This window comes from Leucopleurus acutus (genome assembly GCF_964270905.1).
Source record: "Leucopleurus acutus genome assembly, chromosome: 2".
NCBI lineage: Eukaryota > Metazoa > Chordata > Mammalia > Artiodactyla > Delphinidae > Leucopleurus > Leucopleurus acutus.
Window position 1 is genome coordinate 47,666,915 of NC_139143.1, and position 71,360 is coordinate 47,738,274.

A 71,360-nucleotide genomic window follows, 5' to 3' on the forward strand; every position below is an offset into this window, starting at 1 on the left:
CTCTTAGGGTTGTTATAAGGGTTAAAAGAGGCTATATTGGGGCTTCCCTGGTGGCGCAGTGGTTGAGAGTCCGCCTGCCGATGCAGGGGACACGGGTTTGTGCCCCGGTCAGGGAGGATCCCACATGCCGCGGAGCGGCTGGGCCCGTGAGCCATGGCCGTGGAGCCTGCGCGTCCGGAGTCTGTGCTCCGCCACGGGAGAGGCCACAACAGTGAGAGGCCCGCGTACCGCAAAAAAAAAAAAAAAAAAAAAAAGAGGTTATATCTGCAGAGAATCCAGTGCTGCACCTGGTACCCAGTGGGTGCTAAATAACAGCTACTACTCTCATGAATACCTACTTCTTGGGTGTCTATTGTATGCCAAGCACTGTAAAGTCACCTGGCCCCTTGGAGGGGAAATCGTCCCTCTTAATGGCAGTATCAAGATGAAGGGCTGCAGCCCAGAATTGCTGCTGGAATTCTGCCTTGGATGACAAGCAGATGGAAGACATGGTGTATGTGACTTGTGGCTGGATGGGGAGAGACCCCCAGAAACTCTCCTAACTCCTTGCCCTCTGAGAAATAAGTGACGTTTATTAGGGAGAAATATCAACTGGCAGTGGATGAAGACTTGAGGCTAATCTGCAAAACCCATGGAGAGAGAAAGGGTTGGGGGTCAGGCAACTCTGGTTCAAACCTCAGTTCCATAGAAAAAAGACTAGAAGGATATGCACGTCTCTGCGTAGGGCTTGCTTTCTCTCCCCAGACCTTTTATCCACATGCTGTTGGCAATGGTTTCCCAGTAGGCTGCCACCCCTGCGTCCCCAGCATCTCTGACATCAGTGGGCAGTGTGGGAGGATTGCTGGTCACCGGTGAGGGCTGCATATTGACGCCATCGTCACTGGAGGCCACTTTGTGCTGTGTCTCTGCTTATGGGCACCACACTCCATACATTTGTTACGCTATAAAACTTCTGACTCCCCAGTTAGCTGAGCTAGGCGAGCTCTGCCTGAGAAGGTCAACACTTCCAGATGTCTTTAAAGCAAGAAATGGAAAAACAAGAATCATCTCTGCTGCTATGAAACTCCAGGCAAAGTCAGGGAGGCCAAGCTGCCCTTCACACCCCTGCCTGGCTTCCAAAAGTCTGGCCTCACTCTCTCCATCCCCAGGATCTGCATCTAAATCACATATTTAAATACTCACAGTTTGGCCTGAAATAGACTAGAATCATGAAGCTTGTAATGTCTCCCAGGGATTACCAAAATCCCTTAATCCCCCTCTTCCCTATAATATCATATAGGGGAACTGATTATGACAAATGTATTTTTAAGTTGCACAATCGTTTTCAAAAACATGGCTCTAGAGTATGTCAAGGAACGTCTTCTGTACCAAAGAGTCAACCATAGTCGGACTTTTGCACCAAATTGTGCGTGTGTGTGTGTGTACGTGTACGTTTTAATCCCAGCTGCCTCACTGACCTTGGGACCTAGTAGAGGTGCTCAGCACCTCCATCCTCACCAGTAATAGCCATTTGACATTCCTTTAAGAATCCACTGAGCCCCTTTTTTTTGGCAGGCAATTCTCCAGGCCTTGGGCACAGAGCAAACAAAACAAATGAGACTTAATCTTTTGCATGGGGGAGCCAGTCAATTATGCACCTCAGATCACTTTAAGCACTTAGAAGAAAAATAAAGCAAAGTGGGGGCACAGTGACATGCCTTTTAAGCTGCTGTGTGGATCATGCTAAATGCCAGGCCTTCTGTGGGTGTCTAGTTTCCTCGTCTCACCCCATGATCCCTTGCAGCACTCTGACCAGATGTGAGAATGCCTCACCCACGCTCCTCACATTATGATGTATTTTTCGTTTTTCTCCTCGTCAGCAGAAACCAGGATAGAAATGGCAGTGGACCTGGGGATGAGCATGTGAGACGATTTCAGGGATACTTTTCTATTTCTCCCACAATTATTTATCAAACCTACTATGTGCCAGGCAGTTGGTCTGAACAGTCTTTTTAAAATTGGAACGTTTTACATAAACAGCTTTAGCTCTGGACCCTCTTGACGAATTGGAAGCTCTGGCGGTACTGGGCATGCTTTCCCTCAGGACAACGATTAGCCAGTGCCAAGAGGTAGCTGCTTCCTTCAGAGAGCGTGCATCTTCTGGTTCACTGGCCCTTATTGTCTCTGACTCCTGGCCAGCTTCACTCCCTGGCCCTGCTGGCTGTGGCAGTCATTGATTTGAATTTGCAAGCCCAGACTCAAGCTCTCACCATAATGAATACATACAAACTAAAATAAGAATACTGAAAGAAACAACTGTCAACTTTTTGACATTCTGCCCATGGAGAAGTGAAGTCTGTGTCCCTCCCTTGAATCTGAATGGCTTGTGCCTGCTTCAGCCAACAGAGTCAGTGGAAGTATCCACATGTGACTTCAGAGGCTAGAACATAAAAGGCCACGCACTTCTGCTTTCTTCACTGGAACACTCACTTCCGGAGCCCTGAGCTATCATGTAAGAGGTCCAATTGCCCTGGCAATGCCATGCTGTAAGGAAGCCCAAACCATACGGAGAGTCACTTGCTGGTCTTCTAGTCAATAGCTGAGCCCGGCCTTTGAGCCATCCCCGTCCAGGCACCAAACATGTGAGTTAAGACGTCTCCAGATGATTCCAGTCTTCAGCCATTCAAGTCATCTCCAGATGTTCAAGCCTTCTAGGCTGAGGCCCCAGACATGTGGACCAGAGACAAGTCATCCCCCACTGTGCCCTGTCCAAATTTTTGACCATACTAAAATGTTTGTTTTTTATATCACATTTGGGATAGTTTGTTATGCAGCAATAGATAATTGGAACAATGTCCATTGGGAAGTATCCGTCGAGCTCAGAGCTTAAGTATAACTGGGTAAAGAGTGGAAAATTGGGGCAGAGCATTTCAAACAGGGGGGAAAACAGGTACAAAAGCCCTCTGGTGGGAGGAATCTGGCAAATTAAAGAACAACAAAAAAAGAAAAAGAAAAAAGGGAAACAACCACAACAAAGAAAGCAACCAGAAATCTTTCCAGGTATTTCAAGCACAAAGGTATTTAATATGGGGAATTAAATGTTTAAAAAAAATTGGAAGGGCTGGGAAAAATAATTGGAATGGCTGGAAAAACAAGTCTGCAAAGCTGCCACTATAATTCAGATTTGGTGTCAGCTTTCAGAGAGTCAGGAAGTTACAAGAAACACAGGAAACTTCCCACAGTGACCTCTCTCCTTTAGGAAGGCAGGTGATTTGAAGAAAAGCACCCAGAGGCTTCTGCAAATCTTCTGTCTATGAACCCAAAGCTCATGTATTTGTCCACTGCTGCCCTGCTAGAGAAATATTATTTCTGCTTCTCTTCTACTTTCAAGTCTATCATAAGTGCCTCTTGTTTGTGAAAACTAACCCAGATACTTCCTGGTAGGGGATTCCGGGAAATGCAGTTCCTAGGCTTCTAGCCCCTGTGGTACTGGGGACAGCACGGAGGGGACAGGGGGACTGATGTCACAGGCAGTCTGGCACACCTGGCCTCTCCATTCCTTGACGCCTTCACTTCTAGTGGTCTTGTCCTCTACCTCACTTCAGCTGCTCACTCCGTGGTCATGCCCTAGATATGTTATTACCAATAGCTACATAATCTCAATTCATGCCTCTTACCTTCCCATCTTCCCAATTCACGCCCTCTAGTACCTGAACTCCAATCATTCTTCAGTCACCTGAGACCTGCCCACCTTTCCTTTTCCTTTCAACTCCCCAATGCCCTCCTTCCCCAGTTTAGATGATCCAATCACTCATTTGCATACACCCTCAACTCCCTTGCCCCTGTAGTGTACTCTTCACTGTACCCTTCTGGAAAAACACCAACTTTGTTTAATTCTAGCTCTCTACCTATTTAACACCCGCACTGCAACAGCGAATCATGTCTAGAAAACATCAACGGTGCTAACTGAGCTTACTTTAAATTCAGAGCCAATTAAGGTCAAGTAGACGCTTCTGCTTGCCAGCAATCCCACCTCATTTCCCTCTTCCATCCACCCTCCCACCCTCCAAGAGGACTGTTTCATATGTTCCCCTCTCTTCCCAACACCTCCTCCTCTGTCATCAAATCTCAACTGCTGCATTTACTTCCCATTTTACTGAGGAAGCACAAGTAATTACAAGAACACTTCCACATGCTCCCACCGCATCTGCCAGCTTACGTCTGGACCACTATATTATGCTTTTCCTCCTGTTAGTGTGGATGAACTGTTTACGCTCCTACATGAAGCCAAAGCCTTCACTAGAGCCCATCCTCTCTCATCTATCCAAGGACTTAGACTCCAACAGTTTCTCTCCTTCATCGTCAGATTTTCACCCTCTATCAGATCACTCCCATTAGCCTAGGAATATATTGCTATTTCTCCTATCTTTCAAAACTACCCCTCTCCTAATCCCACATCCCCTACCAGCTACCGCTCCATCTCTCTGCTTCACTTTAGAGCAAAACTCTTCAAAAGGGTCACCCATACTGCCTTTAATTCCTAACCTCCATTCTCTCTTGACCCTACTTTCATCAGTTTTTTCCCCCTCACCTCTCCACAAAACACACCTCTAGGTGACCAATTCCTTGCCAAATAATTGATTCTTGGTTCCCATCTCACTTGACCCCTCAGGACATTTTAACCCCCTTGATCACTCATTCCTCGAAACACTTTCCTCCCCTGGCCTCCAGGACACTGCCTCCTCCTGGTTTCCTCCTACCTCACTGGCTCCTCCTTCTCTGTGTCCTTCGCTGGCTCTTTTCCGTCTCCCGACCCCAAACCATTGAAGTGCTCTAGAGCTCTGTCCTTGGATTTCTCTATCTCCTCAAAAGCCCATTGAGATTGGTGGTCATGATACTCATTTAGGCCCATTCTCAACCAGGCTCATGGCTTTAAATACCTCCTTTAGCTGCCAACTCCTAACTTTATATTTCCAGCCAGATCACTCCACTGAATTCCAGACTCGAACATCCAAATACCTATTTGATACCTTCTCCGGAATGTTTAACAGTTATATCAAATTTAAGACATCAAACACCAAATTCCAGATCTGGTCCCCCAAACCTGCTTCTCCTATAGTCTTCCCATCTCTCTGTGTGACCAATCCATCCTTCTAGTTGTTTGGGGGGAAAGCTTGGAGTCATCTCTGACCCCTCAGTTTCTCTCATACCCCTATCCAATCCGTCAGGCAATCCTGAAAACGCTGCAGAATGTGTCTGGAATTTGGCCACCACTCACCACCTCCAGCACTAGGTCTGTGTCCAAGCCTCCATGACCCCTCTCCTGGACCATTACAAGAGCTTCCTAACTAATCTTGCCCCCGCCCTCCTTCATTATATTCTCAAGAAAGCAGTGAGACCATCCACTTAAAACCGAAGTCAGATCATATTGTACTCAGCTCAAAATCCTCCATCTCACTCAGAATAAAAGCCAAAGTGCAAATGCCCTGGTACTTTTTGGATCCCATCTTCTGTCTCCTATTCTGTTTTGGCCACACTGGCCTCCTTGTTTTTCTCAAGCATGGAAAGCTTGTTCCCACCTCAGGACCTTTGCACTGGCTGCTCTCTCTTCCTGCCATGCCCTTCCTCCATGTCTGACTTGTGCTTTGTTTTCTTTTAGGCCTTTGCTCAAATGATTCAAATGATCAAGGACAGTGAGGTTCACAGGAGTATCCTCAAAACCTAAAACAATGCCTAGCTCATGGTAGGTGTTCATTACTCTTTGTTGCATTCATTTAATGAGTAGCTCTGGGGCTCACAGGTGATAGAGGAGGCTGAGAGGTGGGCAGGAGCCAGATCAGCAGGCTTGCTGGTCTTGCTAAACATCTGGAGGAGGGCTGACATGATCATGGCTGCGTCTGGAAAAACTTCCCTGGGCTCCAGGAGGGAGAAGACCTCTTCTAGAAAGCGACTCTTGTCTTTGTGGGGAGATAGGATTATTTGCTTTCTAGAAAGGCCTCTTCCACTTAGAAGGAGCAGAGGGCTCTGGGACTAAGGAGGTCTCTGCATTTTGACAAGACTCAATACCACACGGGGCTGTAATTATGGGTAATCAGCTCTGTTCTTCTGAGTCAGCAGCTCAATCAAGCCCTTTACAGAGACAGGTTGCTGCCCCCGCCTCCTTCCTCCAAACCTCCTGCACTTGGGAGCCTGCTCCACCCTGCTGAGGCCTCACTGCTCCAGGAAGCTTTAGAACATGCCCGACGTGACATTCTCCCACCTCCCTTGTCACCCGGTCCACCCCTGCTTGTCCTCCTGCACTCCTTGACCTAAACAGATTTCAGGGGAGGTCAAGTCCAAGGGGCGAGAGACCAGCTGAGCTTCTCTGTCCCCCAGACAGTAGGTGAGGAAGGCATGGGGGCTGAGTGGGGAGCAGATGCCGCCTGCAGACCCTCTGAGCACGGAGCCCCCAGGAGCCAGGAAGCTCAGCCCTGGGGCAGCCCTCAGTTTCAAGCTCCCTCTTAACAACACTCCAGCTATCCAAACAACTAGACTATTTATTCAGCAACTCTTTGGCCTACTGGGCTCCTCAAACTAAATTTGCCTTCTGCACATTCCTTGAGGGTTTTAATAACCTACCGTTAAGAACAAAAAGTCCATTTCTACTAAACTAATAAATCAAGCCAAGGTGGAAATACCTCACAAGGACCCCTCCCTTCCCAACGCAGCTGGACTTACACTGCAGAAGGAAGCAAAATTAATTTTGACTTTGCTGCCAAGATGCACCTAATTATTTAACTTTGCCAAGGAAGCAGGAGGGAAATCAGAGTGAGCGAGGCAGAATGTTCCATCTCCAGGCACTCAGGAGTTCAGGATTCTTTCTTACCTTCTCACATGCTGGGTTGCAGGATTCTTGCCAGCCGCTGACCTTCCGAGCCCTGCTCTAGTGGCCTCACCTGGCACACACCACTTCACGAGGCTGCAGGGCCTTGTGGGGAGTGCCAGGCTGAGCCATGAGCAGCCAGGTTAGCTCTGTCACCAGCCACAGGTTACAGGCCAATCCCAGATCAGGCATCCTGCAAGTGTGGGGCTACTGGCAACAGAGATCAGACAGAAGGGAGCTCCCTGAAAGATGACAGGCCAGACAAGAGAAGCAGCAATTCAGACAGAGAGCAGTCTCCCTCTGGCTCTTCCAGCTCAACACTCATGTCCATCCAGCATCTCCGCTTTCTCCTGACCTAAGAAATGTTCCTCTTTTCCCAGTTCCTACTTTTTTTTTTTTTTTTTTTTTTTTTTGCGGTACGCGGGCCTCTCACCGTTGGGGCCTCTCCCGTTGCGGAGCACAGGCTCCAGACGCGCAGGCTCAGCGGCCATGGCTCACCGGCCCAGCTGCTCCGCGGCATGTGGGATCCTCCCAGACCGGGGCATGAACCCGTGTTCCCTGCATCGGCAGGCGGACTCTCAACCACTGCGCCACCAGGGAAGCCCTCCCAGTTCCTACTCTTAAAAATCTAAATACAGTGAAGTTGATTCATTGGTTGATAGATTCACCTGTGGGGAGAAAAAATTCTGTCCATTTTTGGGGAAGGGAAGAAGAAGATGGGACAGAGGAAACAGTTGAGAGCCTTCTGTCCACTCTCATAGGGTAGCCTGGTATTTTGAGAGGTGCCTCGGTATCTGAGCTTGGAACAAGCAAGAGTTGGGTTCGAATCCCAGTTTGCATTGTTTTAACTATGTGGCTTTGGGCAAACTACTTCACTTCCCCAAGCCTCTGCAGCTACATCTGTCAAATAGGGATAAGTGTACCTCCCTTCAAGGGTGTTTGCAAAGACTAAGGTGTTAAGGGGAAATAACAGAACCTAGAATTCCTTGTCCAGCCAAACTAGACTCTCTCTGAAATAAAGATATATCCCCCAAAGAAGAAAAATGAATCCATGAGGAATACGTAAGTTTCAAGAAGTAGTAAGCTGGGGACTTCCCTGGTGGCACAATGGTTAAGAATCCGCCTGCCAATGCAGGGGCACGGGTTCGAGCCCTGGTCCTGGAAGATCCCACATGCCGTGGAGCAACTAAGCCTGTGCGCCACAACTACTGAGCCTGCGCTCTAGAGCCCGTGAGCCACAGCTACTGAAGCCTGTATACCTAGAGCCCGTGCTCTGCAACAAGAGGAGCCACCACAGTGAGAAGCCCACGCACCGCAACAAAGAGTAGCCCCAGCTCGGCTCAACTAGAGAAAGCCCGCGGGCAGCAACAAAGACCCAACACAGCCAAAAAAAAATAAATTTATTTAAAAAAAAAGTAGTAAGCTGAAATACATATGTGTGTCTGTGTATGTGTACATATAAAAAGTGTTATGTATGTATATATGTATGTGCGTATGTATATCTATTGGTACAACATACATATTTGTATGTTGTATCTATATTTAGGTGTATATAAACGTTTATTGCAAAAACAAGCAAAAACAAACAAAAATTCCTAGAACTAGACCCTTGTTAAATTTGGTAATTACTCTTTGTAATATCAACTTGGATGACATGGAAAGACAGCCACGCTCATGGATTGGAAGATTTAAAATTACTAAATTCAGTTTGATTTCTCCTGAGACCTCTATCTTTGGCCTGCAAATCGCCATCTTCTCACTGTGTCCTCACATGGCCTGTTCTCTGTGAAAACACATCCCTAATGCTTCTTTCTTCTTAGAACAACGTCGGTCATAGTGTATCAGGGCCTCACTCTATCAGCTTCATTTTAACTTAGTCACTTCTTTGAAGACCCTGTCTCCAAATATGGTTACATTCTGAGGTATTGGGTGTTTGGACTTCAACATATGAATTTGGGGGAGTGGACACAATTCAGTCCATAACGTCATTTAATGGGGAACGGACAGTCTTTTCAACAAATAGTTTTGGGAAAAGTAGGTATCCACATGCAAAGAATAAAACTGGACCCTTACCTTACGCCATATGCAAAAATTAACTTAAAGTGATCAAAGACCTAAATGAAGGACCTAAAACTAGCTTAGAAGAAAACATGAGGGAAAAGCTTCATGACGTTGGATTTGCGAGGATTTCTTGAATATGACACAAAAAGCACAGCAACAAAGGAATCAATAGATAACTTGGACTTCATCAAAAGTAAAAAAGTTTTGTGCCTCAAAAAACACTATCTAGAGTGAAAAGACAACCCACAGAATGGGAGAAAATCATATGGCTGATAAGGATTCATGCCCAAAATATATAAAGAAATCCTAAAATTCAACAACAAAAAACAAGTAACCCACATAAAAAAAATGGATAAAGGACTTCAAAAGACATTTCTCCAAAACAGATATACAAATGGCCAATAAGCACATGAAAAGATATTCTACAACACTAGTAACTAGGGAAATGCAAATTAAAACCACAACAAGATGCTGCTTCACACCCATTAGGATAGCTGTCATCATAACAGTGGAAAATAACAAGTGTTGGGGAGGAAGTGGAGAAATTAGGACTCTGGTGACTTGCTGGTAAGCATGTAAAATGGTGCAGCCACTGTGGAAAACAGTATGGTGCTTTCTCAGAAAGTTAAACATAGAATTACCATATGATCCAACAATTCCATTTTTAGGCATACACCCCTCAACATTGAAAGTAAGGTCTAAGATACTTACATATCAATGTTCACAGCAGCATTTTTCACAATAGCCGAAAGGTGAAAACAACCTAAATTTTCATCAACAGATGAATGGGTAAACCAAACGTCATATATCCTTACAATTCAGCCTTAAAAATAATAAAATTCTGATACATACTACAACATAGATGAACCTTGAAAATATTATGCTAAATGAAGTAAGCCAGACGCAAAAGGACAAATATATATGAGTCCACCTATGTAGGGTACCTAGAATAGGTGGATACATAAAGACAGAAAGTATAATAGATGTTACCAAGGTTCTGGCGGAAGAAGGTAAAGGGGAGTTATGTTTAATAGGGAAGCAGTTTCTGTTTGGAATGATGAAAACATTCTGAGAAAGGATAATGGTGATGGTTGCACAACAAAGTGAGAGTACTTAATACCACTGAATTTTACGTTTTAAATGGTTAAAATGGTACACTTTGTTATGTATATTTAAATCACAATAAAAAAATATGCCATACAAAAATCTCAGCACGGATGGATGTGCAGTAAAAAGAGAGAGGAGAAAAGTAAAGACATGCCATGTTTCATATCTTACTCAAGGAATTATATAGATAAGACTGAATTCTAGACGTTGTTAGAAAATAGTAGACTTAAGAATATGTGTTAAATATTTTAAAGGGTTGAAATACCTGCAAGAATATAAGTAGAAGGTAAAACTTTCTAATAAGTAGAGGAAATAAAGTGGAACAAAAAGCAGAAAATAAAAATAAAAGCAAAACTATAAAGTATGGAAATATAAAACACACACAAAATGGCATGACCGAGTGTAAAATAAATCAGTAGTCTCAGTCAATATGAATAGGTTAAATTTGACTATTAAAAAACTGAATCTATGATTAGATTTTTAAAAAGTATCCAGCCATAGGCTTTGAGCAAAAGATATTTAATGACACAGGAAAATGGAAAATAAAGAAATGGAAGAAGATATGTCCTGCAAGTGTAAAGAAAATGAAAGTAGGTGTAACAATACAAATGTCAGACTAAATAGAATTCAAAATGAAAGGCATTAAAAGTGATAAAAAGGAATATTTTATATTAATAAAAGGAGCATTCTCTCAAGAAGATATTATATATATTATATATATATAAATGATGATATTGATATGCATAAAACACATTGAGGGCCTCCCTGGTGGTGCAGTGGTTAAGAATCCACCTGCCAATGTAGGAGACATGGTTCGAGCCCTGGTCCCGGAAGATCCCACATGCCGCAGAGCACCTAAGCCCATGCACCACAACTACTGAGCCTGTGCTCTAGAGCCCGTGAGCCACAACTGCTGAATTCCACACACCTAGAGCCTGTGCTCCACAACAAGAGAAGCCACCACAATGAGAAGCTCACGCACCACAACGAAGAGTAGCCCCCGCTCACTGCAACTAGAGAAAGGCTGCGTGCAGCAACGAAGACCCAATGCAGTCAAAAATTAATTAACTAATTTTAAAAAAACACACTGAAATATATAAAGTAAAACCTGATAGACTCACAAGTAGATATTGACAAATATACAGTTCACACATTTCTCTCAGAAAATGACTAATCAAGCAGACAAAAAATAATTACAGATATGGAGGATTTAATAACACAAATTAACAAATTGCTCCCAACAAACAAATGAAATACATGTGGAATTTGAACAAAATTGATCATGAATTGACCACAAAAGAAATTTCTGCAAATTCCAAAATGTTGACTTCATACAGCCTCATTCATTAACCAAGATACAGTAAAATTAGAAACCATGAAATAAATAATAGCTCCCCAAAGTTTTACATACCTTTGGATTAAATAAGAAGTCAAAATGGTGATGACACATTCTTTGGAAAAGATCCAGAATGCGATTAGTACATATCAAGATCTGCAGGAATTCAACCATATCAGTAGTCAGAAGAACATTCATAATCTTAAATACATATTAAATAATTGTAAAGTTGGGACTTCCCTGGTGGTCCAGTGGTTAAGAATCTGTCTGGCAAAGCGGGGGATGCCGTCCAATCCCTGGTCGGGGAACTAAGATCCCACATGCCTCAGGGCAACTAAGCCCGAGCACCACAACAAAAGATCCCACATACCGCAACTAAGACCTGAGGCAGACAAATAAATAAATAAATAAATATTGAACATTCAAGAAAATTAATTGACAGATTATTAGAACTAATTAGAGAATTTAACAAGATGGCCAAATACAAAATCAAGATGTAAACAAAACAGAACAAAAAAACGGTAGCTTTCACACACTAGTCAACCCCTTAAACAATGTCATAGATAAACTTGCCAAAATATTTGAATCTGAATCTAATAAAGATTTTAGATCTAACTACGTTCAGGAAATACTGGATACATTAAAGACAGAGTGCAGAGGCAGATACATCTTGAATGTGGGAAACTTTTCAGGACAAATGACCAGCTTTTTCACCAAATTAATGACATGAAAAAGCGAAGGGGTAATGATGGATACATGTCATTATATATTTGGCCAAACCCATAGACTATACAACACCAAGAGTGAACCCTAATGTCAACTGTGGACTTTGGATGATTATGACCTTTCAATGTCAATTCATCAATTGTAACCACTCCGGTGGGAGATGTTGATAATAGGGGAGGCTGTGCACGTAGCGGGGTAGATGGGAAATCTCTGTACCTTCTTCTAATTTTGCTGTGACCTAAAACTTCTCTAAAAATATTGTCTGTAGGGACTTCCCTGGTGGGCCAGTCGTTAGGACTCCACGCTTCCGTGCGTGGGAGGCGGGATCGAGCTCTTGTCGGGGAACTAGGATCCCACATTCCATGTGGTGCGGCCAAAAAAAAAAAGAAAGTTAAAAAAAAATTGTCTTTATAAAAGAATTAAGTCTGGACTTCAGAAACAAAACAGACATACAAACAAAAAAACCCAGCAGGGACTTCCCTGGTGGCGCAGTGGCTAAGAATCCGCCCGCCTGCCAATGCAGGGGACACAGGTTCATGCCCTGGTCCGGAAAGATCCCACATGCCGCGGAGCAACTAAGCCCGTGCTCCACAACTACTGAGCCTGCGCTCTAGAGCCCGCAAGCCACAACTACTGAGCCCACGTGCCACAACTACTGAAGCCCGCGTGCCTAGAGCCCGTGCTCCGTAACAAGAGAAGCCACCACGATGAGAAGCCCGCGCACCGCAACAAAGAGTAGCCCCTGCTCGCTGCAACTAGAGAAAGCCCGCGAGCAGCAACAAAGAACCAACACAGCCAAAAATAAATGAAAATAAATAAATAAATAAATAAAAAGAAATTCACTGAAGAGGAAAGATCAGTGGCCAATAGCCAATAAAGACATGAAAAGACACTCTACTGATATTCAGATATATACAAATTAAAACAAAATTGAAGTACCACAGACTTTTGACAAAAACCTTACTTTAATAATCTGAAAGATTTTCAAGAACGCTCATGCATTGTTGGTGGGAATTGAAACTGCCATTCTGAAGGGCAATTGGTGGTATCTATTAAATTTAAATTACCTATACCCCATGACATTTCTTAAAATCGAATTTTTTAAAAAATTAATTAATTAATTATTAATTTTTGGCTGCGTTGAGTCTTTGTTGCCGCATGCAGGCTTTCTCTAGTTGTGATGAACGAGGGCTGCTCTTTGTTGCAGTGCACGAGCTTCTCATTGCAGTGGCTTGTCTTGTTGCAGAGCACGGGCTCTAGGCTCACAGGCTCAGTAGTTGTAGCACATGGGTTTAGTTGCTCCGCGACATGTGGGATCTTCTGGGACCAGGGCTCGAACCCGTATCCCCTGCATTGGCAGGTGGATTCTTAACCACTGTGCCACCAGGGAAGTTACAAAATTAACTTTCTTAAAAGGCAGATCCAAGTGCATGAGGAAACATGGTTAAAGATATTCATTGCCACATTGTCTCCAAGAGTGAAAAACTAGACCACCCTAAATATCCATCAATAGGAGTCTGACCAAATAAACTCATCACTAGGGAACACTGCATATCAGTTACAAATGAAAAGGTAGATCTTTAAGAACTACATTTGTGGAGTTGCAAAATGATTAAGTTGGGAAACACCTCCACAGAAAACAATCCTGCATAAATTAATACAAGTATTAATTATATATAAATAATATATATACATATAATAATTTATATACATATGTATATGGCTTGAAAACCTATTTTAATATAAAACTCATATCAATTTAATACCTATATATGCATATACACATAGGTATTTAGATATATTAATACATATATATTTGTATTTATATACATAGGAAAAGGTCTTGAATGATACCAAATTGAGGATCTTAGAGGGATGGAGATTAAAAGACAAAACCATATTGAAACCATGTAACTCAGATTGAGACTTGAACCCACGCACCAGGACCCAGCCAAAACCCACACTGGGACTTGAAACCATGGTCTTTTAACTGAGATCACACACATCGTCTCAGGACTTAAGGAAGCTCAGGTTCTTGAAGTCTTGTCACAGAAAGAATTCAGTGAGAGACAAAGTGATAGATAAGAAGTGATTTATTTAGAGAGAAACACACTCCACAGACAGAGTGTGGGCCATCTCAGAAGACAAAAGAAGCCTTGAAATATGGTGCGGTTAGTTTTTATGGGCTGGGTAAGTTCACAGACTAATGAGTGGGAGGATTATTCCCGTTATTTTGTGGGAGGGGCGGAGATTTCCAGGAATTGGGCCACCGCCCCCTTTTGGACCTTTTATGGTTGGCCTCAGAACTGCCATGGCGCTGGTGGGTGTACCATTTAGCTAATGTATTACAATGAGCATATAATGAGGCTCAAGGTCTACTGGAAGTCGAATCTTCCACCATCTTGGACCTAGTTGATTCTAACCAGTTTTTGTCATGTCCTATGGCTATGTAATTCTTTTAAACGTTGTGCCCTGCCCCCTTCTCTCCTGTTTCAATATGATCATAAAAATAGAATAAAAAACCTTTGATAAATTCAAAAGCCATTATTTTTTTAAAACTGCTAGAAAACAAATAGAAGGAAACTTCCTTGAGCCTTATCAGTATTATATTAATTATTGACTAGGAGAATGCATCTGAGTATAAATTGTGCAATTAAAACTTAGTTTATCTTTTTAAACCCCAAAGTTGAGTAGATTGTTTTGGCCTCACTGACCAGAGGAGCCTTAGGACAGAGGAGAAGGCAGCTGGGGTGCAGATTCTTCATCTCTGCAGGCCTTCAATTGCTTGTGATTAGCATTAACGCAGTGACTTCCACTGTTCCAAGTAGGTTTTCCCCAGGAAACGTTTAATCCCAGGCCAATGACCTTCCCTCTACCCCCAACAAAGCCCACATGCATGGGGAAGGTAAAACTCTAGGGAAAAGCCTTTGAATCTATGACTTCATGGATATCCACAGATATATTTGACAGAAAGCAAAGAATTCTGCAAACACACAGAGACAAAAACAGAATATCAAAATATGACAAATCTGAATTAGCAAACCAAAGCCTCTGTGAATCCACATTCTTAAAACACATGCAACATAGATTTTTTGGAAATAGTGATCTCTCTTGCCACGTTCAAAACAGGTTTCAATTCACCAGAATCCATCTGTAAATGACGAGCCTAAGAATGGAACAAGGAGAGTACCGTGTTCCAAGATCAAATGGGAAAGACATGTAACTCCTTCTAGATCAGGAAAGGGCAGGTAATCAGACATTGACTGAATTGATTTGGCTCCGCCCCCACTTCAGTCCTTGTTGCTCCAATGCATGTCTACTTTGCATATGGAGGTCATGATGCCCATTTTCAGTTGCAATTCTGGACGTGCAGGGACCACAATTTTATCAGTCTTGGGTAAGGATTAAGAATTGGACAGAGTAGTGGGGTGGCTGTTCTGCTCTAAAACTGTAAAAATAATCGTAGTGACCATCTATTGAGCTTCCACTAAGAGCTAGCGCTGGGCTAGGCACGCTCCCTATATCACCGCACTTGAACTTAGTCTCCTAAGACTTTTTGCAGGTTAATAACTTGCTCAAGGTTATATAACTCGTGAATGCCAGACTGAGCTCTTAAACGAATTCTCCGGTTCCAAAGTCCATGCTCTCGCCTGTTGCGTTCAGCAGGCTCCTGCTTCCAGCAAGGCAAAATCAAACCGGGAGATCCCTACTTCTGGGATAAAGCATTTGCTCAAGGCTCCAGGAGTCCAGGCAGCAAGATGAGGTCACGGTCAGGCTCAGAGAAATGACCCCTAGGATGCATGGGACCTAGGAGGCCTTAGGGCTGGAGCCTGTCATCCGGTGGGTTGACGTTCACGCACAGAACTCTGCTGAGTCACCAAGGCAGTCACTGCTGTTACACAACAAACCAGAACACCACTAAACCAGCCCTGCTCCTCGGGGTTTTTCCAACCCCAGGCTTTAATGACCCAACAAAGGGCTGGTGGCTGATTAAAGGGAAGTCCAAATGTTAGGAAAACCTACTTTGGGGAAGAAATCTGATTTCCAGTCTGTTCAGAGAACAGAGAAATGTTTTCCTGGAAGAGACCTTCCCTCAATGGCCTCCATTTCTGTCCTCCAAGAGCTGGCCGGCTCCCACCTCAGGGCTCCTGCTTTGTTATTTCCTCTGCCTGGAAGACTCTTCTCCCAGAAATTGAGGGACTTGCTTCCCCTCCCTCTTAGCTCTTACTCAAATATCTGTTTTTCATTCATACAGGCTTTCCCGGCCTTTGTATCTAGAATATCAACAACAACCATCCTCTCCAACATAGACACAAGTAATTCATACTCAGCCCTCTTCCCTGCTTTATCTTTTTCTCCTTAGAATTTAATCTGATGATAGTTTACTTCTTTATCTTGTCTCTACTAGAACAGAAGCTTCACAAGTGTAGGGATTTGTGTTTCTGTCCCTAGCACTTAGGACAGTGCCTTCTGCATAATAGACATTCAATAAATATTGGTTGAATGAAATCAATCTGTGCTTCAGAGAATAGTGAAATCCTGGAAAACTCCCACAGGTTTAAGTGGTTCATTAAGGGAAAAATGAAGAGCTTTGGAGGCCCAGATTTGAATCTAGGCCTAGCCTAGATGAATACTCAATCTAGTTTAATAATTTATCTCAACGGATAATCTAGAGTAATACTTAATCTCACTAAGCCTCATTCTGTGGTTGGTTGAGGAAACTATTTGCCTCCTGGGATTGTAGAGAGGACGAATAATAGTTTGCTGAGCCCCGGGCCAAGGACTGTACACGCATTATTCCTTTAATCCTCACAACAATCCCATGAAGCTGTACTACTGTTATCCCCAAAGACACCAAAGTGATGTGCCCAGGGTGATAAAGACAGGAAACAGGTCACGGGACTCCAGCCCTCATCTGTCTCTCTCCAAAACCCATACCCTAACCACCACCCTGGATGTAGAATGGGTTTGTGTGCATAAAATGCTGGGCCGTGATGGAGAAAAGGTGCCCACGATGTCCCTTTACTTCTCCTCCACCCCATCCCTCAGCAGAGTTGCTCCTGACTAATAATGCCGACAGCACTACCCCTGCCACTGATAAGAGCAGAGACAGCCGACCCCTCTGCCCTCCCCAGCCTGGTGACTTGCCTTGTCTTTCACATTCAAGGATAATCTCCTCACCACCACCACTACCACCACCCCCCCGACCCCACCCCCACCCCCCGCCCCACCTCCGGCAACCACCACACCTGTCCCACCAGGATCTTATTTGGCACCAGGCCCTGGTATTTTGTCACTTTTGCATAGAGTAAGTGACATATAAGGAAACAATATTTCTACTTTAGGTCCGTATATCACAAAAATTGTTCTATAAGCTCCTTTTAAATGTGATCTCACAATTCAACCTAATGCTGTTTAACAAGTGGTGTAAGTTGACTTATTTATTTAAGCAAGACAAAGTATTTGTAGAAACATATATTTACATATACACATACATAGTTTTAAAATATAAGTTGATATATTACTATGTGTTCCAGCATCAAAAATAGACAAAAAGTGCTTTCAAGACCTGATTTATTCGCTTAATAAAATTAGCTGTTTTTCTTTGCGGGGGTGGGGGGGTTTAATACATACAACATGCTAGTGTTTTGCTTTAATGGTGAGGTAAGAGAGAAGGTTTCAGGTTGCTCTTTGCAAGCCCTTCTCCACAAATCCCACACTGTGGGCAAGAGCAGTCTTGACTTCCAATAAATGAAAAACCACATGGGATGGAATCAGCACCATCTTTTCTCTTTTGTACATTGGATTTTAGAGGAGGGTAGACAGGTTAATGCCCTATTAAATAATAGTTATCAAATGAATGTGACACAATAATCTGGAGAAGCAGATATTGAAGCAATTCTGCAGCATCATTATTTTTTTGCTGCTCATTAACTTACATTTCAAACAGATGCTTCTTCTGTGACTTGTGTCTGTTATAATTAAGAGATGGAAAATACAAATGAAAAGCCTAAGACAGGGACTTCCCTGGTGGGGCAGTAGTTGGGACTCTGCGCTCCCAGTACAGGGGGCCCAGGTTTGATCCCTCGTCAGGGAGCTAGATCCCACATGCATGCTGCAACAGAGTTCGCATGCTGCAGCTAAGGAGCCCACCTGCCGCAACTAAGACCCAGCACAACCAAATAAATATTTTTTAAAATAAAATAAAATAATTTAAAAAAGAAAGAAAAGAAAACCCTAAGACAGCCAAGGCCCCAAAGCATCTAGTGATGTTCAGCAAAGTGATGTTCAGCTGCTGACTCAGGAGCTGCTCACCATCAACACACTCAGAGGTTCTCAAACAGTTCAGTTAAAAAAAAAAAAGGTGAAAATTATATTATCCATTGATTTAGAAGAAGAAGAAGGGGGAGGAGGAGGAAAACGGTTGTCATTGCCTCCTTTGGTTCTGCTTCTCTGGAATTACCGATGGTGGGCCAGACCTGCTGGGTTAGTGCAGTGGAAAAGCACATCTAAGACTCTTTCCACTCTGCCATACCACTGTCCCTTAAAAGGATTTCTCATAAAATCCCTGAATCTCAGCTAGAAAGTTCTCAAACGTATCAGATCCAAACTCTGCCCTTTGCAGAAATCACCACCAGCTTACCCAACAACATGAGGGCAGAGAGCACACACCCAAACACCGTCATCATTGATGGAAACAGGTCATGCCCACTCCCTCCACAGCCTACATGAACTGTTGGGATTGTCTCTCTTGTTTTGCGCCTCAACCATTTTCCTTCCTCCCCCAAGCTCTTTCCCCATAACTGTCATAGAATCAATCACTAGGTAAACATCTGTCTGTCCTCAAGATACTTCTCTATCCTGCATGTAGTGCTTGTTACAGAAGTTACCTGAAGAAAAAAAAAATTCTAATAATTTTAAGAAAGAGAGAGAAATGTAGTACCATTGAAGAAACTGGTATAAGCCTAAGAGTCAAGAGTGGGATTAATCAAGGTCTTAAGGGGCACTAATTGTGTTAGGAAGAGAGAGAAAGACATAAGAGAAAGAATGGAGAAGAAGAAGAAAGGAAAAAGGAGGAAAGAAGAAGGGAAAGTAAGAAAAAAGAAGGGAATAAAATACAAACTGGCTAATATTTATTGAGCGCTGAATGAAGAGCGAGCATTGTTCAGAATGCTTTACTTATGCTCATTCATTTAATCTACAACAACCCTATAAAAGAAACATTACTATTATTCTAGTTTTTCAGATGAGGAAACTAAGGCAGACACCTTACCAAACATCGCATAGTCAGTGAGTCTGGGATTTGAAGCCTGCAGTCTGACTCCAGAACCAACCATTTTGCATACCATGGAATTTGAAGAGCCTCCGTCACTCAGTAAGAGTACCCTAATCTCTAGATTGAAGACGGTACTAGCATTTAGTTCACAGAGTGATTAGGATTACGTGGGCTAAAACATATAGCACAGTGCTAGAGCATAGAATGTGGTAGATACATGTTCGTTTTTGTTCCATGTGATCCTCACAAGGACCTTATAAAGAATGCATTATCGCCATCTCACAGATATGAAAACTGAAACTCCAAGAGATATTGAACCAGCCAAGGTCATATGCCTAATAAGGGGTGGAGTGAGGAAGAATGGGATAGAGAGAAAAGAGAGAGGAGGAAGAAGAAAGGAGGAAAGGAGGCAGGAGCAGACTCTAAGTGAGACAAGAGGAGAAATGTAAGGAGAAGAAAATGGAGCCTGCTGTGGTAAGTGCCTCAGGTGGCCTCAGGGCTTTTCAAGATGACATCTCTAATCCATACAAGGCCATGAACTTGCCTTTCATTCAGATTGGGGCTTTTATTTTTAATAAACAATATATTTATTTTTATTTATTTTTTTTAATTTATTTTTAAAATATTTATTTATTTAATTAATTTATTTGTTTACACCAGATCTTAGCTGCAGCAGGTGGGCTCCTTAGTTGCAGCTTGCCGGCTCCTTAGTTGTGGCATGCAAACTCTTAGTTGTGGCATGCGTGTGGGACCTAGATCCCTGACCAGGGATTGAACCCAGTCCTTCTGCACTGGGAGTGCAGAGTCTTATCCACTGCACCACCAGGGAAGTCCCCAGAATGAGTCCTGTTATAACACATGAGGTAGTCTGGACTCCCACCAAATCCCTTAAGAAATTATTTATCTCTTAAGCTTGATAACTCCACATAAAATCTCAGACCATGTGTATAGTTAAAGAAAACCCCTGGACTGCCCTGGTTCAGGTGTTCTTACTGGAGCATCTAAGGAAGAATCTGTTTCTTTGCCTTTTCCAGTTGCAAGAAGCTGCCTCCATCTCCACTGATACTATGTAAAAAATAGACAACTAATGAGAGCCTACTGTATAGCACAGGGAACTCTACTTAATGCCTAAATGGGAAGGAAATACAAAAAGGGTATATATATATACCCTTTATATATATATATATATATATATATATATATATATATATGTATACATATATAATGTATAGATATACATGTATATATGCATACATATATACATGTATATATGTATATATATGTATACATGTATATATATGTATAGCTGATTCACTTTGCTGTACAGTAGAAACTAACACAACGTTGTAAAGCCACTGTACTCCAATAAAAATTAATTAAAAAAAAAAGCTGCCTCCATTCCTGGGCTAGTGGCCTCTTCCACCTTCTTCAAGGTCAGCACTGTAGCATCTTCAAATGTCTTTTTCTAACCATAGCCCCTACTTCTATCATCCAGATCCCTGTCATCATATCTTCTCTCTGACTCCTGCCTCCTTATATAAAGACCCTTATGATTATATTGGGTGCATCCAGATTATCCAAGATAATGGGTTCAGCCATCTCAAGATCTTAACATAATTACCCTTGCAAAATCCATAAGGTAACATACTCAAAGGCTCTGGGAATTAGGATATGAAAAATTTTAGGGGGCCCTATAATATGCTACCTAATTTTTTTCAGCTCATTGACTTTTAATAATGTATAGAAACTCAAGACCCAATAACTTTATCAATAAATACATCATCATCACTTTCCAGAGGAGTCTAAAACTTGATGCAAGAGCCCAGGGCAGGGACTTCCCTGATGGCACAGTGGTGAAGAATCTGCCTGCCAATCCAGGGGACACGGGCTCGAGCCCTGCTCCAGGAAGATCCCACGTGTCACGGAGCAACTAAGCCCATGTGCCATAACTACTGAGCCTGTGTGCCAAGAAGCCATGCTCCACAACAAGAGAAGCCACCACAATGAGAAGCCCATGCACCCCAACGAAGAGTAGCCACCGCTCACCACAACTAGAGAAAGCCACGCACAGCAAGCTTTCTCTAGCATTTATAAATAAACAAATATTTTTTAAAAAAAGAGCCCAGGACAGGTCTCATTGATGGCCACTTTTATTCCAGGCTATAAAAAGTCCTGATAAACTGTCACTATTTGCAGATGACATGATACTCTATATAGAGAATCGTAAAGTCTCCACCCAAAAACTATTAGAATGGGTAAATGAATTCAGCAAGATTGCAGGACACAAGATTGATATAGAGAAATCTGTTGCATTTCTATACAGTAATAATGGAATATGAGAAACTTCCCTGGTAGTCCAGTGGTTAAGACTCCACGATTCCACTCAAGGGGGCATGGGTTCAATCCCTGGTCAGGGAACTAAGATCACATGTGCCGCAAGGGCAAGGAGTGGCAAAAAAAAAAAAGAAAAGAAAAGAAAAAATAATATGAGAAAGATAAAGTAAAACAAAAAATCCCCTTTAGAATCACATTTTAAGAATCAAAAACAAAAACAAAACAACAGGAACAACAAAAAACTAGGAATAAACTTAACCAAGGAAGTAAAAGATCTACACTCTGAAAACTATAAAACATTGATGAAGGAAACTGAAGATGATTTAAAGAAATGGAAAGATATTCTGTGCTCTTGGATTAGAAGAATTAATAGTAAAATGGCCATATTACCCAAAGCAACCTATAGATTTAATGCAATCCCTACTCAGGACATTTTTCACAGAACTAGAATAAATAATCCTAAAATTTATACGGAACCACAATAGACCCAAAATTGCCAAAGCAATCCTGAGAAAAAAAGAACGAAGCTGGAGGTATCACCGGCCCAGACTTCAGACTATACTACAAAACTGCAGTCATCACAACAGTCTGGTATTCTCCACAACTAACTGCTGAACAATCATTGACAGGAAGACACTGGAACTCACCAAAAAAGATACCCCACATCCAAAGACAAAGGAGAAGCCGCAGTTAGATGGTAGGAGGGGAGCAATCACAATAAAATCAAATCCCATAACTGGTGGGTGGGTGACTCACAGACTGGAGAACACTTATACCACAGAAGGCCACCCACTGGAGTGAAGGTTCTGACCTCACGTCAGGCTGCCCAACCTGGGGGTCTGGCAATCGGAGGAGGAATTCCTAGAGAATCAGACTTTGAAGCCTAGTGGGATTTGATTGCAGAGCTTTAACAGGACTGAGGGAAACAGAGACTCCACTCTTGGAGGGCACACAAGAGTAGTGTGCACCTGGGGACCCAGGGGAAGGAGCAGTGACCCCATAGGAGACTGAACCAGACTTACCTGCTAGTGTTGGAGGGTCTCCTGCAGAGTTGCAGGGTAGCTCTGTCTCACCGTGAGGACAAGGACACTGGCAGCAGAAGTTCTGGGAAGTATTCCTTGGCGTGAGCCATCCCAGAGTCTGCCATTAGCCCCACCAAAGAGCCGGGTAGGTGCCAGTGCTGGGTCACCTCAGGCCAAACAACCAACAGGGAGGGAACCCAGCCCCACCCACCAGCAGACAAACAGATTAAAGTTTTAGTGAGCTCTGCCCACCAGAGCAACACCCAGCTCTACCCACCACCAGTCTCTCCCATCAGGAAGCTTGCACAACCCTCTTAGATAGCCTCATCCACAAGAGGGCAGACAGCAGAAGCAAGAAGAACGACAATTCTGCAGCCTATGGAAGGAAAACCACATTCACAGAAAGATAGACAAAATGAAAAGGCAGAGAACTTTCTACCAGATGAAAGAACAGGATAAAACCCCAGAAAAACAACTGAATGAGGTGGAGACAGGCAACCTTCCAGAAAAAGAACTCAGAAAAATGATACTGAAGATGATCCAGGACCTCAGAAAAAGAATGGAGAAAAACATCGAGAAGATGCAAGAAATGTTTAACAAAGACCTAGAAGAATTAAAGAACAAACAGAGATGAACAATAGAATAACTGATATGAAAAATACACTAGAAGGAATCAATAGCAGAATAAATGAGGCAGAGGAATGGATAAGTGACCTGGAAGACAGAATGGTGGAATTCACTACTGCAGAACAGAATAAAGAGAAAAGAATGAAAAGAAATGAAGACAGACTAAGAGACCTCTGGGACAACATTAAACGCAATAACTTTCGCATTATAGGGGTCCCAGAAGGAGAAGAGAGAGAGAAAGGACCTGAGAAAATATTTGAAGAGATTATAGTTGAAAACTTCCCTAACATGGGAAAGGAAATAGCCACCCAAGTCCAGGAAGTGCAGAGTCCCAGGCAGGATAAACCCAAGGAGAAACATGCCGAAACACGTAGTAATCAAATTGACAAAAGAAAAAGAAAAATGACTGAAAGCAACAAGGGAAAAACGACAAATAACATACAAGGGAACTCCCATAAGCGTAACAGCTGATTTCTCACCAGAAACTCTACAAGCCAGAACGGAGTGGCATGATATATTTAAAGTGATGAAAGGGAAGACCTACAACCAAGATTACTCTAGCCGGCAAGGATCTCATTCAGATTCGATGGAGTAATCAAAAGCTTTACAGACAAGCAAAAGCTAAGAGAATTCAGCACCATCAAACTAGCTCTACAACAAGTGCTAAAGAAACTTTTCTAAGTGGAAAATACAAGAGAAGAAAAGAACCTACAAAAACAAACCCATAACAATTAAGAAAATGGTAATAGGAACATACATATCGATAATTACCTTAAACATGAATAGATTAAATGCTCCAACCAAAAGACACAGGTTTGCTGACTGGATACAAAAACAAGACCCAGAAGGAGATGTAAGAGGGAAGAGATATGGGGATATACGTATATGTATAGCTGATTCACTTTGTTATAAAGCAGAAACTAACACACCACTGTAAAGCAATTATACTCCAATAAAGATGTTAAAAAAAAAAGAATGGTAAAATAAATAAATAATAATGTTGGTGAATTTAAAATAAGAATCTGGATTATTAAAGTTACAAATCTTTGGTCTTTATACCTTTAATAAAACATGCATCTATTAATAATGAAAAAAACAAAAAAGACCCATATATATGCTGTCTACAAGAGACCCACTTCACACCTAGGGATGCATACAGGCTGAAAATGAGGGGACGGAAAAAGATAATCCATACAAAAGGAAATCAAAAGAAAGCTGGAGTAGCAATTCTCATATCAGTTAAAATAGACTTTAAAATAAAGAATGTTACAAGAGACAAGGAAGGACACTATATAATGATCAAGGAATCAATACAAGAAGAAGAAATAACAATTATAAATATATATGCACCCAACATAGTAGCACTTCAATACATAAGGTAACTTCTGACAGCTATAAAGGAGGAAATCAACAGTAACACAATAATAGTGGGAGACTTTAACACCTCACTTACACCAATGGACAGATAATCCTGACAGAAAATTAATAAGGAAACACAGGCTTTAAATGACACAATAGACCAGATAGATTTAATTGATATTTATAGGACATTCCATCCAAAAACTGCAGATTACACTTTCTTCTCAGGTGCACATGGAACATTCTCCAGGATTGATCATATCTCGGGTCACAAATCAAGCCTCAGTAAATTTAAGAAAATTGAAATCATATCAAGCATCTTTTCTGACCACAACGCTATGAGATTAGAAATCAATTACAGGGAAAAAAATGTAAAAAACACAAATACATGGAGGCTAAACATTACACTACTAAATAACCAAGAGATCACTAAGAAATCAAAGAGGAAATCAAAAAATGCCTAGAGACAAATGACAATGAAAACACGATGATCCAAAACCTATGGGATGCAGCAAAACCAGTTCTAAGAGGGAAGTTTATAGCAATACAAGCCTACCTCAAGAAACAAGAAAAATCTCAAATAAATGATCTAACCTTACACCTAAAGGAACTAGAGAAAGAAGAACAAACAAAACCCAAAGTTAGCAGGAGGAAAGAAACCATAAAGATCAGAGCAGAAATAAATAAAATAGAAACAAAGAAAACAATAGCAAAGATCAATAAAACTAAAAGCTGGTTCTTTGAGATGATAAACAAAATTGATAAACCATCAGCCAGACTCATCAAGAAAAAGAGGGAGAGGACTCAAATCAATAAAATTAGAAATGAAAAAGGAGAAGTTACAACAGCCACCACAGAAATACAAAGCATCCTAAGAGAGTACTGCAAGCAGCTCTATGCCAATAAAATGGACAACCTGGAAAAAATGGACAAATTCTTAGAAAGGTATAACTTTCCAAGACTGAACCAGGAAGAAATAGAAAATATGAACAGACCAATCACAAGTAATGAAATTGAAACTGTGGTTAAAAATCTTCCAACAAACAAAAGTCCAGGACAAGATGGCTTCACAGGTGAATTCTATCAAGCATTAGAGAAGAGCTAACACCTATCTTTCTCAAACTCTTCCAAACAATTGCAGAGGAAGGAACACTCCCAAACTCATTCTATGAGGCTACCATCACCCTGATACCAAAACCAGACAAAGATACTACAAAAAAAGAAAATTACAGACGAGTATCACGGATGAATATAGATGCAAAAATCCTCAACAAAATACTAGCAAACAGAATCTGACAACACATTAAAGGGATCATACACCATGATCAAGTGAGGTTTATCCCTGGGATGCAAGGCTTCTTCAATATACGCAAATCAATCAATGTGATACACCATATTAACAAACTGAAGAATAAAAGCCATATGATCATGTCAATAGATGCAGAAAAAGCTTTTGACAAAATCCAACATCCATTTATATTAAAAACTCTCCAGAAAGTGGGCATAGAGGGAACCTACCTCAACATAATGAAGGCCATATACAAGAAACCCACAGCAAACATCTTTCTCAATGGTGAAAAACTGAAAGCATTTCCTTTAAGATCAGGAACAAGACAAGGATGTCCACTATTGCCACTATTATTCAACATAGTTTTGGAAGTCCTAGCCACAGCAACCAGAGAAGAAAGAGAAATAAAAGGAATACAAATTGGAAAAGAAATAAAACTCTGACTGTTTGCAGATGACATGATACAATACATAAAAAATCCTAAAGATGCCACCAGAAAACTACTAGAGCTAATCAATGAACTTGGTAAAGTTGCAGGATACAAAATTAATGCACAGAAATCTCTTGCATTCCTACACACTAACAACGAAAGATCAGAAAGAGAAATTAAGGAAACAATCACATTCACCATTGCAACAAAAAGAATAAAATACCAAGAATAAACTGACCTAAGGAAGTGAAAGACCTGTACTCAGAAAACTATAAGACACTTATGAAAGAAATCAAAGATGACACAAACAGATGGAGAGATATACCATGTTTTGGATTGGAAGAATCAATACTGTGAAAATGACTATACTACCCAAAGCAATCTACAGATTCAAGGCAGTCCATATCAAATTACCAGTGAACTTTTTTTTTTTTTTTTTTTTGCGGTACGTGGGCCTCTCACTGTTGTGGCCTCTCCTGTTGCGGAGCACAGGCTCCGGATGCACAAGTTCATCAGCCATGGCTCACGGGGCCAGCCACTCCCTGGCATGTGGGATCTTCGTGGACTGGGGCATGAACCCGTGTTCCCTGCATCGGCAGGTGGACTCTCAACCACTGCACCACCAAGGAAGCCCACCAGTGGCATTTTTTACGGAGCTAGAAAAAAAATTCTTAAAATTTGTATGGAGATACAAAAGACCTCAAATAGCCAAAGCAGTCTTGAGGGAAAAAAACAGAGCTGGAGCAATCAGACTCCCTGACTTCAGACTATATTACAAAGCTACAGTAATCTAGACAGTATGGTATAGGCACAAAAACAGAAATATAGATCAATGGAACAGCATAGAAAGCCCAGAGATAAACTCATGCACCCATGGTCAACTAATCTATGACAAAGGAGGTAAGGATATACAATGGAGAAAAGACAGTCCCTTCAATAAGTGGTGCTGGGAAAACTGGACAGCTACATGTAAAAGAATGAAATTAGAACACTCCTTAACACCATACACAAAAATAAACTCAAAGTGGATTAAAGACCTCAATGTAAGGCCAAACACTATAAAACTCTTAGAGGAAAACATAGGAAGAACACTCTTTGACATAAATCACAGCAAGATCTTTTCTAATCCACCTCCTAGAGTAATGGAAATAAAAACAAAAATAAACAAATGGGACCTAATGAAACTTAAAACCTTTTGCAAAGCAAAGGAAACTACAAACAAGACAAAAGGCAACCCTCAGAATGGGAGAAAAGATTGGCAAATGAATCAACGGACAAAGGATTAATCTCCAAAATATATAAACAGCACATGCAGCTCAATATTGAAAAAGCAAACAACCCAATCCAAAAATGAGCAGAAGACCTAAACAGACATTTCTCCAAAGAAGACATACCAATGCCAAGAAACCCATGAAAAGCTGCTCAGCATCACTAATTATTAGAGAAAGGCAAATCAAAACTACAGTGAGGTATCACCTCATACCAGTTAATTGGGCATCATCAGAAAATCTACAAACAACAAATTCTGGAGAGGGTGTGGAGAAAAGGGAACCCTCTTGCACTGTTGGTGGGAATGTAAATAGATACAACCACTATGGAGGTTCCTTAAAAAACTAAAAATAGAATTACCATATGACCCAGCAATCCCACTACTGGGCATATACCCAGAGAAAAACATAATTCAAAAAGACACATGCACCCGAATGTTCATTGCAGCACTATTTACAATAGCCTGGTCATGGAAGCAACCTAAATGCCCATTGACAGATGAATGGATAAAGAAGTTGTGGTACATATATACAATGGAATATTGCTCAGCCATAAAAAGGAATGAAATTGGGTCATTTGTAGAGATGTGGATGGATCTAGAGACAGTCATACAGAGTGAAGTAAGTCAGAAAGAGAAAAACAAATTTCGTATATTAACGCATATATGGGGAACCTAGAATAATGGTACAGATGAACCAGTTTGCAGGGCAGAAATAGAGACACAAATGTAGAGAACTACTGTATGGACACCAAGGGGGCAATGTGGTGGGGGAGGGGTGGTGGTGGTGGGATGAATTGGGAGATTGGGATTGACATATATACACTAATATATATATATATAATAGATAACTAATAAGAACCTGCTGTATAAAAAAATAAATAAAATAAAATTCAAAAAAAACAAAAAACAGTCTGGTATTCTCACAAAGACAGACACATAGATCAGCAACATAGGACAGAGAGCCCAGAAATAAACCCAAGCACCTACAGTCAATTAATCTATGACAAAGGAGGCAGGAATATACAGTGGAGAAAAGACAGTCTTCTCTTTTTTTAAATTTCATTTTATTGGAGTATACTTGATTTACAATGTTATGTTAGCTTCAGGTGTATAGCAAAGTGATTCAGTTATACATATATTCATTTTTTTATATTCTTTTCTCATATAGGTTATCACAGAATATTGAGTAGGGTTCTCTGTGCTATACAGTAGGTCCTTGTTGGTTATCTATCTTATATACAGTAGTGTGTGTATGTTCATCCCAAGCTCCTGATTTATTCCCCCACTCCATGTTTTCCCTCTGGTAATTATGAGTTTGTTTTCAATATCTGTAAATGTGTTTCTGTTTTGTGAATAAGTTCACTTGTATCATTTTTTTCAATTAGATTCCACATATGAGTGATATCATATGATATTTGTCTTTCTTTGACTTACTTCACTTAGTATGATAATCTCTAGGTCAATCCTTGTTGCTGCAAATGTCATTCTTTCTTTCTTTTTTATGGCTGAGTAATATTCCATTGTATATTTATACCATGTCTTCTTTATCCATTCCTCTGTCAATGGACATTTAGGTTGCTTCCATGTCTTGGCTATTGTAAATAGTGAATATTTGGGTGCATGTATCTTTTCAGATTATGGTTTTCTCCAGATATATGCCCAGGTGCGATTGCTGTATCATATGGTAGTTCTATTTTTAGTTTAAGGAACCTCCATACTGTTCTCCATAGTGGTTGTACAATTTACATTCCCACCAACAGTGTAGGAGGATTCCCTTTTCTCCACACCCTCTCCAGCATTTACTGTTTGTAGACTTTTTTTTTCAATTTATTTTTTGGCTATGTTGGGTCTTCTTTGCTGCGTGCAGACTTTTCTCTCTAGTTGTGGTGAGCAGGGGCCACGCTTTGTTGCAGTGTGTGGGCTTCTCATTGCGGTGGCTTCTCTTGTGGAGCATGGGCTCTAGGCGCATGGGCTTCAGTAGTTGTGGCTCACAGGCTCTAGAGCCCTGGCTCAGTAGTTGGCATGGGCTTAGTTGCTCCATCACATGTGGGATACACCAGGACCAGGGATAGAACCTGTGTCCCCTGCATTGGCATGCAGAGTCTTAACCACTGGGCCACCAGGGAGGTCCTTCTTGTTTGCAGACTTTTTGATGATGGCCATTCTGACCAGTGTGAGGTCTTTTCAACAAGAGGTGCTGGAGAAACTGGAGATCCACATGTTAAACAATGAACGTAGAACATTCCCTCATACCATCTACAAAAATAAGCTCAAAATGGCTTAAAGAGCTAAATGTAAGAATGTAAATGTACTGAAACCATAAAACTCCTAGAAGAAAACATAGGCAAAACACTCTTTGACAGAAATTGTAGCAATATTTGCTTGGATCAGTCTCCTAAAGCAAAAGAAATAAAAGCAAAAATAAACAAATGGGACCTAAATAAACTTAAAAGCTTTTATGCAGCAAGGGAAACCATAAACAAAACAAAAAGACAGCTTACAGAATGGGAGAAAATATTTGTAAATTATGCAAATGACAAGGGGTTAATGTTTAAAATATACAAACAGCTCATACAACTTAATATCAAAAAAAAAAAAATCCCATCAGGAAATGGGCAGAAGACCTAAATAGACATTTCTCCAAAGACATACAGAAGTCTAACAGGCATGTGAAAAGATGCTCAACATTGTTAATTACTAGTATTAGAGAAATGCAAATCAAAACCATAATGAGGTATCACCTCACACCTCTCAGAATGGCTATCATCAAATATACAGGAATATACAGTGGAGAAATATACAGTGAAAGAAGTTACAAATAAAAAATGTTGGAAAGGATGTGGAGAAAAGGGAACCCTCAGAAACTGTTGGTGGGAATATAAATTGGTGCACTCACTGTAGAAAACAGCATGGAGGTCTCCAAAAAACTGAAAATAGAACTACCATATGATCCAGCAATTCCACTCCTGGGTATATATACAGACAAGACAAACCCACTAATTCGAAACAGTTATACACGCACCCCAATGTTCATTGCAGCACTATTTACAATAGGCAAGACATGGAAGCAGCCCAAGTGCCCATCAGCAGATGATTGGATTAAGAATATGTGATATAGATACATATCACATATTCTATATATAAAATGGAATATTACTCAGACATAAAAAAATGAATTCTTCCTTTTGCAGCAAAGTGGATGGACCTAGAGAATATTATGTTTAGTGAAATGAGACAGAGAAAGACAAACACTATATGATATCATTTATATGTGGAATCTAAAAAATAATACAAATGAAAGTATATACAAAACAGAAATAAACTCACAGATATAGAAAATAAATTTGTGGTAACCAAAAGGAAGAGGGAAGAGGGGAGGACAAATTAGGGTCATGGGATTAACAGATACAAACTACTATATATAAAATAGATAAGCAACAAGGTTATGCTGTATAACACAGGGAATTATATCCATTATCTTGTAATAACCTATAATGGAATAGAATCTGCAAAAATACTGAATTACTATGTTGTATACTTCAAACTAACATAATACTGTAAATCTATGCTTCCAAAAAAAGAAGTCCTGATAAATTTTGTCTAGAATTGTCCTTGACATTTTCACCATCAGAAAGAAAAATTAGGGGGACTTCCCTGGTGGTGTAGTGGATAAGATTCCATGTTCCCAATGCAGGGGGTCTGGGTTCGATCCCTGATTAGGGAACTAGATACCACATGCATGATGCAACTAAGAGTTCACATGCCACAACTAAGGAGCCAGCCTGCCACAACTAAGACTGGGCTCAACCAAATAAATAAATATTTTTTTAAAAAAAGAAAGAAAGAAAGAAAAATTAGGGTCAATCCTTCTAAATTTCTATTTGAATATTCAAATTTGTACTTCAATAAAGGGTACTGCTTTTGAACCCCAGAATATTGCCAGAAATCCATTTTTACTTTATATTTCAAGAGATAATGAAGGGTTTCCATGACCAATTTAGTTGGACACATCTGCACTGCTTTCTTAAGCAGAACAATCTTCTTAACCTGTTAGAGGAGTTCCTGTCTATCTGGTCCTATCAATGGCTACGAGCCTCAGAAATCAAATCTTCAGACTTTCTATTTGACCCTGTAGGTATGGAAGCATGGTTCCTGGACTTAAGGATGGAACTGAAGTTCAAACAAAACACAAAGGATCTATGTTACCATCTGGGTAAAAGGAGGAGACTAGATGTAGCGTTTGGATCACTTGGGAAAGACTGGAGGAGTACCCACTGGGTTAGTCTTTCGTGGTTGCCCTGGGCCATACGGCCTCCCTAGGAGACATTTGAGACAGTTGGGGTGTGTTGATATTGAGCCAAGCGAAGGGGAGGGTCTACAGACATTTGTGTGGAAGGAGGCCAGGGTTGCTAAACTCAATGCATGGGACAATTCTGTACTGTGATAAATTGTCTCACCCAAATGCTAATAGCACCACTGTTGAAAAGCAGATGGTCCTCTCCCTGTGTCTCCTCATCCACATTTAGCTCAATCACCTCTGCTCTCCAGTTCCCAAAATACCCACTGTTTTCAGCATATAAGTATATGTAACCCATAGGTTTTTGTGCTCCAGGTGAAGAAGGTACTACCTCAAACAATACACGTGGTAGCTTAGCTAACTAGTGTGTAATGATTGGCACTGTCTGCAAAGCTAGATTAAACCCAAGGGAGAGGGACTTCCCTGGTGGCACAGCAGTTGAGAATCCGCCTGCCAACACAGGGGACACAGGTTTGAGCTCTGGTCCGGGAAGATCCCTCATGCCGCGGAGCAACTAAACCTGTGCGCCACAACTACTGAGCCTGCAAGCCACAACTACTGAAGCCCGCGCTCCTAGAGACCATGCTCCACAACAAGAGAAGCCACCGCAGTGAGAAGCCCACGTGCAGCAACCAAGAGTAGCCCCCACTCGCCACAGCTAGAGAAAGCCCGTGCAGAGCAACGAAGACCCAATGCAGCCAAAAATAAAATAAATATAATAAATAAATTCATTAAAAAAAAAAGACAGCAGGCTTTGTTCTGATGGCCGTTAAAAAAAAAAAGGGAGACCCTAAATTCTAAAAAATATTGTTATTCCTCTCCCCCATGTAATTTGAATGACACAGCCATAACATAAGAAAGTTCTGATTTTTCATCTGGTGACTACTTTGATGTTTTTTATAAATATCAAATACTTTTACATTTATTCTCATTTCTTTTGCCTATCTATTGCTACTTTTTGGATGAAAATTTAAAAGAACTCTTCATTCTGAATTTAGTTATGAAATAGGGTGTTGATGGTTCAAAGTGATGGGAAAGCAAGCTACTTGCTGCGTCCTAGGTCTCTTGCTGAATTCCAGTTCTGGCTCCATCACTTACTAGCTAGATGCCTTTGGGTAAAGTACTTAATATCCATTTGTCTGTAAAATGGGAATAATGGAATGCAGCTAACGGTTGGTAAGGATTAAATGAAAACGTATGTGGCTGGTATATAATAAGTGCTCAGTATATTTTAGCTATTAATGGTGTTATCATTCTATCTTCTTCTACTCCTGCCATTCTTCAATGTTCATTCAAACACCTTTGAATGCCTACAGTGTGCTAGACCACGTGCTAGATCCTGAGGAAATAAAGATAGAATATAACTCTGGGGTTTCCCTGGAGGTCCAGAGGTCAAGAGTCTGTGCTTCAAATTCAGGGGCGCGGTTTCAATCCCTGGTGGGAGGAACTAGGGTCCCACATGCTGCGCAGAGCAGCCAAAAATGTTTTTTAAATAAGAAAGAAGATAGTGTCACGTTGCTTAAGGGAAAAAAGCCTACATAGGCTATAGTGGGGAGGGGGCAAAAATGTTCAATTCTGAAGGCTGGGAAATCTCTATGGAATTTCTTTAAAAACAATATTGTCACTGACTTTCTTAGAGTATTTTCACCTAATTCAAAAGCAACAGCTCTCATCCAGATGTGCAATGCATAGTACATAAAATAAGGTTTTAGGAAATGTTGGCAGTACTTCTGGAAAGACCATATTGTCTGATAATTCTTTTCTGAACCATTAATTATAAGATACATCCCAATAAGAAAAAAAGTTGGCCAAAAGCAGTGGTAAGATACCACTGATTGTATCGATGCATTCTGATTTTAGAAATGTTAAAGTATGAAAAAAGAATGTGGAATCAATTGAAATATAGTACAGTAGTGTTATATTTCGAGACCCCCAGTAGCTGCCTGAAATCACAGATAGTACTGAACCTTATATATATACTATGCTTTTTCCTACACACGTGCATACATACTTATGATAAAGTTTATAAATTAGGCACAGTAAGAAATTAACAATAAAACAGGACAATTATAATACTGTATTAAAAGTTATGTGAATGTGGTGTCTCTCCCTTTCTCAGAATATTTTTTTTTTTTTTAGAAAGAAAGGCATTCCTTATTTTAATTAATTAATTTATTTATTTTTGGCTGTGTTGGGTCTTCGTTGCTGCGCCCGGGCTTTCTCTAGTTGCGGAGAGCGGGGGCTACTCTTCGTTGCGGTGCACGGGCTTCTCATTGTGGTGCCTTCTCTTGTCGCAGAGCACGGGCTTTAGGCGCGGGGGTTTCACTAGTTGTGGCACACGGGCTCAGTAGTTGTGGCTCGCGGTCTCTAGGGCGCAGGCTCTGTAGTTGTGGTGCACGGGCTTAGTTGCTCCGCGGCATGTGGGATCTTCCCGCACCAGGGATCGAACCGTGTTTCCTGTATTGACAGGCAGATTCTTAACCACTGCGCCACCATGGAAGTCCCCAGAATATCTTACTGTACAAATTTAATGCCTTTCCATTTTAACTAAGCATTTCTCATGCACTGTGGCTGTAACTTTTGCAGTTCAAGGTGCAACAGCAAAACTGGCACTCATTTTTCTCTCTCCACCATTTCAGATAGATTTGTTCTTACCGTAGATCTTAACAACCTCAGCATATGATTTTTTTCTTTCCTCACTAGGAGCTTTCACCTTTTCGCTTAAAGGAAGCGCTTTACAGTTTTTCTTTGGCATATCCCGATTGCCAGCATCACTACTCTTGCGCTTTGGGGCCATTAAGTAAACTAAGGGACACTTGTATACAAGCACTGTGACACCTTGACAGTCAATCTGACATATCTGATGAGATGGCTACTGACTAATGGTTAGGATACACTGGACAAAGGGATGATTCTCATCCCTGGGCAGGATGGAGCAGGACAGTGAGAGATTTCATCATGCTACTCAGAATGGCAGCAAGGCAGCAATTTAAAACATGAGGTGTTTTTTTTTGTTTGTTTTTTGGGTTTTTTTGGCGGGGGTACGCGGACCTCTCACTGTTGTGGCCTCTCCCGTTGCGTGCTCCGGACGCGCAGGCTCAGCGGCCATGGCTCACGGGCCCAGCCGCTCCGCGGCATGTGGGATCTTCCCGGACCGGGGCACGAATCCGTGTCCCCTGCATCGGAAGGCGGACTCTCAACCACTGCGCCACCAGGGAAGCCCTGAATTTTATTTTTTATACAGCAGGTTCTTATTAGTTATCTTTTTTATACATATTAGTGTATATATGTCAATCCCAATCTCCTAATTCATCCCCCCCACCAAAACTTCTGAATTGCTTGTTTCTGAATCTCCCATTTAATATTTTTGGACCACGGTTGGCTTTGGGTACCCGAAACCTCAGAAAGCGAAATCAAGGATAAGGAGAGACTGCTGTACTGTATACGTAGATGTGGGCATGTATATTTGGGAACTAGTTCAGGCTCTTAGCATTGAATCCCTAGTAAACTGATGTCTTCCGGTCTCTTTGTCTACTTCCCGTTACAAATCTATCCTGTACAATACCCTTTCCACTTTCTCATTTATCCACTCAAAAATTGAATGTTTCCTCTCTTCCTATGAAACCAAATTCAAATCTGTTGACATGGCACTTTTAACCTTGTTTTTCACAATCTCCTACCTCTGGACTCTCAACCCTCTATACTCTGCACCCCCTTACAGCTCAACCCCTACCCCTCCCAGTTTTAACCTACCCAAATCCTGTCCAAAGATTTTTATCCCTTTTTTGGAATGTCTATTGTCTTTATCAATTCTATTAATTATCTACTGCCATTTATTGTCCATTGATTTCTCAACTGTTTATCTCCCAACTGAAGTACAATTTAAGAAATTCTTTATATGAGACTGCATTTATGACAGTCCTGAACTCATACAACCAAACTCATGTATTAATGTGCTCTTGTCAATAGTTTCAGATGATTATATAATTGTAAAATATTCAATAATCCTTGTTAGTAACTATGCTTACAAATTAAAGAAAAAAAATAACAAGTACCAAAAGGAGCAGGTTAACCTGTAACTACATAATTTGTAAGTTTAATGCTTATAATAAAAACATTTCCTATCCATTGAGTATTTGTTAATGAGCCTTTGTATTGTTACCCTTTCAATTTCAATGGCAATTTTTACCCACATTTGTTTTCTTCCACACCACTGTCCTGTAACCTGGTCACCCTGCACTCTAGGAACACATGTTAAGCTGAAATTTCCTTTTCAGTGACTGAAGTCCTACTCTGCTACATAACCCAGTTTAGCACAGAAGGGGAGGCCATATGCACAGAACAATGAACTAGATATTAAAATTAGTTTATTTTTCTACTTAACTTTCAATAAATGAGAAGAAACACAGTAGTCTGTCTCATAAAGAACATTTATAATACATAACAATCCATAAAGCCTCATGGTGAGGTAGGAACAGCTTTGGAAACAACGCACAGTCAGAAAACATACAAAAGTTAGGTAAAATGTTGCAGCACTAAAGACATTTTATCTGCATCTGCATTTCATGAGATGATAATTGCATTTAACTGTGCCACATCTGGCCCAAAGGACACCCTATGGCAGACACAGAACAACACAACATGTAAGTTTCATAAAGAATCACAGAATACACTGATACACTTCATTGTGCTGTTTCAAGGCAGAACCATAACATGGCAATTTTTTGTGTCTTTTTACATATAACCACATATTAATTGTATGTTACATTCCCTTCAGCATCTTTTTGCCAAAGACACTAAACCATAAAGTTTTTGGTTTAAAAGTTTAAATTGAATGACATACAAAAAGCTCTTGTGCCAGTGAAAATGACTGCTAAGTATTCCAGAGCTTGTTAGTAAAACTAAATAGCATTGTCACATAATATTGGTAGAGCTACATCAAAATAGTGCTGTTACAATTCCCATTTCAGATGGTCAAACACTGTATGACAGTTTCAATTTAAAAAACGAGAAACCCTCCACCTTCCCAAGAGTTTTAACACTGTTTTATGACTTAAATGAAACTCTATTAAAATAAATATTTCTATATGGTAGGATTCTTCTCCTTATTTGCGTATGTATGAACATCTTAGGACAGCAGGTAAATGACATTTCATCAAATGATATCTGCTTAAAAACAGTAAAAAGCTTCAACTCAATACCAGTTAGCCTACTAAATACTTCACATTAGATTCCATAGGACTTTTCCCTCAAAACTTTCAAAAATTCAAAATTAACTGAGGATGTTACCAAGATACAAACATATTAACATAGTCTTCTACCTGTTGTGATTTTCCAAGGTGCTCTTGATGGAAATCTTTCCCGTTCAAATTACACACCTTAGTTATTCAAATAGATTGTTTTCTAAAATGTTAAAATACATACAGCAAAGTGTTTGTGAGTTTTTGACTATTCTTTTAGGTTCTAGTCCATACTTTTATAGTGCAGATGCTCTTCAAAAAGAAACCTTATTAAAAAATCATACAAACTAAAATGTGACAATGGAGAATTACATCTCTCTCATCACTAAGGCGGCATTTGGCTTGGAAAAAATGTCTGGGTTGATTTTAATTCAGGCACATGTAGCACCTCCTTCTTACTAAATTGAGACAACAGACACATTTCTAAACACATATTCTAAATACACTGATCTTGCTCAAATATAAAAGAGCCAGCAGGCGAGATGCACCTCCTAAAACTGATGCAGTGTTATAAAACAGCATTTAAATATTGGGTTTAAGTCTCCTAATGATTCATGGTATTTCCCTCATTTTCTTGCAGGAAGGAATAAGCTATTTTGGAAAAGACACTTAAATCCCACAATATTTAAATATAAAAGCATTTTTAAAAAAGATAATGCTAATATAGCTAAAAATGGGTTAGAAAGTGCATTGTAAAGAAATAAATAATTCTCTGCTAAAACTCAAAAGGTGAGTCAGTGCCCACTGATTTTGCTATTATGACAAAAGTCCTTTGAAAAAAGAGAATCCTATGGTACCACTTTGTTACATATGAGCTACTTAAAATTATCAAAAGTGAAATAACTGAAATCTAAAGGCTGTTACTTTCAAAGCACTTATGAAAAAAAAAAAGCCCTTGTCCCATGCTTATACACCATTTAAAAAAATCCTCTTTCAGTCGATGTCTTATGCATTACACAACCTTTAAGAAATAGACCCAACAGAGCACTGTAAAGAAAACCTCATTGAATGTAATATATTTCACCAGTTATCCTTTTGTATCATTACTGACATGTTTCTATAACATAAACTGTTTTGAGATCTTCAAAAAATGGTTTTGTAAAGTGTTAAATCAGGAATGTACATGATACAATTTGAAGCTTTCTCTTGTTCACCCATGAGATTCCCCAATTTCATGTTTAAAAAAAATGTTTGCAAAATTCAAAGTAACTACCAGTTTAGGAATTGAAATACACAATATCAGAGAAAAGTATTAAATGATAAAGATGTATTGCAAATTGGCAGGTTATGGTTTTGGCCCATTATAGCAAATGTGAACTTACAAACTGTGTTCCTAAAATTACCTCATTCTCACTGGAAAAATCGGGTGTTCTTAAATAGGCCCATTGCCAGCAATAGGCTTACACTAGGGAAAAAACACACCATCTACCACAAAAGATCATCCCTTTAAAAAGTTAACTGTCAAATGCCACCATTTTCATCTTAAGACCCATTAGATAATGAATTATTTCAAATCCCAAAAGGTAGCCATCCCAAAAGTAGTCAGCTATAAAAGTTACTAAAGTAGTCAGGATACCTCGTTTCTAGAAAAATAGAGCTATACATGATAACTGATATTAATATCCATCCTTTTGAGGACAAAAATCTAGTTTCTTCACAAAGCATAACCCCTCCCTATCAAGAAAAATATAACTTAAATACCCTTAAATATTTGTGTATGGATTTGGAATCCATACCAACAATGAAATAGCTAAGAACAATTTCCTGGGTAGATATTATGGCATCTTGCAAGATAAGCTACTATTGGAAGATCTGAGCAATGTCAAGACAGAATGACTTATAGAGTCTCAATTATTAATTGTGCCATAACTAACTTTGCTTTTTGAGAATTTAATATCCAAACTGCATTAACCTTCAGATTCCTTTTTTCTCCCAAGTCAATGGCTCTTGGCAGAGCACAGGCATTGCTGGTTGGGCTCAGAAAGCTCTGTTGAATCCATTCATGATTGGTCACTGTGAAAGGACTAACTCTGGAGTTATTTTTAAAACCCACAATTTAAAAGATGAGATTAATAAGCTTTCATTTAACATGTAGTTATTAGATTAAATTTAATGTCCTTAAAAATATTTACTGTATATATTCTATGAGTAAACTTTCAACTCAATGTTCCCAATGCCAATCTTTCAAAGAAAGTAATGCTGGTGAACATGTCCATGTTTTAGACCATGTTTTTTTTTTTTTTTTTTTAAAAAAAGGTTAAAATTCTCAGAATAATTTAGAAATGGAGTCTGAATATTAACATACAAGAATCTAAATATTTAATTTGGTAAACTTTCTTCCCTGCTCTTACTCCCCATATGCCCTATTATATGTACACTACAGTTCAATTTGTTAATTATTTCACTATTTGTTAGAATAATACTCAGCAATATAAGATACAGAATAGTAACTGATCTTCAGTATCATAAATACCCCCATGTGAAGAAAAAAAGGAACTTTTCCTAATAATTTTCATGAGTCATTCTTAAAATATGTTGCCATTATGCTATGCAATGATCTCAAAGGGCAAGTAAATATTACATAAAATGTCAAAAGAAACAAACCTGTTGATGATTTTTAAAGTTCCAGCATTTATAATTCTAATAAACAAAATATAACACTGGGGGAAAAGAAAAGCAGAGAAATTCCAGTAACAATTTTAATTTATTTATCCCCCTAATTAATTTTTTACCATGGAAAAACTGGAAATCAAATGTCATTATGTTATATAAGGTTTATACTTACTTTAAACAAAAATGTAACATAGTGTTAAAACTGGCTTTCCAAAACTGTTACAGCATAGCTGTACTCTGCACTAATAATCACAAAGTTGTAATATAGAACTCTGTTAAGCAGTCCCATTATGTTCTTACAAAAATAGAATTAAACTGTGTGACCAGACAAGGACTTCAATTACACTACTTGGCAAACATAGAATTTCAATGGAGTCTTTTTCCTCTTGCAGTTTAAAACAAAAGTCAAATATCACATCTTTTCCAAGACTCACAAAGATGATTCAGGTTGTTTGTTTGGCATTTTTTTAATCTCTATCACAACAGCAGGGATGTTTTCAACTTTAGTCCTCCTGGGCTGCTTCTCTAGATTGTCACTAAGTTCTAAACAAGAAATGCTAACTGCTGGGGCCTTTTCTGCATCCTTTCCAGATTGGGCTTGTGGCCGTGTCCCACAACATTGCTTCAAAGCACACTGAGTTCTGCAGGCAAGTTCACATGGGACTACACTTGACTTAGAGCCTACACTAGCAAATTCAGGCTGAATGGTAGTAGCATGAATTCCGTGATTATGGAAAACGTCTTTAATGATCTTAGCCACCTGCATGTATGATGTCGGGTCTTCACATTTTATGTGAGCAGTGGCAATGATTCTGCTTCCAGCAAGTTGCCAAACATGTAATTCATGAACTTCCTCAACTCCTTCAACATCTCGAAGTTCTTTTATCAAATTTTTGATATCAATTTGTTTAGGAACAGTTTGGAGAAGAATAAGAGCAGACTCCTTAAGTAATGGATAAGTTGTGTAAAGAAGTATACAAACCATTACAATACAAAGAGTTGGATCTAAATATAGCACCCAGCAAGGACCAGCCTCATAAACTGTTGCATGAGTACTATTAATTAATTCTACAAATGCTTTGCAGGGGTCAGGGGTACATGGGTTCACACACATCTCCCCTTCAGGACAACCTTCCCAAGAAAAGTAAAAGACTAAGGCATTTACTACTACAATCACTGAACCCAAAGCATCTCCAAAGACATGCAGAAAAACTCCACGCATGTTAAGCTGTCCAGCCTTATCATCATCATCATCTTCCAATTCCACCTGGTCAGGTTCTCTGATAAGATTCCCATTCACTTGTACTTCCATTGCATCATTTCTGGACTTTTCTGGATCTACAAAAAAATAAAAATTCTGTATCAAACACATCTAAAGTGTTTACATAAACATTCTTGCCTAATTCCATTTGAGTGACAGAAGTGAAAAATTTTCATAAAACATAATAAGAAATGTGCTCAGAGTGATTTAATATAAATTGACATACTGGGAACAAGCCAGGACATAATGGCCAGGGCTAAATTAAGTCATTAAGATGATATTGCTTCCCCATACTCCTAACCACCCTCCTACCTTCCCACCTCCAAATAAAGTTCACCTTTTCTGTGGGGGTGGGGTCCTGTGAACATTCTCCTATACTTGTTGGCATACACCAAAAAGAAAACAAAATTGAACGCTATCACCCAAAATTAAATGCAACTATGGATAAATCTAATACAAATGGCTGACCTGACGCAGAGGTCTAGTCACTTTTCGTAGTCATTAAGGTGTTAACTTTTAAACCTTTATCATTTATATAAATGATACAGTCTCTTGATAGAAGAGGTTTAGAAACTGACAAATCAACAATATAAACCTATCAGCAATCACAGAGACTTCAGGAAAAGTTGGAACTAAATGATCACTATCTACCCTACTAGCTCCTAAACCAAACGTACGGATCCTTTAAAGGAATTATACACATCAGAGCAGCTTAATATTCTTTGGAATAACACCTGGCAGAGTGGGAGTGAGAGGAAATTCAATTGTTTATTAAACATTTTCAACGTACAACTTGAATTTCATTAACATAATATTCTGCATCCTGGAAAGAGGAAAACTGTCTATGTGGTATCATACAACTAGGTAAATAGATGCAAATGGAAAAAAGTGGAAGGAAATACAACAAATTGTTAACATCACTGAGCTTGGGTAGTAGGGCATTAGGTTGATTCCTTTTCCCGTCTCCTTTCTTTCAACATTCATTTCCCAATTTCCTTCAAGCGCGCTTAATGTTTAGAATGAAAACTATCCATTAAAAATATAAGATGAATAAATTACCATCGCTTTTATCTTAGTACGATTATGAAAAATCCTAAAGTGAAAAGTTAAACATGCCCATACAGGTTCTAAGTCTAGGATTTTCAGGATTAGGTTTAGATTTTAGAAAATTAACTGAAACATACATTGCTGCTCATGATAGAAACCTTTAACGAGGGTTTTGAGCTCAGGAAAGTCAATCACTAGATAGCCCCGAATACAATATTAAGAAACTTGTTTGAAGGGCATAAGAACTACTTGGGCAGAGCAAGGTTCCTAACAGCCAACAACTGAGGACCAAGTGGGGATTCTCTCCGTTTCCCAATAGGCCCAAGAAATTACCATTTTTTGATCCTGCTAACGCCAAAATCAGACAGCCTCTTGAAACGACAGCCTGTAAAGACTGTTAAGTGCGGTTGCGGACCGCAGCGGGCTGACGGTCACCTCCTGACCTTTTGCCCGCTCTCACCACCACGGTGCCCATCTACACTCCCAGACGCGCTCCCCCGGCTCCTGACACCGGGCTGAAAGGGGGGCCGCGTCCTCCGGGCGAGGCGGGGTGTGAGTGCCGGAGCGGGAAGGAGTGGCCAGGTAGGCGGCGCGGCGCGGTCGGCTCGGACACCAGGGGGCGTGCTGGCCATCCTGCCCGGGGCCATCCCGGGGTCCGGGCTCCCCAATGCCAACCACCTGCGGCGGCGACTTTCTCTGCTCACCTGTCCGGTCCAGTTTCAGCCCGTTGGAGTTGCTGCTATTGGCCACCAGGATGTTGGTCTCCTCCTGGTCGGGACCCTGCTCACCTGGGGCCCTGTTGTCGCTACCCCCGGTGCGGGTGCTCTTGCCGCGGCCCCCCTTGGGGAGGCCGTGGCTGTGCCCCCCGTGCGAGTGCCCGTGGCCGGAGTCGTTGCCGAAGCCGCTATGATGGTGGAAGAGGCAGAGCCCCAGCACGTTGACCACCAGCCCCGCCACGCCGACCCCGAGGACCACCAGCGGCTGCTGCATCTCGTGCGGCTCGAGGAAGCGCTCGATGGCCTCCAGCAGGATGGCGAAGCAGAGGCCGGTCAGGAAGATGGCGTTCACCAGAGCCCCCATCACTTCGGCCCGGATCCAGCCGAAGGTGTTCTTCTGGGTGGCGTGGGTCCGCTGGGCGAAGCGCTCGGCCACCAGCGCCACCACCAGCGCCAACACATCCGACAGCATGTGGAAGGAGTCGGAGAGCATCGCCAGCGACGAAGTCACCCGGCTCACCACCACCTCCAGGACCATGAACATGAAGGTCAGCATCAGCATGCACAGCAGCCGGCCCCGGTTCCGACCCCAGCACCCCATGGCTGCGGCTCAGGAGCCCGCCGAGCGCGGCCCGGACACTCGTGAGGCGGCGGCGGCGAGGCGCCGAGGGCCGGCGACCCGGCGACGGATGGAGGGCGGCGCGGGGCTCTCACCGCCCGAGCCGGGCCGCTCGGGAGTCTGCCGTGGGGCCTCGGCGGCCGGACAGGGGCGAGCCCGGGGTCAAGCCGCCGAGCCCCCGCGCCTGCGGGCGTCCCCGGCGGGCCGGCGGCGCGCTGCTCCTCAGGCGTCCGTCCTCGGAGCTGGCGCGGAGGCCCGGCTCAGCCCCAGTAGCCCCCACACCTAGAGCGGGCGGCGGCGGCGGCGCGGAGCTGGGGCTCCCGGAGCCCGCGGACCGAGAGCCGGAGCAGGAGCAGGCGAGCGGCGGGGGCGGGCGACCAGCAGCTCCGTGCTGCAAAGGCTCCAAGCATCTGCGGGCTCTCCACGCAGGTCTTCCCCTCGCTGGTCTCCCTCCGGAGTCGCTCGGACCGAGGAGCCAACGCCTGAAGAGCTAAAGAGGCGGCGGCCACAGCAGCTGCACTCGGCCCGGTATCGGGCGCCTTCTTCGCCCCCCCCGCCTTTGCAGACGGTTTACAAAAAAACTTTGCTTTGCACTCGGAACCCCCGTTTTCACACGGACCCGAACGTGACAAGGCCTCGCCGTCCCGCCCACCAGGCCCGGCACGCTTCCCCATTGGCCAGGATCCCCTCACGACAGCTGTCGCGCCCCTCCCATCAGCGCTCACTATTGGATGGAGGCTCGGCGGGGCAGGAGGGGGCGGTGTCACGGCGCCAACAGATGGGGGGCGGGGCCTTTCCCTTCAGGAGCCGGGCGTGGGCTGGGGGCCGCGGCCGGGTGCAGCGATGGACGTCGTGGGGGAGGGAAGGGGGCGCGGGCCGCGTGCAGCAGGAGGGGGAGGGACAGGGCGGGGCAGGAGGGGTCCCCCAGGGGTGGCGGGGCTTTTGCTCTGGGGCTGCGGGTTCTCGCAGCCCCCCGCCGGGCAGCAAACAGACTTTGATCCTCCGAGCCGGGTCCACGTGGGGCGGGCCGCGCGGCCGCTCTGTGACAGACGGCAGCCTGGGAGGGTCCGGGAGGGGGAGCCCTTGTGTTCGGGGCCCTCGGGTGGGCGCTCCTGTCCGGAGAACCGAGATTAGGCCGACAGACTCGTAAACAAGTGCAGCACGTAACTTGTGACTCTGCTCAGCACCTAGCTGAAGAGTTAGTTCAGGGCGGTCCTGCGAGGGGCTGAACGGAATCTTTGTAAATGTTTCAATAAAGCAGATCACCCCTATCACCACCATCCCCGGGAGAGCTTGTGTGAAGTACGATATTTCTGTTACTGATTATTTAAGGACCATTTAGGGTACAGAGTTAAAGCAGGAGAAACCTGGGTTCTGGTCATTGCTTTGCCACTAGCCAGCTGTGTGACCTTGGGCCAGTCAACCGATCTCTCTAGACCTGTTTCTTCATCTATAGGATTGGACAAGAGGAACTCTTAAGATTCCTCCTGACTTTAAAATTCTAAGGCTCTATGACTTAACATTTTATTTATAGGCTAGAAACAGCAGAACCCTGTGTCGGTTGCCATGGGGAAGGGGAGGAGCAGTAAGAATACAGAAGAATGAGCTTCTGTCCAGGTGAAGGTAAAATATAAACATATAAAAATTTAAATTACTATGAAATACTCCTAATTGTGCCAACACTAGTTTAGATTGGATACATATGTGCTGTGCTATGAGTGGAGATTAGCTAATTTGAAAGTGAAGCCTTCCTGCTTCATAAGTGGAGAGATGGCTGGACTCAGAGTGGCCTGAACTGGACTCCCAAAGGCCTCACCACAGCCCCTGAACAGCAGGAAGGACCTGGAATTGCTCTGGACTGCTGGAAGACAAAGGTAGTGCTAGCCAGTGCCTCGGGGTCTGTTAAATAAGGCTTGTTTGGGGGCATGTTTTTTCATTTAAAAAAATATTTTTATTATTTCTATAAAAGATTTCTCACTTGTGTATGGTGTGTTTCTTATCTCCCCACCCAGCCTAGAGAGCCAGATCCTCATCTATTTCTGTTCTTCTGGAATAGAAAGAATGGAGGAAAATTTCTGAGACATTTATTATGGAAGAATTGCTAGGACTTGATTAACGGGATATTGGGAGAGTGAAAGCTGATGAGAATTTAACAAAGATAGTTTTTAACTTGACAAGGAAAATATTGCTTTAAACAGGTGAAGAAGTTGGGAAGGGGGTGCAAGGAGCTGATTTTAAGGGGAAAATACTGGGCCTGTTTTTAAGGTGCTGAATTTGAAGTCTGGATGGTGGCAGCTCTAAGGAATGGGGAGATGGGATTGGGGACTTCCATAATCTCCTCTCCTTTGGTGTAGACAGTTGATGTTTGTGTGCTCATGTATGTAAACACAGCTTCAAACCTCCTTCTAACCAGCTGCTCCTATATAGAAATTGGGGAGCCACGTTTGGGTCAAGATATCCTATGGAAATGGCCAGGAGGCAGTTGGAAGACCATTTTGCCTCCTATTGGGAGGGGCTGTGTCCCTTTATTTAAAAAAATAGATTCCTTTATGGAGTTCCCTTGTGGTCTAGTGGTTAGGATTCAGTGCTTTCACTGCTGTGGCCCGCGTTCAATTCCTGGTCAGGGGACCTGAGATCCCTCAAGCCGCTTGCGGGGTGGCCAAGGCGGGGGAAAAAAAGATTCCTCCAAGTGTGAGAGCTTAATGCCCAAAGAGTAATCAATAAGGAGATGTAGAAGGCAAAGATTCTCAGCAAACAAGGTAGCAATCCTTTCAAAAACAAAGCGGACTGAATTGGGAGATGTTTAGGCTCACATAAAAGCAGGCTCTTGGGTTCAATTCAACTCAGTAGTCACTTATGAGAACCTGCTTTGTGCAGCGTCTTTTTTTTTTTTTTCCTCTTGTAAGCCACTTCCCAGACAATGTGATTTATACTCTCATAACCTAGAAGGGGGGAGGGGTGTCAGAGGTACATTTTCCACGTTGGAAAAAGTCATAATCATGCATTCCAGAAAGAGTAATATCATTTATATAACAGCAAAACATTTCAGTCAAATAAACTTTTCTTCCCCCCACCCGGCATAGTGTAGTCAAAATACTTCAGTAGCTTGACTCAAATTTGTCCTTTTTCAGCTGGTTATCCTAGCATAGCGTTAACACAGCCAGAAGGGGGTTAAAATGAAGAGAAACCATACCCTTATTCACCACCACCCCTGGAAGTTGTGGCCCCAGGATGAGTAAGATGGCTTGGCTGTTTCTTCCTAATTCTTGAGAACTCTCCTGACAATTTGCTTGGCTTCCAAACTGACTAAACTCAGCATACTTTAAAGATGAGAAAATAATGCTTCTTTTGGAAAAAGACTGCCAGTTTGAGTGAACGTCAAATGTTTAACACAAACTTTGCAATTTCAGAGCCCTCTAAGACCTCTCCCTGCTCTATCAATGCCAAGCTCCTCCAAACTGGAGCTTCCTAGCTCAAGGATCTAGCCTGCACGCTATCAACCCAAAGTGTAGGTTTAAAAGGATTCCTGTAAAAAACAAACAAAAACTGCTAAGCACAGACACACCTCTGAATCTTGGTCTTTAAAAATCATGAGTGTATGAAGCTGTACCGTCGACAAACAGATGAAGAAAAACATGTGAAAACCAGATTACATCTGACTTTGGTTGATGGCAAATCACTTCTAATGTTCAATCTTGAGGCAGAAATGAGGAGGAAATCAGATCTGTTTGTTTTGTTTTGGAATGTATTGAATAATTATTACAAATATAAACTAAAATCTCTAGCAACAACGTGAGGGCCAAGGCTTGAATTTTTAGCTGCTTCCTGAGGGAACAGGCAGTAGAAAAAAGAATAAACAAGTAACAGTGCAGTAATAAAGCCCAGAAACATCACAAAAGGGCTCGGAGGTATAAGGGAAACCATATGAAAGAAAGGGTCAGAGCAGGAAACCCTACTCGGAAGCAAAGGAGAAACAGGAACAGGGTAGGGAGTAGAATGTACAGTGAGAGGCCCAGGAGAAGCACTGAGCTTTGTGTATTTGTTGGTTAAGCTAAAGAATGGCAGGTGAGAGTGAATAACAAAGGAAAACTCATTTTTCTTAGAGACTGAAAACTGGATCCAAGATCTCCCGTCATGCCTGGAAATTAAATCTAGAAATAAAGGCCCTGACACCTATACAGAAAGGCTTGTTAAAAGCATTTGTGAATTTTTTGGGTGCAGTGTTATGTAATACCAGAAATTGTGGAAGGCACAGTTAGTCAGTTTTAAGGTTTAGGCTGACTGCCCATTCTTTCTTTAGCCCTTCTACTCTAGGAGCTGGGAATTGTAATTAAAATTCAAGGTACAGAAGTTTTAAAAAAATATAATTTAATTTAAAATGTGTTTCTATGACTCTGTCCATTACTTATCTATAAAGATGATGTTGACCAGTAAACTATTTTGAAAGTATTACACACCTAATGAGTTTTAGAAAGTTCAGGGAACCGTTCCTTAAAAATTACTGACTTTGGACAAGTTACTTAAAACTCTCTAGGCCTCACTTCCCCCATCTTTTTAGTGAGGCATTCTGAGAGATGGCCACTTCACTGGAGTTAAGATGTGAGTAAAGGAGATGGTACTGCCTGCCTGATACTCTCACGGTGGGTGGGAGTGGGGGGCTTTCAGGCTACCTGTACCTGGGGTCACCATGAATCCAGGGCTGAAATTTTTAACTTGCAGATTCAGACACCACATTTTTATCATTTTACCTGGGGTAAACTGATTCACACGGACTCAAAATGGACTAATTTGCCAGCCATAACCCCCCCTTTATTCACTTTGTCTTAGAGGGGAGAGCTCATTGCACAGAGCCTGCCTCTCTCTTGCGGGCAGTGCCTCTCAGAAGCAAGGTTGTATGGGGAGCAGAGAACTAGGCCAGAGGAGCTGGATCTTCCACGGAAGGGAGCATTTCTCTCTCCTGAGCTGTTAGAGTCTCCTGCCTGTCTCTGCACATACACTCTGCCCTCCTGTGTCTGAGTTACACTCCATTTTGCTGCCAGAGTGATCTTTTCAAAAAGATCTGATCCTGCCAGATCTGATCATTTCAAAATCCACATCCTCCTCCACCACCACCACCACCACCATCACAGCTGCAATCCCTCCGTGGCTTCCCAGTGCTCTGAGGAGACAAGCCAAACTCGAATGCACAGGGCTGGGCATGGTCTGGCCCTAGCTGCCCTCCCCAGCCTCATCCCATCACTGCACCTAACAGCCCTGGCCTTTCTGATCACTGTGCCTTTGCGTGCCCCCTCCTGCGAAAACAGCTGTGCACACACTGTTCCCTCTGCCTGGGACACTCTTCCCTCCCTTCTTCCCCACCTTAGTTTTTGCTCATCCTTCAGCTCTCAGCTTAAGGGCCACTTCCTCAGGGAAGTTTTCTGTAAGCCCTCTGACTGGGTCAAATCACTCTAGTACAAGTTGTCTTGGCTTCTGGTCCTGATCTTTTGCCACACAGAGCAAGGATGCAATTTACATTTATCCATTTGAGTATCTGATTAGGCTGTAAGCTCCATGTGGGCAAGGGCAGTGTGTGCTTTTGTTCATTATTGAATCTATCCCCAGCCAGCCTGGCTCAGTAAGTGTTTATTGAATGAATGAATGAATGTTGATAAATTACCTTTCTCAAGCTTAGTAATTTGTGTATTCATTCAACAGATCCTTATTGAATATCCATGGTTCCCTGTCTAGACTGGAACATGAGAATCAGAGAACCCTTTTCTTCTAGACAGTGTAGAAAACACTGTGACACAATCTTATTAATTACCTCATTGTCTTCTTTACTTCAAGCAGGCTACCACCATTTTGCTGTGATATTATCTCACACAAGGTGCAATTAATTGAATGAAGCTAGGACCCACCCTTGAAACCCACCACGGCAACATTCTAGGTTCTCATAGTTTTCAGAGTACTTCCACATCCCTTATTTAAGGGGCTTGATGACCCTATAAAGTTTGCAGGGCAGATTCTACAGCTTATGGGCTGAGACTCCAAGAAATGAAGAAAGTTGCTCAAGGTCCCACTGCTTTTGAGGCCCTAATCGCACCAGCAGTGTGTTTGTTTTTAACTTCATACCCAAATTTGGGAGAAACAAACTCAGTTGGAGGCTCCAGACCTCACATGCACTAACTACTACAAATCTATCATTCATCTCAGTTTTAAAGGTCTCTGGTTCTATGATTTTCTTATTAATTTGTAATTACTATAAGGACTAAGGGGAGGTGGCCTACTTGTGAGTGACACCTCTTTAACAGGTCACTCCAAAATCTGATTCTCTAGTGGTGTGTTCCAAAATTGGGTCCTGATCACACACAACTCTGTAGAGTGAATTACTCATTGTTTTGCCTACTGCTTTTATGTACCTCTTACTTTCAATTTCTTTAACAGCTGGGATGCCTTCCAAAGGACTAACATTAGGGAAAATACTGACCCCTCACCTTCGGTGGCTTATTAAAATGCTGATGCAGTAAGGTCAGTCGTGGAGCCTGCCATTCTGAATTTCCAATAAGCTCCCGGGGGATGCCAATGTTGGTGTTTCCCAGACCACACTTTGAGGACCAAGATGTTAGAAGCTTTTTGGTTTTTGTTTTTTTGTTTTGTTTTGTCTTTTTGCGGTACACTGGCCTCTCACTGTTGTGGCCTCTCCCGTTGCGGAGCACAGGCTCCGGACGCGCAGGCTCAGCGGCCATGGCTCACGGGCCCAGCCACACCGCGGCATGTGGGATCTTCCCGGACCGGGGCATGAACCCGTGTCCCCTGCATCGGCAGGCGGAGTCTCAACCACTGCGCCGCCAGGGAAGCCCGAAGCTTTTTGTTTTTAACCTTGGAAGGAGGCTACTCCATGGAGTTAAGCTATTCCCATGCCAAAAAAAAAAAAAAAACCTCAAACTTTAAAATGTTTTGATTTTACTTTTTATTTTATATTCATCTGTCATATTTGAATTTTATTTTGTTATAAATGATATCACTTCTATATTAAAATTTTTAAATGAAATCAAATGTCTTATCCTTGTAGGAAAGCACGCCTTAAAATTAACCAAGCTCCAGGTGTGAATATGCATTTCAGTTTCTGCCTTCACTGTGTCAGAAAAAAATAATTACTTGACAACTTTTGGAAATATTTTTGTTATTCTGACTAACATGAATGGCTCCCGAAGTCTGAATAATAGGTTGGGCTGAGGACTCAGCGTATGACTGGGGGTCTCTTGCACTCAAACCTTTCATTATCCAACATGAAAAGCCTTTCCTATCAATTACTGATCAAATCCTCGTAAGGAGCCTAAAAGACGTAAAATGAATAGGGGTGTTTAATATTTAGGCAGCACCAGGAGCAGCGATAGTCACCAAAAAGAGTAGTGGGAAGTGAGGTTAGAGATGCTTCCCTCTGCCTGTCTGCTGATTCTAGAAGAGAGCAAAGATCTAGTCTCATGGTAGCTGCATCTACAGACCATTCCCATGAGTCCTTGTTATTGACTTTATTTATGCTTTGCACTGGCTTCAAGGCTTATTCCATCATAAGGTCAGAGTTGACCATCCCTTAAACTCAAGAGAGACATCTTTCAGTCCCCAAAGTGCCATTGTCTTAAAAGTGACCACAATCAGAACTATGGGGATTGCATTTCTAGGCGCTACTCAGGTGTCTTCAAATGTGAGAGCAATCCTTTAATGGAAAAACCAGTGCCTGCTAAATTGGGGCAAATGGAGATTGTTTTATCTCTCAATTGCCTCCTGATGTGGAACCTAGGAAGATGGAAGAGATAAGTCTAATGGAAAAGAGCATCTGGCCCCACATGTTAGGATGAAAAGAAGGATGAGCTATTAAGCATTCCTCTCTGCTTCTGTGGCCAGACCTCCAGTCCAGGCCTACATGTCTCTCAGAGCAATTACGTGAGCACTTCTAATAGGTCTCCCATTCCCGCCTTCCTCCAATCTATTTAACGCAATGCTTTCTGATCAATATTCCCGTATATCAATGCTCACAGGACACTCTTGCTCAAAACCCTCAGTGGCTGCCCATTAACCACAGAATAAGGCACGCCATTTTATCTAGGTATTTAAGGCATCCTGCATGTGACCTTGTCTATCCAAGCTTATCTCTCGCTCCTCTTCCACAAGCCTGCTACTCAAACCACATTATCCCTAGGTAAGGATTGCAAGTTACCTAATGACCATGGCTCCATTTCCTCTATGTGGACCAAAATAATAACTTATCTCATTGAGTTGTTGAGAAATAGATGAGTTAATATGTATAAGATGCTTAGGACAATGCCTGGCACATGGAAAGGTCCTGTAATGGGTTGAATAGTGGCCCCCTCCCCAAAAGATATGCCCACGTCCTAATTCCTGGAAACTGTGAAAGTTCCCTTATTTGGAAAAAGGGTCCTTTGCAGATGTAATTAAGGATGAAAAGGCCATCCTGGATTATCCAGGTGGGGCTTGAATCCAATGACAAGTGTACTAGCAAGAGATGCGTAAGGCTGATGAGACAGACAGAAGAGAAGACCATGTGAAGATGGAGAACAAGATAGCTAAGGAGTGGCAACAGCCACCAGAAGCTGCAACAGGCAGGAAAGGAATCTCCCCTAGAGCATCTGGAGGGAGCACAGACCTGCCAACATCTTCATTTCAGACTTCTGCCTCCAGACTACAGGACAGTAAATTTCTGTTTTAAACCACTGCATTCATGGTAATTTTTATGACATCCGCAGGAAACTAATACAGGGCCAAATACGTTTTAGCTATTATTATCATTAATTAATCACAAAATGTGCCTTTGCCGTTTCCTCTCAGCATCATTTTTTTTAGTAAGTGAAGCAATTTTATTTTATTTATGTTTATTTATTTATTTATTTTTGCTGCGCTGGGTCTTAGTTGTGGCATGGAGGATCCTTAGTTGTGGCATGCAGACTTCTTAGTTGCAGCATGCAGACTCTTAGTTGCGGCATGAGGGATCCTTAGTTGTGGCATGCAGACTTCTTAGTTGCAGCATGCGGACTCTTGGTTGCGGCATGCATGCGGGATCTAGTTCCCCGACCAGAGACCGAACCCAGGCGCCCTGCATTGGGAACGCAGAGTCTTACCCATTGGACCACCATGAAAGTCCCTCGGCATCATTTTTTATCTCACTGTTCTCTTCAAGTGTCTGGCACAGTACCTTGCAATTAGAAAACAGAATGAATTTTTATAGGAAGGAAGGGAGGGAGGGAGGGAAAGAAAGAGAGGGAGAGAGAAAGAAAGAAAAGAGAGAGAGAAAAAGAAAGAAAGAAAGAAAGAGAGAAAGAAAGATAGAAAAGAAAGAAAGAGAGAGAGAGAAAAAGAAAGAGAAAAGGAAGGAAGGAAGGGAAAAAAGCCTACCCCTACCACTTAGTTGGTGCTACACACCTGCAATAGCTTTCCTGACTGTTTTTTCCATAAATTCTAACAAAGAGTGACAAAAACACTCATGGTACTTTTCATCTGCTGCCCTGTGATGTACCTTGTATGTCTCTCTCCCCCCAGAGCCGCTGCTTCTTTTTTTTTTTTTTTTACTATTTATTTATTTATCTTATTTTTTAATCCCTCCCCTCCTTTCCTCTTTGGTAACCATAAGTTTGTTTTCTATGTCTGTGAGTTTATTTCTATTAATATTTTGTATATAGGTTCATTTGTATCATTTTTAATTTTTAGATTCCACATATAAGTGATATCATCTGTGCCCAGAGCTTTTTGAGGTCAAGGATCATTTCTTTTATCTTTCTGGATCCCAAGGGCCTAGCACATAGTAAGTAACTCAAGTCCGTGGCAATAATAATAATCCCATTGTCAAACGTTGTATACTAATTTGTTACTCATTCTAGAGTTTCCTTAAGACCTAGCATGTATTGTGTTCTTGTTAATGCTAGCAGTTTGCTCCTTGTGTCAACTGCCTTTCCCAACTAAGGCAGAACCTTTTAGTCCCAATATATTTCCAGGAGCAGCAAGAGGAAGATGAGCTCAAACAGACTAATTCGTCCCCTGGGGAGACTCACGTTGAAATAAGTGGGCTATAGGCCTATGCCTGAAAATCTTTCCTTACACATACAGAGGTACTGGTTTTCCTGGTGTTTCTCACAGTGGAATTATTCCATTATTTGTTCACTTGTGAGCCTGTTTTCTGTGCGATCCACATAACTCCTTAGGTCGGTTGGTGAACCCCTAAACAGCAGGGAGCCAGCTCAGCCTGAAGTTTCTCCCATCTGATGACTGTGATTCTCATGGCTCAATGCAGGTCACTCCTTTTTTTTTTTTCTTTCCTCCACATAGTTTGAGAACTCAGAGATTGACCACTACTTGCTAATGTGATATCAGATTGACTTAAAAAAAAAAAGTTTCCTTATTCGGATATATTTTCAAACTTAAGAAAAAGTTTCAAGGACACACCCCCCCCACCCCCGCTATATACCCTTTACCTAGATTCACCTGTTGTTAACATTTTACCCCATTTGCCTTAGCATTTGCTCTTTCTCTGTCTTTCTCTTTCTCTTTTGAACCACATGAAGGTGGGTTCCACACATTAGGATCCTTCACCACTAAAACTGTGTACATTTCCTAACAATAGGAATATTCTCAACATAACCACAGTGCATTTTTACCAACTTTATTTATTTTTATTGGGAGGACTTTATTTTTTATTTTTTTATAAATTTACTTATTTTATTTATTTATTTTTGGCTGCGCTGGGTCATTGTTGCTGCACGCGGGCTTTTCTCTAGTTGCCGCAAGCCGGGACTGCTCTTTGCTGTGGTGTGCGGGCTTCTCATTGCGGTGGCTTCTCTTGTTGTGGAGCACGGCTCTAGGTGCGTGGGCTTCAGTAGTTGTGGCGTGTGGGCTCAGTAGTTGTGGCTCGCGGGCTCTAGAGCACAGGCTCAGTAGTTGTAGCACATGGGCTTAGTTGCTCCGCGGCATGTGGGATCTCCCCGGACCAGGGCTCGAACCCCTGTCCCCTGCATTGGCAGGCGAATTCTTAACCACTGCACCACCAGGCAAGTCCTGGAGGACTTTTTAAAATTATTATTATTATTTTTTTTTAGCTGTGTTGGGTCTTCACTTCTGTGCGAGGGCTTTCTCTAGTTGCGGCAAGTGGGGGCCACTCTTCATCATGGTGCGTGGGCCTCTCACTATTGTGGCCTCTCTTGTTGCGGAGCACAGGCTCCAGACGCACAGGCTCAGTAGTTGTGGCTCACGGGCCTAGTTGCTCCGCGGCATGTGAGATCTTCCCAGACCAGGGCTCGAACCCGTGTCCCCTGCATTAGCAGGCAGATTCCTTGAGGACTTCTTTAAAACACATATCTCTCACGGAAAAGTCTACCCTTAGCAAGGCACAGCAGGATTCTGGAGACCGTGGGAATCCCTTCACAGGCTCCTCTAGCCACGTACTCTGCTCCGCTTCACCTACTGCGCCATTTTTACCAACTTTATAAATTTACATTGTCCATATTCCAATTTTGTCAGTTGATCTAATAATGTCTTTTGTAGCATTATCCACACTGCCCCCTCCTGTATAGCATCGAGTTTTGGGTCAAGCTTGAATTTAGTTGTCTTGTCCCTTTAGCCTCCTTTAATCTAGAACATTTCCACAGCCTTTCTTTGTCTTTTATGATGTTGACATTTTTGAAAGAATACAGTTCCCTTTGCCTTTTTTCTTTAACAGAACATTCCCACATTGCATTTGTCTGATGTTTTTGTTTATGCATTCTTGGCTGGAATATTGCAAACTGATATTTCGTCCTTCTAAGGGTATCACAGCTGGAGGCACACAATGTCCATCTGCCCCTTGTTGGTAATGTAAATTTTTCTCACCCATCAAGGTGCTGCCCAGTTTCTCCCCTGTATAATTAATTTTTTTCTCCCTTGAACTAATAAGCAGTTTCTGGAGAGATTTTTTTCTTTGGCTGTGTTGGGTCTTAGTTGCTGCGTGCGGGCTTTCTCTAGCTGCGGCAAGCGGGGGCTACTCTTCATTGTGTTGCGTGGGCTTCTCATTGCAGTGGCTTCTCTTGTTGCAGAGCACGGGATCTAGGTGCTCAGGCTTTAGTAGTTGCAGCACGTGGGCTCAGTAGTTGCAGTGCATGGGCTTCATCAGTTGTGGCTCGCGGGCTGTAGATCACAGGCTCAGCAGCTGTGGTGCATGGGCTTGGTTGCTCCGCGGCATGTGGGGTCTTCCTGGACCAGGGATCGAACCCATGTTCCCTGCATTGGCAGGCAGATTCTTAACCACTGCATCACCAGGGAAGTCCCTGGAGAGATACTTTAAAACCATGCAAATACCAGAAAACTACTAGAGCTAATCAATGAATTTGCTAAAGTTGCAGGATACAAAATTAATGCACAGAAATCTCTTGCATTCCTATACACTAATGATGAAAAATTTGAAAGAGAAATTAAGGAAACACTCCCATTTACCATTGCAACAAAAAGAATAAAATACCTAGGAATAAACCTACCTAGGGAGACAAAAGACCTGTATGCAGAAAACTATAAGACACTGATGAAAGAAATTAAAGATGACACAAACAGATGGAACATACCATGTTCTTGGATTGGAAGAATCAATATTGTGAAAATGACTATACTACCCAAAGCAATCTACAGATTCAATGCAATCCCTATCAAATTACCAATGGCATTTTTTACGGAACTAGAACAAAAAAATCTTAAAATTTGTATGGAGACACAAAAGACCCCAAATAGCCAAAGCAGTCTTGAGGGAAAAAAAGGGAGCTGGAGGAATCAGACTCCCTGACTTCAGACTATATTACAAAGCTACAGTAATCAAGACAATATAGTACTGGAACAAAAACAGAAACATAGATCAATGGAACAAGATACAAAGCCCAGAGATAAACCCATGCACTTATGGCCAACTAATCTATGACAAAGGAGGCAAGGATATACAATGGAGAAAGGACAATCTCTTCAATAAGTGGTGCTGGGAAAACTGGACAGCTACATGTAAAATAATGAAATTAGAACACTCCCTAACACCATACATAAAAATAAACTCAAAATGGATTAGAGACCTAAATGTAAGACTGGACACTATAAAACTCTTAGAGGAAAACATAGGAAGAACACTCTTTGACATAAATCACAGCAAGATCTTTTTTGGTCCACCTCCTAGAGAAATGGAAATAAAAACAAAAATAAACAAATGGGACCTAATGAAACTTAAAACCTTTTGCACAGCAAAGGAAACCATAAACAAGATGAAAAGACAACCCTCAGAATGGGAGAAATTATTTGCAAATGAATCAACGGACAAAGGATTAATCTCCAAAATATATAAACAGCTCATGCAGCTCAATAGTAAGAAAACAACCCAATCCAAAAATGAGCAGAAGACCTAAATAGACGTTTCTCCAAAGAAGACATACAGATGGCCAAGAAGCCCATGAAAAGCTGCTCAACATCTCGAATTATTAGAGAAATGCAAATCAAAACTACATTGAGATATCACCTCACACCAGTTAGAATGGGCATGATCAGAAAATCTATAAACAACAAATGCTGGAGAGGGTGTGGAGAAAGGGGAACCCTCTTGCACTGTTGGTGGGAATGTAAATTGATACAGCCACTATGGAGAACAGTATCGAGGTTCCTTAAAAAACTAAAAATAGAATTACCATATGACCCAGCAATCCCACTACTGGGCATATACCCAGAGAGAACCATAATTCAAAAAGACACATGCACCCCAATGTTCATTGCAGCACTATTTCCAATAGCCAGGTCATGGAAGCAACCTAAATGCCCATCAACAGACGAATGGATAAGAAGTTGTGGTACATATATACAATGGAATATTACTCAGCCATAAAAAGGAATGAAATTGAGTCATTTGTTGAGACATGGATGGATCTAGAAACTGTCATACAGAGTGAAGTAAGTCAGAAAGAGAAAAACAAATATCATATATTAACGCATGTTGTGGAACCTAGAAAAATGGTACAGATGAACCAGTTTGCAGGGCAGAAGTTGTGACACAGATGTAGAGAACAAGTGTATGGACACCAAGGGGGGAAAGCCACAGCGGGGTGGGGATGGTGGTGTGCTGAATTGGGCGATTGGGATTGACGTGTATACACTGATGTGTATAAAATTGATGACTAATAAGAACTTGCTGTATAAAAAAATAAATAAAATTAAATTTAAAAATTAAAAAAAACATGCAACTATCTTGCTTATTTACATTCCCCCCTTAAGTTTAGCAGCCATTGACGGTTCCTGCCTGATCCCATCTTTATTCTGATGATTACCAAATGATTTTCTTGTTCCAGTGGTCCCTCCACGTTTATCAGTCAACCCTCAGTATTCTATGTATGTATGTATCTATCTATCTATCTATCTATCTAACTATCGTCAGTAAGGGCATTCATGAATCCTCTCTTTTCAGTGGTTTATAATTCATCACTATACTTAATTTTGGTGCTGAATTTGTCGCAGAGTCAGCCAGTGGGACCTCCTTCAGACTGGCTCCTGTGTCAGATAGATATTTAATGAAGATTTCTAGATTTCGATTGAAAGGTAAAATACATGACTTTAATAGTTATTCTATGTACCCTAGCATAATAGGAGAGAATGTAGTGGTGGTTAGGGTTTGGAGTTGAAATAGATCCTGGGTTGAGTCTGGCTTTCTGATTTATTGGCAATGTTTCTTGGGTAGATTACTTACCCCTTTCTGTACCTCAGTTTCCTCATGATAGTGTGATAATATTAGAAGCATAGGGCTGTTGTGAGATCTAAGTTAGATAATGCATGTAAACTGCTTAGTAGAAGAACGGATACATAAGTACTTCATGCTTGTGGGTTAGTGCCATTATTTCATTTCCCCATATGACAGCTTGTACATGAGCTGGCTTGTCTCAATTGCTCCTGCCACTTCCTACTTTTAGCAGCCGCCATCTAAAATCACCCCCAATTCATATCTATCTGCCCTTTTACAATACATGTCAATTAACTGAATTGTTGAACACTGTAGGTCTCCAGGGATCCAGAGATAATCTAGCCCCACTTTTCTTTAGCTGAAGATGAGGATCTGAGACCCTGAGAGGTTAGATGGACTGCTCCAGGTCACCCAGGAAGAGTGGAAGAGCTCCGAGGGGTGCCCAGTCTTCAACTACACACTCTGTATGTAACAGCCTTCTCTACCACGATCGAGAGCATCATACACTTCCCTGGTGGTCCAGTGGTGAAGACTCCGTACTTCCGCTGCAGGGTTCGATCCCTGGACAGGGAACTAAGATCCCGTGGCCAAAAAAAAAACAAAAGCAACACTCAGTTGGTTTCTTTTCCCAGTCAAGGGGTATTATTCAAAGCATCAGTGGGAAAGTATCTCATTTTCTGTATGACTCATCCTCGTTCCAAGATTAACTACCATGCTCCACTTTCATTCTTTGCCTCCCACTCAGTTTCACATCCAGCAGGAGCCCTGAGAGTCTCTGTGCCCTCTCTGCCCCACCCCACACTATTCTCTTTCCTCCCCAGCTGTGCTGTTACCTCCTGGCCCCAGACTGTCCCACCATCCTCAGATTCCACTGGCCATTTCTGTTGGACTCTGGTTTAAGAAAGGCATGTCTTCCTGAAATACCACTCTAAGCTATGTTGAAAATAGAATAAAGAAATATACTTAAGTTGCAGCAGATGTACAGGGACAAGTGTTTGTCCATATGTTTCCAACATTCCATTAAGGTGCAAGCATTATAGCAAAAAGCGTGTATTTCTGGACATATACATTTTATTTCAACCTCCTCCAAAAAGAAAAAAAAATTAAGGATTCTTCAGATGTGCTAAGACGTTGTGGAACCAAATAGAACTGGGAATAAACGTGCCATTGGCTGAAGCTTGGGGGATCTTTTCATTGCGCCAAGATTTTTGCTTTGGGGCTGTTTTTTGAAGCACATTCTGACCTGTATAATTTGACCTTGCTTATTTCAAAATGCTAGTAAAATACTGAAATATTTATAGATGGAATGCTATGATGTCTGGGATTTGCTTCAAAATAATCCATGTATGTGGAGGAAAGTGGGTTGGGGGCATAAATGAAGCAAGATTGGTCATGAAACGATAAGTGATGAGTACGCGGGGCTTCTGCGTCTTCTTATATGATCGAAATGATCTGTAATGAAAAGTAAATGCTAGTTCAAATTTTCATAATTTACTTTCTGCCTCCCCCGCCAACCCCCCATTTATTTCTATTTGTTTATTTTTTGCTCTGCTTCTCCCGAATTTGCCCTTTCTTGAAAGCCATTTCTGGCTGCACACCCTTTATTTTATTTTATTTATTTATTATTTTTTATTTTTTGCGGTACGCTGGCCTCTCACTGTTGTGGCCTCTCCCGTTGCGGAGCACAGGCTCCGGACGCGCAGGCTCAGCGGCCATGGCTCACGGGCCTAGCCTCTCCACAGCATGTGGGATCTTCCCGGACCGTGGCACAAACCCGTGTCCCCTGCATTGGCAGGCAGACTCTCAACCACTGTGCCACCAGGGAAGCCCTTGCACACCCTTTAATAAAATCTTCCTGACTACTTTAATCCACTAAATTACTAACACCTCTTAGCACCTAAACGTGTGAGTTAGTCTTGTAGCCCCCAGCTTGGACACTTTTTAAGGGTAGGGACTAAACCTTATACTTTGGGGTAAAGCCCACACTGCATGGCCTAAAGCCTGCCTCAGTCAGTTCTTCCTAATTGATGGACACGCTTATTGGTAGACTGGAAGAGATTGGTGACAGTGTTCTGAAAAGTGTCGATGTAAAGAACAGTCTATAGATTTGTCATATTTTTTTTCTTTAAAGCTTGACTACATAGAATTTGAAATATCTCATTTTACCTTTAGGGAGAACTGGCTTAAGAGAAATACCTCTCGCAATTGAAGCATTTCATGCTAGGCAGTGATGCAGGAGCAACTGATGCAAATGCTAGTGAATGGCTTACCCCAGAGGAGAGTTAACAAAATCAAATCCTATACGTGGGAATAATCTTAGAACTTTGCATCTCCCCCCACTGCACAGTCTAATGGAAGGAGGCAGTATGGTGGGAAAATATCAAGAAGAAAAATGTCAGATTTTCGCTTTCAAAATTTTGCCAGGGTACCATCTAAGAGCCATCTCATTTTAGGCTTGTCCATGCTGGTTCAATGCAGGGTGAGAGCCAAATTCAAAGGGAATCTCATTGAGCTGCAGTTTGCTTATTCCCTCACGCAAACTGATCTTTCAAAATGCTCAGAACTGGTGCTTTTTCAGACCAGGGGAAGAGCCACTGCAAAGTTGGGAAGAGTCCAAGAAAACTTTCTCTTTCTTTCTTCTCCCACTGGGGAGCCCAGGGAAATCATCCCTGTGTTGAGAACTACTCCCGTTTGTAAGTCCTCCTGGGAAGGAGGTACCTCAGCCTCCCTCTAGATCAGATTTTACTTTAATAAGAGCCCTCAGAATGAGAAAAATCCCTTCCATCAGGCTAACCTGAAAGCCGTCACTCTGCAGTTTCCTAGGTTGTGGATACCTTCGCTCACTATCTTCTGTATTCGTGTTCCGTTGATTCGTCTTCAGCCTTCTCTTCTCTGGGGAAAATAATCCTTGAAGAGGGTGGATCAGGGAAGTGCAATTGTCTGGCATTCAGGCAAAGCACAAAAGAGCTAAAAATACAGACTAGTCTGCCTCCGCCTGCAGAAGCTCCCCACAGAGCCTCTCTGAGAGGGTCTTTTAAGGGTCCCCTGGAGTTGACTCTTCAAAAGAACAAGTGAGTCCTCACAATAGAGAAGCCCTGTTCTCTCCATGAAACACTGGTTGGGATGACAGAAAGAGTTACAGCAACAGAGTGTTTGGTTAGACTTAAGGAAGAACTGTAGGGAAGTACAAACTTGAACCAAGAGGTTGGAGGCATTATGAAGCCTTTGCCCCCAGACAATCAGTAGTCTTGGACACTTTCATTGGTCACCTGCAGTGAAGCAAGTGAGGCAAATGACCTACTGAAATGCCTTCCAGCTTTAGTGTCCTTTGATTCTAGAAACCCAGCAAGTTTCTATTCTGCTCTGATTGTACTCTGAACTCCATATGAGTGACCTTGACTGGGCTTTAATCACTCCACTCAGTCTTTAGATTTCCTGAACTGTAAATCACCAGTGGTTGTAATGGGTGGCAAGTCCAAGGGGCCAGGAAGCTGTATGACTTGCAGTGGCCAGATTTCTTCTAAATAAGGTGGCACTTTTGAGACGGTTGTTAATGTGTGTGGCTGAGCTCCTGCAGATAGGCCTAGTGGAGAGAAGTTGGATGGAAGTTTTCCAGGGTATCCAAAGGATATTTTCCCCCAGGAGTAATGCATTTTAGTGCACTCTTAGGCATGCTGCAAATAGGGGACCTTGTTTTTCCAAAAGAGAGTTCTGAGGGGTTTACATTCTGTTCCCCCAACACCCTGAAATGGCTTCTAACTACAGCATGAGTTAAACATAAGCACGATGCTGGGCGTGTCCTATCTCTCAACAAATACTTACTTCTTGACTGATGTTGTGGGATGTGTCTCCTGAATTCAGTGAAAATGCCCACATTCAAACTTGACCCCTAGGAAAGGCCAGCAGCCGACAGGCCCCTCTGGGAAGCTATAGCATACATGGTGCGTTCTTCTTCATCAAAGACTTTGGGCTGACCGTGACTTTGAGAGCCAGGTTTTATAAATGAGTGACCACAAACCACAGGGCATTGAGCTCATGTACAGAAGCCAGAGGAGACATGTGTCACACATTTCCCTATCTTGTCTGCCACAGTGGAATACAAAGGGCAAGTGGCCTTGTCTTTGGAAATGAAGGACAGATTTATCTGGCAGCTGTTCCCCAAATGGCAGGTCTGTCTGTTCGGCAGAGGCAGAAATCACTGAGCAGCGCTCCCAGGCACAGACTGGGGCCACACTCCACTCTTCAAGGTGGGCACTTGGGTGACAGAGGACAACTAGGCAGGTTGGGTAAGAATGCCTGTTTCTTTGTTCTTCTACTTGCATAGTAAAAGGAGCACTGGCTCAGAATCAGGAAACCTGGCTGCTAGGCCTGGCTCTGACAAACAGTCCTTGCCACCTTCAACAAATTCCGTTCTCTCTCCGGGTCTTGGTTCTGCCTCTGCTAATTTAGAGATTTATTGGTGTAATTCAGATGCTGGGGCCCCACCCAGACCTACAGAATCAGTCTCTAAAGGTGAGGACTGGATAAGTGAAGTTTGCAAAAGCTCCCCAGGAGGTTCTGATGTGCACACCAAAAAAAAGGACCACTGGATTAAGATTGATTCTCCAGGATTGAGAGGAAAGACGAAAGGCTGTAGGTAGCTCCACACAGCTGACAGTTTATCCCTTAGCTCAGCTTAGGGCCCTCCATCTCCAAGTGTGGTCAGGGGCTCACTACCTGTTTGTGCACTTTCTCCTGTAGTGTTGGGGATTGGTTTTGAAAGTATATACTGTCTGATGAAAATGCCAGTGTGCTCAAGCCTTGAATACATTGAAAAAATAATTAAGATAATTCTATAATTCCAGACATGACCTCACGAGTTACCTTTATCCTAATGGAATCTGCTGAGAAGGCTTCTTCACCCCTTCTGGAGCTGCGATCTACAACCACCTAGGTTCTCTAACCGGGACCTCTGAGAAAGCCATCTGGCCGAGCTAGAGATGTTGAAAAGGGTTACACTCACAACAGTTTTCTCATCTGAGCACTTTCCTTCGAAGGTCTCACACACATCTGCGGGTGTGAGATTACCTGGCAGGGAGCCCAGGAAGGCCCAGACCCTGTCCTCTGGCCAGCAGCCCCTCTCCGTGAGGTCCTCAAGGGAAACCTGTGCTCAGAGAACAAGGTGACAGCAAGGACTGCGACTCTGAGCCACGGGACCCGACCCCCAACATGGAGCCCGCTGTCTAGGCTGGACTGAGTTCACACAGAACCCCTTTGACTTAGGCATGAGGCAGCTTTTTTCCTTTATCCTTTTTACATAAGTCCACCCCCAAGGCTGGTTCTCACCATGTCCAGAGGAGAGGACAGTCCAGGCAATCAGAGAAGAGCACAAGGTGCATGACTCCAGGGCAAAAGGGCGTTTGTGCCGCTACCAGGAGCGGAGCTGGCCCAGACCGCCCGCCTCAGGCCTCCCAGGTAGGGGCAGCTGTAGCCTGTTTGACTTGACAGACAACTGGAAGAGGCCCCCAAAAAAGGAATGCCAGGGGCTTCCCTGGTGGCGCAGTGGTTGAGAGTCCGCCTGACAATGCAGGGGACGCGGGTTCATGCCCCGGTCCGGGAAGATCCCACATGCCGCGGAGCGGCTGGGCCTGTGAGCCATGGCCGCTGAGCCTGCATGTCCGGAGCCTGTGCTCCGCAACGGGAGAGGCCACAACAGCGTACCAAAAAAAAAAAAAAAAAAAAAAAAAGGAATGCCAGAGAGAGCCAAAGAAAAGGCAGACGCTACTTCTCCAGCAGGAGAGAGTGTCCAGAGAGAAAAACAAATGATGGTCCACCTTCTGCTTAAAGGCAGCTGGGAAGGCACCTGGGAAGAGACTCTGGTATCCCCAAGGACCACTCACTGGGGTTGAGTTCCCGCCAAGTATACCCCTCTTGTTAAGAGCAGAGATTGGGCTTTTCTCCCCTGTTTTCCTTACTGGCATATGGTGGGTCCCAGGTACTTATAGACTGAGTGTCTATGCGCCCAAATTCCTATGTTGGAGCCCTAACCCCCAATTTGATGGGATTTGGAGATGCAGCCTTTGGGAGGTCATTAAGGTTAGATGAAGTCGTGAAGGTGGGGCTTTTATGATGCGATTAGTACCCTTATAAGAAGAGACACCAGAGAGCTTGCTCTCTGTCTCAGCATGCACAGGGAAAAAGCCATGGGAGCACACAGACAGATGGCAGCCCCCTGCAAGCCTTCATCCTGTAGGCCTCAGAATGAAACCTACCTTGCCAGCAGTTTGATCTTGGACTTCTAGCCTCTAGAATTGCAAGAAATAAGTTTCTGTTTAAACCATTCGGTCTATGGTATTTTGTTAGGGCAGCCTGAGCTAAGATAGTGCTCCATACATTTTAATTGAATGAGTGGAAGACTGTACAAATGAATAGGAGTTTGCTTTCCATAGAGGTATAGTACGATGGGTATAATACCACATCCTCTGAGACGCTAGGGATGCTCAACTCAAACAGGCTTAAGCAAAAATGGAGACTGTATTGGTTCATGTAACTGAAAAGTCCAGGAATTAACCTTTGAGCACAGCTGGATTGAAAGACACCAACACTGCCTTCAGGAATGTTTCTCTCTCCATCTCTCTGCTCTATTTTGTTCTGATTTGACTTCATACTCAGCAGCAGTTCTCCAAGCTTCTCTGTGACCAGCTTAGCAACCCCAGTTGAAAGCAAATATTGCTTTCCCAGTAGTTGTCACAAAAGTCCCATGGTTGACTCTCGTTGGACTGATTCAGGACACATGAGCCTCCTGAATGCCCTCGTGGCTAGAGAGTTGGGGGGTGTGGATGGGTGATGTACTCCTCCACCGGGGCTGTGGGGTCAGCCTCGCAGGAATCTCTTGGCTGCCGGAGGGGGAGGGAAGGTTCCCCAAAGGCAAACCAGGCCCCTTACCTGAAAAATGAGACTAGATACTGCTCAGGCAAAACAAACACAGAAACAGCAGGTGTCCAACACAGGTAGTATGTGACTTTCGTGGATTAATATGAACAGCAGAGCCACAAATTAAGATTTTTGTTTATACATCGCTGTTAAGGTTAATATTGTGGGTAACTATTTTGCTTGAGTTAAAATAAATGGAAAAGTGAAAATGAAAATATGCTTAAATTTTATACAAAAGTCTTATCCAACAGGATCCTTTCAAAAATAACTTTTTTTCTGGTTATGCAAGTAATACTTATACATTATAAAAATATTTCAGAAAATACAGCAAAGTACAAGGAAGAAAATAACCATCCCTTATAATCCTAAAAAATACTAACTACTAAAATCTTTTCTGTAACTTCCAGACCGTTTTTAATTTTATATATGTGTTGTGTATTGTGCAATCTATTTTACAGAATGTATTTTAAGAAATATATTTGAATGTTGAACATTTTTTCATGTTTATAAATATCTAAATCATTGTTTTTAATAACCACACAGTATGATATTTATTTAACCAATCGATGGACATCGCTTTCAATTTTTCACTTTTATAAACAATGCTCCCATGGACAACCTTGACCATATAGCTTTACACACTTGTGAGATTATTTCTCTGTGATAAATCCTGGAAGTGAAACTGCTGTGACAAAAGGCACAGGTAGTTTTAATTACGGTGCATATAAAAAACTAGCTGTTTATGTCTTTTGCTCATTTATCTATTTTCTGGTTGATTTATAAAAGTTCTTTACATATTAAGGATATTATCTCAGGTTGAAATTTCCAGAAACTTGACTCTGAGATAGATTCCCATGCAGGAGTTTATCCCTTGGGATCAAGACCTAAGAGGGAGTGAAAAAAAAAAAAAAAGCAGGATTGGGTAGAAGGCCTCACTCAGCTGACCCCCAGGGAGAGCTCTGGAGCTGAGGTGCCTCTCACAGTTCTGTCTTGAGGCAAGAGGACCAGATCTTTATACTCCTTTACTGACCAGTCATTGGATGAGAGCTGTCCCCAGGAAGCGGGGATGACCGTGCAAAGTGGCTCCCTGCAGCTGAGGACACTTGTAGAAGAGGAGCCCAGCTGTGAGCTGTTAGACACCTACACTCCCAACAGCTGGGGAGACCCCAGTACTGTAGGTGGGATCTGGGTGATGCACCCTAGCATCCACTACAGGTATCTCTGATTATCATGCTGTGGGTGTTTTTCCTACTTGGTCATTTGTCTGTTGACTAGTTCATAGTTATTGTTTGCTTGTTTTACTGAGTTTTTAAACATGTTTTATAGAGTCAATTTGGTTTTTTTTCTTAATGGTTTCTGACTTCTATATCATCCTTAAAAAGTCCTTCCCCACTCCAAGATTAATTTAAAAAATCTATTTTCCTCTACTATTCTCATTTTTGTTCCCATTTACATCTTTACTCCTTCTAGAATTTATTTTGATTTAAGGAATGAAGTAGGTATCTTCTGTAATGATAAGGACCAGTTTTCCCAACACCGTTTATTAAATAATGCATCTTTTCCCCATGGATTTAAAATGCCATCTTTAGCAAAACTAATTAACTATGTTTCATTTGATTTCTAGCTCACTATGCTGTTCTGTTGATCTGTCCATACTTGTACTAGTGTAACACTGGTTTATTTTATTTTTCAGTTGACATACAGTAAAATTCACTCCTTGGGATATACAGTTCTGAGTTTTGCCCAATGCATAGAGTTGTGTAACCACCCCAGTCAAGATAGAGAAGTTCCATCATTCCCCCAAATGCCCTCATGCTGCCCTGTTGCAGGCAAACCTCACCTCTCCCTTCAACCACCAGCAATCACTGATGTGTTTTCTGTCCCTGTTTTGCCTTTCCAGAATGGTAAATAAATGGGATCATACAGTACGTAGCCTTTTGAGTCCGGCTTCTTTCACTCAGCACAATGTCCTTACGATCCTTCCACGTAGCTGCATGTATCAATTGTTCCTTCCATTTTATTGCTGAGCTGTAGTCCACTGTATGAATGGGCGGCAGTCTGTTTATTCATTCCCCAACTGAGGGACATTTGAACTGTTTCCAGGTTCTGGAATAAAGAAGCTGATGAATAAAGGTGCTGTAAATATTCAGCTTTTGTGTGAATATAGTTCTTCATTTCACTTGGATAAATACCCAGGAGTGGGATTTCTGGTTCATATTTTAATTACCACATATGTATCTGAACATTGTCATGTGTATTCATATATGAAAAGGAAAGTGACTCCCTCGTTATCTTATTACTCTTCTTAATCTTCTTCTCCTTCTCTTCTTCCTCCTCCTTTCTATTCCATTAGGATATCAGCTGGAGTTACATTAAATTTGCTGATTTGTGTAGAAAGCCACCTATTTTAGGTCATGTTACCTCTTACTAGGGCCACAAGTTCCTAAAACTAAACCATGAGTAGCCTTAATACCTGATAAACAGACAATTTGTGACTTTGCTAATGGTTCCACTCTTACAGACAAGAGCAAATACCTCTCGCCTTAATTTATATATACCACCTAGTCATTTCCTTTGTGTGCAAGCCATCAAGACTCAGGTGGGCCAAATTCCCCTGGGTCAGGTGAGCACAACTGCATGAAACCTGTGGATAGAGGATCCAGAAAAGCATAGGTGAGCCTCAGAACCACCACTAATTGTTCTCAAGTGTAGTCCATCCTCTTTAGAATCTCCCCATTCTGACACATAGTTCAGCATAAATCATGGGGAAAATGCATCCCATCAGGACGCTGGAATTTCCAGGTGGGAAGAGTCCTGAAGAGCTCCCCAGGCTCCTTGCTTGGAGACAAGATTACATTTGAGGCACAAGGAACATACATTCTCTGACTTCCTTCGGTAGTTACTTCCAATAGGTGTCAACCCTTACCATCTGTGTCTAAACCAAAACTTTTGTTTTCAACACATTTCCTCCTAGCCTTTCCTTGAAAAGACAGTAGCAAACTCTTCAAAACTGGAACTACTTGTTCAAAGCCAGCCCTGAGCATGGTGCTTTCATCAGGGTAGGCGATTGCAATTACGTTGTTTATCCACTTAGGCGCACTGACTCTCAGCCACCTCAGGGACTTCCTTTTAATTTGTTTGTCTCTTTTTGTTAATTGGATAAGATCAGTGAAATGAAGCATCTCTTACGGAAGTGCCTGCAAAAAGGAAGTCACTGCAAATGCACCAGTGTGGGATTCTCTGGGATTTGCCAATAATAAAGGGATATAGAGAAGAATCTACACTTCCCGTCTGCCTATGGCACTGGTGAAAGCTCGGCTGCTACTCTACGTCAGGAAAGAATCCATTTCTTTTAAGGGCTCGCAAGGTGCTCTGACTTCCCAGTGTTTTAATCTATCGCATGGTTTTCAACCTACAGTAATGGTCAACCTACAGCATAGTTTTCAAGTAGGACATTTATTCAGTCATCTATGCTTTCATGCAAACCTTGGGTTGAATTGAGCACCGACTTTGGGTTGGAAATTAGATAGTCCTTTTGGAAACTATTAAATTACATCCTTTGTATTTGCACAGCACATCCCTCTGATCTTGATGCCGTGATGTCCATATAAAGTAGGTGAATATATGCTTCCATATTGCCAGTTTACAGATTTTAACTTGTCATTCTAACCACATTTTTCTCCTTTTTTTTCTTTTCAAAGTCCAAAACTACCCTTCCCCTCCCCCACCTCCGCACGAAAAAAGACTTAAGTATTCTCAGTCTCGAAGCCTGTCGTGGACATCAGCCCTGAGAGTCAGGTTCTCACCAATGCCTCCCTCCAAGAGAAGCAGCCAGGGCAACTGGAAAAAAAGTCGATAAGTTATCAGAGAAGACCACTGCTGCTTCCTCTCTTTGAAATTTTGTTTCTGAAATCTTAGTGGATTTGGAGGACTTCCCTCGTGGCACAGTGGTTAAGAATCCACCTGCCAATGCAGGGGACATGGGTTCGAGCCCTGGTCCGGGAAGATCCCACATGCCGTGGAGCAGCTAAGCCCGTGCGCCACAACTACTGAGCCCACACACCTAGAGCCCGTGCTCCGTAAAGAGAGAAGCCACCGCAATGAGAAGCCTGTGCACCGCAACGAAGAGCAGCCCCTGCTCGCCGCAGCTAGAGAAAGCCCACGTGCAGCAACGAAGACCCAATGCAGCCAAAAACAAACAAAAAATAAAAATAAATTTATTTTAAAAAAAAGAAATCTTAGTGGATTTTGAAGCCTGAGATAAATGAAAGTCTTATAAACAAAATACAATTATGAAAAGAAAAAAAATACAACTATGCTTCAGTTAACTAGGATCTGTGGGAGTTCCAAGAGGTGGCTGGGAGGAGGCAATGATTTAATTATCCCATAATTGTTTTGGTAGCCACCTCTAGCCATGCCAAATAGTCATACAATCTGAGCAGAAACAGCATGCTTGCTGTGTGAACATGATTTCAAGACAAGTTCCAGCCTCCCTTCCCGCAGATTGCTGGCCCTTAAGCCTCTCCTGTGCAGAAGCTATGACTAGAAAAGCAGACGAGAATGTTTTAGTAATCGAAGTTAATTGAGTTATCTAACAGTAACCAGAAAAACTTATTTGCTTCAGTCTCTGTAGTAGAAACCCACGCTTATGATGTGTTCATTCAGTTCTTGCTTTAGTAGATAGAATGGCCCTAATGTACATGTTCGTGAAACGGGGCCAAGTCTTATAGCACAGCCCAATGGCTGGTGCAGATAAGGCATTCAACAAATGTTTGATAATATAATTACTAATTAGTCAGGGAGCGGAACAAAGACAGAGTTTAACTAGTTCGCCAATTTTCCCTAGTCTTGTCTTTAATTATATAACTGACATGAAGCATAAATTACTTGAATGTGATAAAAATACATAGTTTTTTTTAAAGTCCCATTGCTTGAACTCTATAAGCTTTCAAAGCATTCTTTATTATTTAGGTTCATTTAAAGTCATTCATTTGGAAGAGATATTTTTTGTAGAAATATTTACATTCAAGTAACCTCCAAAGATGTCTCAGAGGTTTAAAAAAGACAATACATGTGAGTTAGAAAAAGAAGCGGGTGAACTATCTAATTCATCCAGTCATCAAGTATTCCTTGAGCATCTGCTGTGTGCCAACCTCGGAGGGTTCATTGGTGAGCAGAACGAACACCGCCCCCGCCCCACAGAGCTACAAATGAACATAATATAAACATAACTACAACTTAAAACTAGCTTCTAGTAGGGACATCAGTGGGGTGAGGGGGTGTTAATTTAGTTTAGGTGGATTGGAAAGTTCTCTTTAAAGAATGACATTTAAGTGAGATGACATAAGAAGAGGAATTAGTTAGGCAACAAATATCAAATATCGTGGAGACTATTCCCCACGAAGGGATCAGCCTATGAGAAAATCATGAGGGAGAAAGAAATTTAGTACGTCCTGGGAATTTTACAAAGCGCATCTAGCAAGAGCAAGGTAAGACAGGGCCAGCTCATGCAGGCCTTGTGGACCACTTGTAGGGGACTGTTCATGGCCTCTGACGCTTCCAATCCCCTCTCTTCCTCCCCAACAGGACCTTGGACATGCTCCCTGGAGCCTCAGGTGGAGCTGCCATCCTCTACACTGCCCGGAACTTCAGGGGGATGCTGATCCCACCCCCAAAGTAAGGAGTGGCTCCTGATTGGTCCAAGCCTATCAGTAAAGGGCGTTTCTCTAGTGAGTCTTACTGGGTTAGGGGTGTGCACATGATCTAAAGTGGCCCAATCAGATTGCAGAGAGAAGGTTAGATTCCACGACTAAGGGAGACTGGGAAAAACTTCACTATCTCTCTTGTGCCCTTCCAGTTGCTCAGCCACGGGACGAGTCCACCCTCACTTAGATGAATCCAGTGCCACGTGCAGCAGAGCAGAGAAGTGGACAGAACATGGATTCTAAGTAACGTTATTGAGCTGCTGAATCAACCAACCCCAAATCCAGTCTGAAATCACCCGTATTTCCTTGTTGGTTAAGATCCTTGAATTTAACAATTATTTCATTGTTTTGCCGAACACCATAACTTTTCTGTATTTGAGGATTTTTTTTATTTTATAATGAACTTATTTATTTATGGCTGCATTGGGTCTGTTGCTGTGCACGGGCTTTCTGTAGCTGCTGCGAGCACGGGCTACTCTTTGTTGCGGTGTGCAGGCTTCTCATTGTGGTGACTTCTCTTGTTGCGGAGCATGGGCTCTAGGCATGCGGGCTTCAGTAAT

General features: G+C 42.1%; 1 protein-coding gene across 1 annotated transcript; it reads right to left on the minus strand.

The window, feature by feature from the left end:
- Nucleotides 1-36,355: 36,355 nt before the first annotated feature.
- SLC30A1 (solute carrier family 30 member 1) lies at nt 36,356-44,018 on the minus strand. Its single transcript, XM_082833273.1, has 2 exons — nt 42,840-44,018; nt 36,356-41,165 (listed from the first exon to the last, which is right to left on the minus strand). The coding sequence occupies exons 1-2, from the start codon at nt 43,450-43,452 to the stop codon at nt 40,258-40,260; spliced, it is 1,521 nt and encodes a 506-aa protein (XP_082689399.1). The 5' UTR covers nt 43,453-44,018; the 3' UTR covers nt 36,356-40,257.
- Nucleotides 44,019-71,360: the final 27,342 nt, after the last annotated feature.

Coding starts and splice junctions, on each gene's coding strand:
- SLC30A1 (XM_082833273.1), bottom strand. CDS start 43,452: ATGGGGTGCTGGGGTCGGAACCGGGGCCGGCTGCTGTGCATGCTGATG. Junction 41,166..42,839: donor GCTGAAACTGGACCGGACAG/GTGAGCAGAGAA, acceptor ATTTTTTTGTAG/ATCCAGAAAAGTCCAGAAAT.